The sequence below is a fragment of the Nicotiana tabacum genome, chromosome 6, assembly GCF_000715075.1.
Source record: "Nicotiana tabacum cultivar K326 chromosome 6, ASM71507v2, whole genome shotgun sequence".
Taxonomy (NCBI): domain Eukaryota; kingdom Viridiplantae; phylum Streptophyta; class Magnoliopsida; order Solanales; family Solanaceae; genus Nicotiana; species Nicotiana tabacum.
In genome coordinates, this window is record NC_134085.1 from 40,154,194 (window position 1) to 40,226,282 (window position 72,089).

General features: G+C 39.3%; 1 protein-coding gene across 3 annotated transcripts; it reads right to left on the reverse strand.

Annotated features, from left to right (window-relative positions):
- Positions 1-32,854: 32,854 nt before the first annotated feature.
- LOC107824451 (serine/threonine-protein kinase SRK2E) lies at positions 32,855-45,556 on the reverse strand. Of its 3 annotated transcripts, none has more exons than XM_016651208.2 (10): positions 45,122-45,556; positions 44,721-44,963; positions 42,338-42,412; positions 42,152-42,253; positions 42,016-42,069; positions 41,827-41,919; positions 41,488-41,580; positions 34,019-34,123; positions 33,840-33,938; positions 32,855-33,425 (listed from the first exon to the last, which is right to left on the reverse strand). In XM_016651208.2, exons 2-10 carry the CDS (start codon positions 44,895-44,897, stop codon positions 33,135-33,137), a joined length of 1,089 nt encoding a protein of 362 aa, XP_016506694.1. In that variant the 5' UTR covers positions 44,898-44,963; positions 45,122-45,556; the 3' UTR covers positions 32,855-33,134. The 3 variants fall into 3 exon arrangements, with proteins under 3 accessions (XP_016506694.1, XP_016506695.1, XP_016506696.1); XM_016651209.2 differs by having other exon boundaries at positions 45,048-45,490; XM_016651210.2 differs by having other exon boundaries at positions 45,064-45,189.
- Between the last annotated feature and the right edge of the window lie 26,533 nt (positions 45,557-72,089).

A 72,089-nucleotide genomic window follows, 5' to 3' on the forward strand; every position in this document is an offset into this window, starting at 1 on the left:
TTATATCCAAGCAGGTTTAGCATTGAATACCTCCTACTAATGGCTAAACTATTGCTTATGAGAACAAAACTTCATGTGTTGGTCTAAGATATTCTAAATTGCATATAGCAGCATTTGTATACATCAGACCAACAATATATGATAAAGTCCTCCCCTCACAATTTGTTTAGGATCAGAAATCAAATATTTTTACTATCTTTTGATGTGTGGTATATAATTAATTTCTCTACCATAATACACAAAGATATGTTTCTCAAAGAAGATTAGGGATATATGTTAATTTTTCTAACATTTGGGGGATGGAATAAATAGCTGAAAAATACACTATATGAATCGAATTATCATTAATATGATCCTCGCTTAGAAGATAATTCAAGTCAAATGCCAGAAGCATTTGCTGATCCAAAATTTAATATTATATTCTAGCTACAAATGCTCCTATTAAAATTAAAGTCCCTGAAGGATAGAGTTTACTGTACGCATGAATCGTGATAGACCAATCGGTTCCAAAGGTAAGAATCTTTGAAAAATGGTAGGAGCTAATGATCATAATGAGGAGGAAATAAGCTCTAGAAGAGCCCCGCGACATAACATTTCATGAAATTCTGAAGAAGTTCAGGTACCTGAAAATAAAGAAAGTGATGAGATCTCAACAAGTTATGTCACTTAAGAAATGACACAAAATGATCGTCGACGATATATTTGATACAATATAGTGCACAATATTGTAAAAGATTGTGAGGATCGGACCAGCAGTCCAGACACTTGAAGATGTCATACCATTTAGATACAAGTCTTAACCTATATGACTTATTTGACTAAATCTATATGAAGATTCTTGAAGGATTGAAAATGCCTGAAGCATATAATTCAAAGTCTTGAGAAATGTACTCGATCAAATTATAAAGATCTTTGTACGGTTTAAAACAATCAGTGCGCGTGTGGTATAATTGCCTTAGTAAATATTTGCTGAAAGAAGATTACATAAATGATGTTATATGTCCATATATTTTTATAAAAAAAATGTCATCAGAATTTGTTATACTTGCTGTTTATGTTGATGACATAAAATTTGTTGGAACTCCAGAAGAGCTCTAAAAGGCAATTGAATATCTTAAGAAAGAATTTGAGATGAAAGATTTTGGAAAAATAAAAATTTGTCTTTGGTCTGCAAATTGAATAGCAGATGAGATCCATATCCATCAATTTGCCTATACAGAAAGGGTCTTTAAATGCTTTTTCATGGACAAAGCGCACCCATTAAGTACATCACTAGGTGTTCGATCACTTGAAGTGAATAAGGATCCGTTCCGACCTCCAGAAGAGGATAATGAACTCATTGGTCCTGAAATACTCTATCTCAATGTAATTGTTATGCATTTATAGGTGGTGCAGATTGTATTGATTATGCAGATACAAGATCAGAATGCTGAGACTCAAATATTTGAAACAAGGTTTTCATCAGGGGGAGTAAAATATGCGATGCACTCTTTTTTCCTTACTAAGGTTTTTTCCCACAAGGTTTTCTTTATAAGGTTTTTAATGAGGCACCTAACAATGCGTAGTACTAAATATGTGTACTCTTTTTCCTTCACTAGAATTGTTTTTCCACGTGATTTTTCCTAGTAAGTTTTTAATGAGGCACATTATCTTTTAATGAACATCCAAGGGGAGTGTTATAAATATATTATATTATGGATGTTCATTTAGTACTCTATTGTAAATAAGCTTCCTGAAGAATCTTATCCATATGGGACTCCGCTGTAAATATGTTTATCTATTTAGTACTCTATTGGAAATAAGCCTCCAGAAGAAGCTTATCCATATGGGACTCCGCTGTAAATATGTTTATCTATTTAGTACTCTATTGGAAATAAGCCTCCTAAAGAAGCTTATTATTTTGGTACTCGATTATGGATAAACATTACTCCCGGTAGAAGATTATTCATACCGGGTATAATAAGCTTATCCTTTCGATACTCCGTTATGGATAAACATTACCTCTAGTAGAAGATTATCCATACCGGGTACAATGAGCTTATTCTTTTAGTACTCCGTTATGGATAAATATTACCCCCAATAGAAGATTATCTATAACTGGTACAATGAGCTTATCCTTTCAGTACTCAGTTATGGATAAACATTATTCTCAGTAGAAGATTATCCATATCTGGTATAGTAGCAACTTACATAGCAGCTTGCAGTAGCAACATATACAGCAGCTTACAGTAGCAGCTTGCACAACAGCTTCCTTTCTTCTATTAATAGAAGAGATTTCAGTTTATTATATACATCAGTTTGAAATTAAATAATATATTAGTTTCTCACTATACTTGTCGTTATTTTATAGTCTTTATTTTATAACAGGAAGATCTATTTTTGCGATTCTTTCTTAACAGGAAGGAGACAATTCAAAAATTATCCTGTAAGATAGGACTTGTCTTATCCAAGGATTAGGGACTGTCTACACCGGGTACTCTCGTACTTAATTTGGCAAGTAGCTATACAACTTATATTAAAGAATTCCTCACTTCTCAAACCAAATACTCAAAAATCCAAATGTATGAACAACTAAATCATGCCAATAAAAACGATTAAACTGTTCTTTCTTTTCTTGAAAAGAAATAGTTTAATCTAACATTTTCTTTCTTCCCTTTTTAACACAGTTAATATAGAAAGAGAGAAAGAAAATGGAAAACAATGGTTTCTTAGCCAGTTGATTGTTGAAATATTGCAAGGGTTCAAAGCACGACCTTTTACCATTGGACTGTTGTTACAGGGACATGAACTAATCCAATATAAATTGTTTGAGACATGCCACACTTTAATTCTGTTTAACATTTATTAGTGTTTTTTTAAAAAAATGGTCACATATATAACTATCCGCTTTTAGACAAAGAGAGGAAAAATGAAGAAGAGAACAGACCAAGGAGCAATATGAATTGAGCATCTGTAACCATACCGCAGTATTAAAGCTACATATATAGGGTGGAGATGTCAAAATTAAATTCAAAGAAGAAAACCGGAAGCAAAAATAGAAAAAATAGGAAAGCTCTATATTTTGAACCTCTTTAAGTAAAATACAATTTACAGAGTAGTGATGTATCTGGGCTGAGAAACTAAAACTTTAAGGAAGAAGACCAACGTAGGGCGCTAAGATAACATAATTGGAGGATTCTGTTGACGATAACAACTGTAAGAATGAACGGCTTTGGCAGACGACAGTACCCACAGCCTCCACAAAAACCACGGCAAACTCTATCAACAGTTTCACCATTTCTATGCACATTTCTAACTTCTGAATCACCATTACAGTTTTGAAACTCTCTCTATTCTCTTTTGTTGTACTTCTTCTAGTCTCCGCGTATCTTTCCCTTCTCTTATCTATGAACAATTATCTTTCTATAGTTTCCTAGAAAATAATGAAAGAAATAAGAAAGCATTAGCTAGATCTGGCTTTTGGAAGCACCAAGGGACAGGATCAATAAGAGATATTTTCGATTGTGACGGATAGACTTCTACTTGATTAAACTATGAATATAAAATAGTTATAAAACTTATATTTATAGTACATTCATACTCGTTGTTACAAAATAATACTAATAATGGAGTAATAATATATAGTAATACTTAACGTACACTTATTGTTGTTCGAATTTAAGGATAAGGAAATTTAATCTCTATATTACATACTCTCTCCGTTTCAATTTAAATGAGATAGTTTGACTCAACGCGGGATTTAAGAAAAAAGAAAAAGATTTTTGAAACTTGTGGTCTTAAAGGTTTAAGGGGTAAAAGTTTTGTGGGGCTATGACATTTTTTATAAAAGTTTCTCAATAAGGATAAAATTGGTAAAATTGAGAATTTAAAATTGAGTTATTTCCAAATTTAAGAATATGTCATTTATTTTGAAACATACTAACAAGGAAAGTAACTCGTCTGATTTGAATAGGAGGGAGTATATTGTTTTTGTTATTCAGTATAAAACCATGTATTACCATTAACCTGTGCTACTATATCTTTAAAACTTATACATGAATTTATATATCAGTTTACACACAACAAAATTTGGAATAAGAACATGTGAATTAGCAATACGTAAATAAAAGTATCTAAACACAAAATTAGTCTTCTTTAAATTTGAAATTCTTACTGTATTGGTTGGAAAAATAGGCATGACACGTGGACTAACGATATGGTGAAAAGTGGCACTTGTATCAAAATAATAAAGAAGAATAATGAGGCATGATTAAAATACCTACAGAATTTAATGAAGAAGGTACTGTATCTGACAACTGAGAAAGATGAAATAGGCACAAAATGCATGAATTCCACTACAAGGGGAAGATTCATGAACAGTTACGAATATGGAAAAAGAATTAGCATTATCCCTGATTATGCACGATCGCCTATTATTACCATAACATTTACGAGTAATTTCAATAACAGACAACTAATGTAGTTAATGTTAATAACGGGTAGGAATAATGTGAGAAAGAACCGTTACATATTTGTATCCTTATATAAAGGTACTTACCTTATTTTGTACGATCATCAGAATACTCATGAATATGGGCAATCAGCCTTCTACTTTTATATCTCTACTTGATTGAAAATTCTTATCCACATTTTTTGGGAGAAAACAACGATCATCGATAAGATTTCTTTCTCTAGTTTATTGTATACTGAATTTTAATTGCTTTTTATTCTCTTATATTACTCTCTTATTTTTGGACTAGTGAAGTAAATTTGGTTATTAGAATCCCGATTTTCTTTGATATTGACTTTGAACACAAAAACTATTTATGGGTTAAACAAATTGGTTTCGTTACCGGAAAACTGATAATCTGTTCACTTTCCATACTTTTATCCTTAGCAACAAAGCATGTCTACTGCTAACGAAATTGTTCAGGTGGGCGAGAGAGCTCAAGAAAGACAACAAGGTGGAACTCCACTACACCATACACTTACAACAACTCCACAACGCTTACGAGATAGTTCACCTGAAAGGTCTATTACTCGTAATGATGGACAATAAATTGGTGAACAAGCCAATGAGCAGAATAACTTGAGGCAGATGATTGCACAACAAGATGGTGAAGCTTTGCATGCTTTTACAAGTGAGTTGCCCAATGTGTTGTGGACCCCTCCACCAGTAAATACAACTCTGGAAAATCCTCGTTCAGGGCTTGATAACTTAGAAAATGGATAAATACCAAACGATTCAGGAGACGAAGGGTCAAGTACACTAAATAACTCTAATTTGCAAAGTCTGGTACTAACCTTGTAGAAACAGCTCGAGGAACAAATTGAGCGGATAGAACAAATACATGGAGTGCCACCGATAATCAAAGGAGTGAATATTGATAAATATTCGCAACAACCCTGGAAGTCGAGTGCAGCACCTTTGCCAATTTCCAAAAAGTTTAAGATGCCTGATATCCCCAATATGATGGGACCACTGACCCCTAGGACCATGTTACCGCATTAACCATAGGAGCTAAGGGCAATGACTTAACCAAGCAGGATATAAATCAGTCTTAGTGAAAAACTTCAGTGAAACCTTTATGAAAGGAGCATTAACATGGTATTCACTCTTACTTGAAAATTCTACTGACTCTTTTATTGAGTTTGCATATTCATTTATAAAAGCACATTTGGGAGCCCAAAAAGTAGACAAGAGAATGGAAAATGTCTTCAAAGTAAAGAAGGAAAGCACATAATTACTCAGGGAATTCGTAGATAAATTCCAGTTGAAGATGATGATGCTAGTGTACCTGATAACTGGGCAGCTATGGAATTTGCAAGTAATCAAAATGAGAAAAGTTCAGAAGCTACCACGTGTACCTGACAACGCTCAACGTCTTCGCTAGGCTAGCCAAAGGTGAACGATACTTTTAATTGTTCATTTTAATATTTTAAACGTCATTGATTCTACTTAATAAAGAAACTAAGAGTAAATGACCGTAAGAATATAAAGCATAAAATAAACAAAAGAGTGAAGTAGTGAAATTAATAGACAAAAATCATGAATATCTACTAGAAATTTCCAAAACCCGGTGTCACAAGTGCATGAGTATACTAGTAGAATATACAAAACCTCCTATAATTATTGTCTAATGTAAGATATATATAAAATTAATTACAACAAGGAAAAGACTCGGGGTGCTGCAGAACAGAGCATAGGAAGCAGCTCACCACTAAGTCTCCGGGTAGCGGGGATATGTTCCTGACTGGACTGCCAGATGCACCTGCCTCAGATCCTGCACGATTAGTGTAGAAGTGTAGCGTGAGTACATAAACAACATGTACCCAGTAAGTATTTAGTCTAACCTCGAAGAAGTAGTGATGATGGATCGACATCGACACTTACTAGAGGTCAATAAATAAAGTACAGAAAATATAAATAGGCATGAAATGCAACAATAACAATGGAGTAAGAAACAACAAATAATGATTCTTATACATAATATCAGTTTAAAACCTCCAACTATCACATGCCAAAATTTTTAACACATAATAGCCACCAAGTAATTATCAAGTCTTTGGTCCAAAAACAAATATCAATTAAAATCGGACACTTAGAAATATCACGCAAGATTTATGCCAATGTTATATGGCCTCATCCAGAATAGTGTGTACACTGCCAAGGGTTGATTAGCGCAAACCATAGGTGCATCTAATATACTTCCAAGGCGTTCGGCCCGATCCATAGGAATAGAGAAACTCTACAAACTCGGATCAACGACTACATAGGAATATTACTCAAAGAAGGCATAATTTTCACTAACAATCAAGTATTTCGCCAAACCTCAAAGTAATGAAGCTCGGTCTCATAAAATCCTTTTCCAATTTCAATTATAAATTCAATTAATTAAACTAACAAGTTAGGTGCAAATAATACAAGTAACGCATGGTAAAGCCCTAAGTCAGCTCGAACATAAGCATGATTTGAGCTATGTACAAACTCTCGTCATATCGTGTATACGTATCACCCACAATTATTAGCAAATAACTATTCAAAATACCTACGGGGATAATTCCCTCTTACAAGGTTAGGCAAGAGACTTACTTCATTTCCAAGTCCTCTTCCCGGTTTACAAATCACACTAATAGCCTCAAATCGGTGCTGAGCAATCCTAACCTAGCCAAAGGTTGTATAAACTAATCAATATATGCTCAAAATTTCATAATTTAACTATTGGAATAATTACCCAACCCAATTTAGAAGGTTCCTAAAATTCACCCCAAGCCCACGTGCCCAGATTAAGAAATTTTTGTAAGTAAATGTTACCCATAACCTCACGAACACAAATATACAATTTCTGCTTCATTACATAATTATTTTTGTGGTTTAATCCTATTTTTACCAAAACCTAGGTTTTTAATAAATTCCTAAAATATCCACATTTTGTGTATTAAAATCTACCCATAATCTATGTCATAAACTCACTTTATATAGAGATTGCTTACCTCAATGTGCTAGATGAAAAACCCTCTTCGAAGAGCTCTAAAATAGGCCACAAGTTGATAGGTATAAACAAAATGAGCCTAAGTCCCATTTTTAATTAAGTCACTGCCTAGTGAATCCTTCTTTGCGATCGCGACAATAGCCATGTAATCGCGAAGGCAAAATGACCAAGCCTTTGAAAAATGCACTTCGCGGATGCGAAGCAAGCATTGTGAATGCGAAGGTTATCCTGACTTACCCTTCGCGAAAACGAGGGGCTCTTCACGAATGCGTAGACCAACAGTATGCCCCCGCCTCAGTTGGCCGTACCTATAACGATCCGATTGGTTGTTTTGAGTGTTATAGCCTTGTTCTCCCATTTACTGCTTATTCTATCCTCAATTTTTTTATGTGAATTACCACGATGGTTGGTTCAGGGATGTTTCAGAATGAATTGGGATACTGAGTCACCGGGTTGGAAGCCTAGGTTGAAAGAGTTTATCGGATGTTGACTTATGTGTAAATGGCTCTGAAATGGAGTTTTGATGGTTCTGATAGCTCTGTGGGGTAATTTTAGACTTAGGAGTGTGTCCGGATAGTGATTTGGAGGTCTATAGGTGATTTTGAATTGAAATGGCAAAAGTTGCAAAAATGAAAATTTGGAGAGTTGAGAAGTTTGACCGAGAGTTGACTTATGGTTACTGTACTCAGATTTTGGTTCCGAAAGTTGGAATAGGTCTGTTGTATCATTTATGACTTGTGTGCAAATTTTGAGGTCAATCGGAGTTGGTTTGATAGGTTTCAGCATCGATTGTGGAAGTTGGAATTTTCAAGTTTCATTATGCTTAAATTGGAGTGTGATTAGTGTTTTTGATGTTGTTTGATGTGATTTGAGGCCTTGACTAAGTTCGTATCATGTGTTAGTACTAGTTGGCATGTTTGGTTGAGGTCCCGGGGGCCTTAGGTGGATTTCGGATGGTTAACGGATCAAAGAACTTGAAGCATTGGTGAGATCTTTGCCTTCTGGTGTGGTCGGATATGCGAGGGGATTTTCCACAGGTGTGATGCCATAGGTGCGGCAGATGTGGCGCAGAAGCGGAGCTTGGGCTAGCCTGGGGTGTGTCGCCTTGGGGTACACCGGTTCTGTTTGTGAAGAAGAAGGATGGTACTATGCAGATGTGCATCGATTATCTTGATTCGTTTGTCATTTATGAGAATGGGGGAGGGGAGATGTCTTCACAGAAATAGATGGCTGGTCTAAGAAGTGCTTCTGTAGGCGCGGATCTTAGAGCGCATGTGCGGACCTTGTGGACATAAGTGAATTTCTGTTGAAGCGGAATTTTTATCGCAAAAGTAATTCAGCATGTATGATGTTGTAGCCCGCATATGGGAAATCACAGGGCAGAATATAAATTCAACGGTTCCGGGATTTTTAATCATTTTGGACTTTGCAAGCTCGGATTAAGGCAATTTTTGAGAGGGGTTTCTAGTGTTTTCTTGAGGTAAGCCACTTTTGGTCATTTTTATTCAATAACATTGATTACCCATTGAATTTCCACCTAGTTTATGTATTTTTAAGGTGGAATTTTGGGAGTTTTGGACTAGGGATTGGAGAGTTAAATTTGGGGTTTGAGTGACGATTTGGCGTCTAAATTTGGTAAATTTGGTATAGTTGGACTCATGGTTGCATGTGTGTTCGGATTTTGTAGCTTTTGTTGGGTTCCGAGACGTGGGCTCGGGTTGATTTTTTGAGTTGACTTTTTAACTTTTGATTAAGAACTTAGCATTTTATATGGAATTTATTCCTATAACTCGTGTTGATTGTATCGAATTTTTTATGGCTAGATTCGAGGCGTTCGGATGCCGATTCGCGAGGCAAGGGCTTATTGGAGTAGAGATTTGCACGGTTTGAGGTAAGTAACACCTCTAAACTTGGTTCTGAGGGTATGAATCCCTGAATTATGTGTTAAGTGATTGGTGTTGAGGTGACGCACATGCTGGGTGATGGGCGTATGGACATGCACCATAGAATGACAACATGAATCACATCAAGGTACCACCTCGTATATAATGAAATCAAAACTGAGGTACTGTCTCATATTTACATTTCTCAATTTCAATCATAGTCCTTCCTTATGCCGCCGCATGAGTTTTACATTTGAAAATAGATTTTGAAAATAGTTTTCCCAAAATAGGTACACGCACCTTAGCCCACCTTATGACGCCACGTGGCTTCACGTAGTTCCCCTATAAGCGACATGCACATAAGTCCCACCTTATACCTCTGCATGCACATCAACCAAGGCCTTATACCGCCGCATGCGCATCATTATCATATCACAATAACAACATCGTACCACAATTGCCTACATATCCCAACTTGCCAACAACAACATTATCAATGTTTCCACAACAATGGCCCATGGCTCTAACACAACTTATACGAGAATCTTAACAACAATAATGGATGAAAAATGCTCAATAGTATAGATGTTTCAACAATAACCAACATCACCTCAACATATTAATAACTTCCACATTCTCAACATCAAATAACTCAACAATGGGAAGAACAACGTGTAACCACAATAGTAGATAAGGCTAACTCACAATAGAGGAAACAATCTTCAACAATGAGTATCAAGTAATGAAAATCAACAAGTAAAGGGCAACATGAACAATTTATTCAACAATGATAATTAACAAAGAAGAGATATCATGTGTCAATAAAAGGGCAACAAGTTCAACTAAAACATGTGGGTAATTTAGCAAGTAAGATGTAGAACAATTTCTAAACAATTCAACTAAAGCATTTAAAGATAGTCTAACACAATTAAGGATGATTTAACTATGAAAATCTAGAACACAATATGATATTCAATTAAAGCATGGAAATAGTCTATGTAGCCTAAACTGATCAAATACTACGTATAACCTATGTACTTGTTCGTCACCTTGCGTACATGGATTTCACTTAACACTATTAAACCAAACAATACCAATCCTATGAGGTAATTCCCCCACACGAAATTAGGCAAGACATTTACCTCAAATAGGCCAATTCATAACTCAAAAATAACTTTTCCCTTAAATTTCGCCTCCATATGGCTCAAATTTAACTAAAATCGATTCAATAACATCAAACAATGCTAGGGAATTCAAATGCAATAGATAAAGTTAAAATTATTATACTTTCCCCAAAAAGTCAACAAAAGTTAACCGGGGGCTCGCCCGATCGAAACCCCAGTACAATGGTAGATCTCGTCTATCCTTGACTCCATGAGTTCATCTATATGATTAGTTTCAAAATTCGAGTCCAAATCGACTCTCAAAACTCAATTTCTTATTTTTCAAAAACTTGACAAAGTTTCATAAATTTCTATTTTGATTCACAAGATTTTGATGTTAAAATCTAAGATAAGTTAATTTAATATGATTAGAAATAGATTAAGATTACTTACCCAAGGTTTGTAGGTGAAAATTCCATCTCCAAGTCGTCTCCTATCGAGTCTAGGGTTCAAAAATATAAAAATGAGACCAAAATCCCGTCCCGCAACTCTTATGCTCTGTCGCAAGTGCCGCAATTGTGACCCAAGGTTCGCAAATGCGGAAATCCATCACAAAAGCGAAGATCCCACATCCCTGTTAGGGTCGCAAATGCGACATAAAGTTCACAAATGCGAATAGTGGACACTCACAAATGCGACAGGATTGATCGCAAATGCGAGAAAGCTTGGCCAGCCCCTCCTTCGCAAATGCGAACTATTTGTTCGCAAATGCGACCTTAATAGACCTAAACCAACTTCGCAATTGCGACCCATTTCTCAAATTTGCGAGATTTGAAGCTTCTGCACAAAAAACGACAGTGTTGTACTCTATCAAAACACCCTGCAACGCGTCCGAAACTCATCCGAGCCCTCGGCGCTCCAAACCAAATATGCACACGAGCTCAAAAATATCATACGAACTCGCTCGCGCAATCAAAATGCTAATATAACACCTAGAACTTGAATCTGATGCCAAAACATATGAGATTATCAAAGAAAGTTAAGAACATTCAATTTTACAACCGGACGTCCGAATCACGTCAAATCAACTTTATTTTGCACCAAAATTTGCAGACAAGTCATAAAAACTGCACTGAACTTATACCAAGTTTCGGAACCAAGATCCGAACCCGATAGTAACAAAGTCAAACTACTGTCAAACTTGGGATTTCTTTAAGCCTTTAAACTTCTAGTTTTCAACAAATGATGATAATTCAAGGTAGGGACTTCCGAATTCGATTTTAGGCATACGCCCAAATCCCAAATCACGATACGGGCCCACTGAGACCATCAAAATACTGATACGGGTGTGTTTGCTCAAAATATTGACCGAAGTCAACTCAAATAAGTTTTAAAGCACGATTTTATATTTTCGTCAATTTTTCATATAAAACCCTTCCGAAAAAAGACACGGACTTGTAAATCGAGGAAAGCAAAATGAAGCTAATCAAAGTTTCCAAATATAGAATTGAGGGTTAAAACTATAAATGACCTATCGGGTCATCACAATACTTTTTGTGAATTTTCTTTTCTGTTGCAAATAAAAAATAAAATTTAATATTCTAAAAATGTGAATCTTTTTGTTGTTTACAATTTTCTCAAATAAAAACTATAAAAAAAAGTGAAACAAAAGCTAAAATATATAAATTAAACTTAAAACTATTTAAATACTAAAAAGTGGTAAAAATTTCAAATATAATAAAAACTAGGTGCTCAGAATAATAAGAAAATATATATTGTATTCATATTTATAGTTCACATTAAGTATAATGTTAAATGAATTATAGTAATATTACATGATGGCTTTAAACACTCCTAAAAAATTTGATCAGAAATTTAATGCCTAATAGCCCGTTTGGCCAAGCTGCAAAAATCAGCTTATTTTAAGAAGTGTTTTTTTTTTCAAAAGTGCTTTTCTCAAAAGTACTTTTGGTGAGAAGCAGTTTGTGTTTGGCTAATTAATTTGAAAAGCACTTCTGAGCAGCAATTAGTGTTTGGTCAAGCTTTAAAAAACTGCTTCTAAGTGTATTTTTCTCAAAAGTGTTTATCAAAAAAGTGTTTTTGGAGAGAAGCTACTTTTTCTACTTTTCCAAAACTGTTTCTGCTTCTCCTCAAAAGCACTTTTTTTTCCTTCCAAAATCTTAGCCAAACACCTCAATTTTTGGCCAAAAGTGCTTTTGGCCAAAAAAAATACTTTTGGCCAAAAAGAAGTTTGGCCAAACACGCTATAAAACTAATGACAACACAAATTAGGATATTACTCCCTCCGTTTCATATTAAATGAGGTACTTTCATTTTTAGTCTGTTCCAAAAATAAATGACACATTTCTAAATTTGTAAATAATTCAACTTTAAACTTTTTCATTTTACTCATTTACCCTTAATGAAAAGCTTTTATAGCCACACAAATGTCATGACCCCACAAACTTTTTACCCCTTAAGCTTTTAAGACCACAAGTTCCTAAAGTCTTCTTCTTTTTTCTTAAACTCCATGCTGAGTTAAACTACCTCATTTAATATGAAACGGAGGGAGTACTAATTTGATACTCGATTACACAGAAAAATCTCTAAACAATTACGTCATATTTTGCTAATGTAGTACATTTCTTGGATTTATGCATTACGACTTAAATATTCAGACTTTTCCCCTAGTGCTTGGCTTTAGAAGGAAAGATTTAATAATCAAAATTTCAGTTGATTTTAAAGTTTTAATATTTAGAATCCTAATATTTGAAAAATGAATATTTCAAAAAAGGAAAAAATAATAAACAAACTATAGTTGGTTTAAAACTTCTAAATATTAGGAAAAAACATAAATAATTTTATTTTCTAATGCGAAAATAAAAATTTAATGATATAAAAGAAGAACGATATTTCCTAATGGTGTTTGTACTTTTAATATAGTATAGAATAGATAAGTTAAAAAATTCGATTCTTTAACACACGAAAATTGAACAAGATACAATTCACCTCTAAAATAATAGCATCTTTCAATTCATATCTCAACCAATTCGCCAAGATGAAAACTTGGAATGCAATTTGTATCAAACTAATTAAGGCTAGATGGAAAAACTACTCGAATCTGTGCGTTACATATAGAGCTTCAAATACAACAACAATAACGATCCAGTGAAATCTGTGATGACCCAAAAGCTCATCTTCTGTTTTAGAACTCGAATCCGTATTCTAAGGTCTTAAAAACCTCATTTTATCCCTCATCGATTTGTGTGCACAGTCCAGATGTGTATCTAGAAAGCCTTTATGTGAAAAATTGATGAAATAATAATTTTTGCCCTAAAAGTTGATTTTTGTTGACTTCGATCAACGTTTTAGAAAAACGGATCCGGACTAGTATTTTGACGGTCCTGGTAGGTCCGTAGTAAAATATGGGACCTGGGCGTATGCCCGGAATCGAATTCCGAGGTCCCAAGCTCGAGAAATGTTTTTTTCATAAAAATTGTAAGACTGAAAATCTAAGGAATTAAAGAAAATGATTAATGTTTGATCTCGTCGGTATTGGGCCCATATTTTAGTTCCGGAGCTCGGTACAAGTTTAATATGATTTTTAAGTCATGTCTGTGAAATTTGGTGAAAAATGGAATTTATTAAACGTGATTCAGACCTTGGGTTGAGAAAATAGAAGTTTTGAAACTATCTTTAAAATTTCATGTGTTTTGGTGTTAAATTTTGGCAATTTGATCACACGAACAAGTTTGTATGATGTTTTAAGACTTTCATGCATGTTTGGTTTGGAGCCCCGAGGGCTCGGGTGAGTTTTGGATAGGTTACGGAGTGATTTAGACTTAAGAAATTTTGCTGGTATGCTTCAGGACTACAAACTTTGCATTGGCTCGCAAATACGAGCATCGCATTTGCGAAGATATTTCGCATTTGCAATCAGAAGGGCTGGGAGGGGACCTTCGCAATTGCAAAGCTCAGGATCGCAATTGCGATAAGAACAAGCTGCATTTGCGAACATTTGTTCGAATTTGCGATGCTAGCAGGCCAGGCCATTCTTCGCATTTGTGAAGTAATGTCCACATTTACGAGTTCACATTTGCGAACCTCTGATCGCAAATGCGATACCTGCAACTGTTCAAAAATGATTTTGGACGGAACTTTTCATTCATTCTCCCTTTTTTCAAAACTTAAACCTCAAGAGGCGATTTTCCAATGACCATTTCTTCCCCAAATCATATGTAAGTGAATCTTAACTCATTTCTTTCAATCTTTTACTTCTTTTTACAAGATTTCATCCTAGAATCTAGAGTTTTTCATTGTGGAATCGGGGATTTTTGGGTAGAACTTAGGGATTTCGAAACTTAGGGATTTAGAACTTAAATTGAAGTCGGATTCCAAAATAAATTGTATATCCGGGCTCGGCGGTGAATATGTAATCGGGTTTTGGTCCAAATTTCGGGTTTTGACCAAGCGGGTCTAGGGTTGGTTTTTGTCTTTTTGGGGAAAATATTGGGAAACCTATAATTATACATTGGAATTGATTTCTTTAGTGATAATTGATGTTGTTAAGTTAATTATGACTAGATACGAGTGAATTGGAGGTGAAAACTAGAGGAAAAACGGTAATTGAGTTTTGAATTGGCCGTTGGATTGAGGTAAGTATTTGGTCTAACTTTGACTTGAGGGATTAGGGATCCCCGACTTATTTGGTATGTGAAAACCCATGTGTGTGGCGTATAGGTGAAGTGCCGAGTACCTATGCGCCGCCAAATTAGCTGTTTAGCCTGTTCCTTTCCCCCGTCCCCAATATATTGTTTTCCTATCTTAACTACTACATGCTTATTGGTGCTTCTTTGTTTATTAGCTTCTTGTTAGATGTTTGTTTACCGTAAAAATGGTAATAACAATTAAATTTGATTTAGTGGTTCTAAAAATACGTGATCTATTTTTATGATAGTTGTTAAGCAGTTGATGCTATGTTATAGACTTAGAAACAAGATAAGAGCTTGAAAGCAAGGTGATAACCAAACCGAATGATTAATAATCGGGGCCTCGAGCTTGCCTATTCGAGGGTCTCGGGGTCGAGTCTGAAGCTTGGCTGGGAACTATCGAAGGTAATCGATAGGTGACTAACAGTAGTAATAAATCAGACGGCTCTTTATGGCCAATAATAAGCAATAAATGATGAACAATAAATAGAACACAATAAATATAAGCAATGAATGAAGCAACGAGATCAAGAGAATATGTTAGAGAGCAGAGAGAATGTTCTTGTGTGTTTTTGTATTGAGCAATAGATGTTTACAAAAAAACAAGGATCCCCTTTATATATGAGGGGGGAATCCCAACATAGTACAAAAAAGCATTAATTATAATGATATGGAGATGGTATTTTTAGTTAATGTCTTGATTCGTTTATGGACTCGTCCGCTAGACTCTGTCAGCCCTATTCATGCGCCTTGGGAACTTCCCACTTTTTCATCATATCCGCCGAACTATACTGCCCCGAGGTCGGGCGTCGATAACCCCTCGAAGGTGAATCTTGACCATAGCCTCTAGACTTCGAGGTGTGCTTACGAGGCATCGTAACTTTGTTGTTGCCTTATACAGGTCTTACGAGACCGAGGCTGCCCGCATGTGGCTTATGGGCTTGGGATTTGATAAGTTGATGGAGATGGCGATTGATAACTGTCCCCAAGTCATTGGGGATTTCTTGGCTTGAGAGACATTACTAGTAAACTTGGTATTGCCTCATCGAGGGCTTACGATTTCGGAGTTTCCGACCCGGAGGTCATGTGGACTTGAGTTTTCGACGCCAATCCCCGAGTGTTCGGGACGTTTTTGCTCTGGAGTTGTTTTGTGATATCGTTTCCTCATTGAGAGATCAAGAGTTTGAAGCTCCGATCCGGGGGTCGTACTGTTCTGAGTTGTTGACGCCAGTCCCCGAGTATTAAGGACGTTTTTTTGTCTCTAGGGCTATTTTTGCAAAAAATGTCGAGCTTCCTTGAAACGCAAAATGCTTTTGGGAAGTATTCTTTGATTACTTGGTACAAGTGTACATGCCTTTGCTGTTAGAGGCTCGGTTGTTCTACGCGGACATGGTTCGTTTGACCGTTTGGCCCGGTATATTATTTTCCTATCGAGATCCCACTTAGTAAGTATAGTCTTCTCCGAGTAGGTGACCTTCCAGGGGGGATGCCCCCCAGTGTTCAAGGTTGATTGCAGAAGGACCCTTGAATACTTGTTGAGTCTTCCTTAGGTAGCATATGGATGTTTCCTTGTTAAAACCCTTGCCGGTAAAACCCTTTTGGGATAAAAACCCGGTCGAAGGAAAAGAGTGCAACGCATGCTTTTGAAACCTAAGGCCTTCGATTCAGAGAGTGATTTGGTCGTTTTGATCGGATATTTGCATTCAGGTTAGTGTAGAATGTAATTGAAAGAAAAAAGAGAAGGTCATACCTTAGTGTAGGATGTGTCGATGGTGTTTCGAACCCTGATATGTTTCAGTCGCTTGTGATGAGGACGCGGTATGGTCCTCTACTTTGTTCACTCGGGTACAACTGAGAGTGTAGCTTGTTATGTCTATTTTTCTGTTTACTTATCCTTTGGCTTCTTCGAAGGTGGAGGTACCGGTGTCGGGGCCATATCGTGCACCACGAACATTTCTGTTACCGCATGTTGTTCCCAATAGACGGTCTTAATCCCATCCCTTGTTGGGAGTTTCATCATTTGATGGAGGGTGGATGGTACTGCTCTCATGCTGTGTATCCATGGCCTTCCGACCACGGCGTTGTACCCCATGTCTCCCTGATGACATGAAATTTGGCATTTTGGGTTATGCTGGCCACATTGACTTGGAGGGTGATTTCCCCTTTTATTGTTTCGCTTGCCATGTTGAATCCGTTGAGGACTCGAGAGGCTGGTACGATTTGGTCAAGCAGTCCGAGCTGCTCTACCACCCTCGACCTGAGAATGTTGGCCGAGCTACCTGGATCCACAAGTACACGTTTAATTTGAAATGTATTTACAAGAAAAGAGATTACCAGTACGTCGTTGTGAGGCTGAGATAAGGTCTCGATGTCCTCGTTGTTGAATGTAAGAGCATCCTCAGGTATGTATCCCCGAGTTCACTTTTCTATGGTGATGGATATTTTTGTTCTTCCCGTCATGGGCTCCTGCGGGGCATCGATGCCATCCAGGATCTTGGCCGACTCTCTTTCCCGGAACTAATTTTTGGCCCGATCGCTGAGGAAATTTCGGAGGTGACCTTTAATGAGTAGTCTGGCTACTTCTTCTCGGAGTTGGTGGCAATCCTCGGTCCTGTGGCCATGCGTGTTGTGGAATTCACACACTAAGTTATGATTTCTTTGCGAAGGATCTGATTGCACAGGCTTGGGCCACCTAGCGTCTCTGATTTTACTGATGGCGAACTCGATGTCTGATACATCAACATTGAAGTTGTATTCTGACAAGCGAGGTGCCTCCGTTGGCCCAGTGTGCCTATCGAATCTGGCTCTGTTGACGAGTCCCTGAGAATTCTGGCCTCGGTCCATCCTTCGGTCATTGCGGGGTATGTTACGCCTCGGGGCATTTCTCCTGTCGTCGGTGTATGGTTGGTACCTTTCCTTGTTTGGCTTTGGCTCATTCGTTAAAAGCCTGCTTGGGTATACCAAGCCCGAGGGGGCTCCTAGTTGGTCATCCTCGGCCCCGATTTTCGATTGATATCAGTTGTGAACGTCCGACCAAGTCCCATCGGGATATTCGATCAAATTCTGTTTCAGCTGCTTCGAAGCCACCAGGCTTTGTTCATTCAAACCTTCAGTGAAGGCCTGTACTGCCCAGTCATCGGAGACTGGTGGTAGTTCCATTTGAAAGCTAGATACGAACTCTTGTAGCATCGTTCTCCCTTTGCTTGATTTTGAAGACGTCAGACTTCCTAGTTGCTACTTTGATGGCACCGACATGTGCCTTTATGAAATAATCTGCCAGCATGGCAAATGAGTCTATAGATTTAGGAGCTAGGTTGTGGTACCACATCATGGCCCCTTTCGAGAGTGTTTTCCCGAATGTTTTTAGCAAGACAGAGTCGATCTCGTCGTCCTTTAGGTCGTTGCCCTTCACTGCACAAGTGTAAGTAGTAACGTGCTCGTCGGGGTTTGAGGTTCCATTGTATTTCGGAAGGTCTGGAATTCTGAACTTCTTCGGAATGGGTTTTGGAGCTGCTTCTTCTGGTAACGACCTTTGTATGAACTTCTTTGAATCTACACCTTACAGGATCGGGGGTGCGCCCAGAATTTGGTCGACCCTGGAGTTGTAGGTCTCAACCTTTTTGTCATTCGCTTCTATCTTTTTCTCGCCCGATTCGATCCTCTTTGTAAGGTCCTCGAGCTTCTTTATGATGGCGGGGTCGGCTGCCGACCAATTGTTGCTTGATCTCTTCGGTACCTGCTTGGCTGGAGGAGCCGTCCCCGGCGCTACCGTGCTGGGAGTTTTCTGGTGACTTTGCAGCTGAGCAATGGCTAGCTGTTGTGCCTGAAACATTTCAAAAATAACGTGAAGGCTATCCTCTCATTCTTCCCTAGCCGGGGTTTTTTGAGCTTTTTGTTGGTCTTCTTGGTGAACACTCATGTTAATGTGGGAGCTTACACCGACGTGTTGAGCATCGCATGAGACCGCATCCAGGGGAATTGGTTCTGGTGCGTTCTCAGGGTTTCGCGGTGGTACACCAACACCTGGAACGTCCACACCATTCTCTCCATTGTTTTCAAGATTGTTGTTCACTGAGTCAGACATTTTGACCTGAAACCAAAGATCTTGGGCAAGAAAAGTGTGAAAGATAACTTGCGTTACGTAGTAAAACCAGCAAGAAAATAATCACTATTATTTTTAGCCCCACGGTGGACGCCAAACTTTTTACTGTGAAATGGTAATAACAATTAAATTTGATTTAATGATTCTAAAAATACGTGATCTATTTTTATGCTGGTTGTTAAGCAGTTGATGCTATGTGAAGGACTTAGAAACGAGATAAGAGCTTGAAAGCAAGGTGATAACCAAATCGAATGATTAATAATTGGGGCCTCGAGCTTGTCTATTCGAGGGTCTCGGGGTCGAGTCTGAAGCTCAGCTGAGAACTATCGAGGGTAATCGATGGGTGACTAACAGTAGTAATAAATCAATGACGGCTCTTTATGGCTAATAATAAGTAATAAATGATGAACAATAAATAGAACATAATAAATATAAGCAATGCATGAAGCAAGGAGATCAAGAGAATATGTTAGAGAGCAGAGAGAATGTTCTTGTGTGTTTTTGTATTGAGCAACAAATATTTACAAAATGACAAAGATCCCCTTTATATATGAGGGGGGAATCCCAACATAGTACAAAAAAGCATTAATTATAAAGATATGGAGATGGTACAACTAGTTAATGCCTTGATTCGTTTTTGGCCTAGTCCACTAGACTCTGTTAGCCCTATTCATGCGCCTTGGGAACTTCCCACTTTTTCATCATATTCACCAAACTGTATTGCTCCGAGGTCGGGCGTCGATAGCCCCTCAAAGGTGAATCTCAACCATAGCCTCGAGCCTTCGAGGTGTGCTTACGAAGCGTCGTAACGATGGAAAATTGGACCCTCCGATTTTACCGTATATAATAATGTTTTTTATTGAAGGTATTAATTGTTCTATAGTTCATTGTATCACATTATTGGTTTAAGTTGGTTTATCGGTATTTCATGGTACATTTTGGTTGGTCACACTGTGTAATATTAATTATGGGTGTTTAACGGGCTAACCGGGCCGGTCCGGGCCTCCATTATTTGGACCCGTACGGGTTACAGTCCGGGACGGTTCCGGGTTGGTTCTTAACGGGTTTAACGGGTTCGGGTTCATACGGGTAAAAACTAAATCGTACGGGTTACGGGTTGAGAGGATCGGGCCGGGCCGGGTTTAGTGTAATTTTAATTATTTTTTTTGGAATTTCGTATAAATATTGTAATAAGTGCAATAAGTGCATTACAAAGTACTAACATAAAGAATACAAGGGAGATAGGGAAAACATGCACTTATTGCAACTGCTACTTTTATTTCTTAATTCAAATTTCAAAGTTTCAAACTTACAAATTGAAAGGTTTACATTATTTTCAACAATTAAAATAGTAAATTCAAAGGTTTTGCATTGCCTTAGTAAGTTCATCATAATCAATATGAACCTATTGACCTTCTTCTGGAGTGTTAAATTCGGATGGGTTACCATCATAATCAATATCTCCAAGTTCCTCATCTTCTGGGCTATCAACATCTTCACGTCCTTTATTTCTTCGTTCCGATCTAATCCAATCTCTAAAACGTACTAAAACTTCCAAATCATTGCTTCCCAATGAGTGGCGGGTGCCTTCAAGTTGTTTTTTTGCTTGGCTAAATGCACTCTCCGATGCAACAGTAGAAATTGGTACATTCAACACGCCCCGAGCCATAGCGAAAAGAACATGAAATTACTTTCTATTCTCATGCCACCATCCCAACGGTGAAAATTCCTTTGTGCGAGGCTCTTTTTGCTTCTGCAAGTAGAATTGAAGTTCATCAATGTTCCTGCTACTAGTTTGAGTGTTAGAAAATGTAGAAAAAATATTAAAACTATCAAAGCCTTCTTCATCATCCACAGTAGCAGAAGTGGTACAATGCATAGTTGGATTAACATTACCTACATTAAGAGCAGCATCATAAATTACATTTGCATAATAATTATATAATTGTTGTAAATATTCATTTAGCTTGTTCATACAAGTATATAAATCTGGGATTTCAGTTGGTCCAATCTCCATATAAGTATATAAAGCATTCATTAATTGGTGACAATCAGAAATCTTAATAGAAGGATTTAAAACAGCACCAATTAAGTAAATCGGAGGAATTGGAAAGAAATATTTTTTGAATTTTGCTTGCATTTTTTCAAGAACATCCCTATATTTTTCTTTCTTCTTAAATTCAAAGAGTAGAAAAGAAATTTCAGCTATATGTACTAAAGCCATAGTAACAGTAGGGTAATATGCTCCAGAAAACTCAACAGTAGCTGTATAAAATTTATGTAAAAATTTAACAACATCATTAATGACCTCCCAAGTACCACTTGTTAGCATACAGTTTGGATCAGTACAATGCGCATTAGCAACTTCAGTTATTGGGAATCTATATTTGTAGCAACATTTTAAAAATATATATGTATAATTCCATCTAGTAACAATTTCGTCTGGCATGAATCTGGGTTTAAGGTTATACTGGACACACTTATTCTTAAATTCCTTTATTCTAGATTGTCTATTATTTCCTTGAATAACACCAACTGCTCTTCTAACATGAGTAATCTCAGTCGAAAATAAATCAAGGCCACTTTTAACAATTAAATTATAAACATGACATGCACACCTAACATGAAAAATTTCCTCAACAGGTGGTTGCAAATGCAGTTTTAATATTGAAATTGCGGCATTATTGTTAGAAGCATTATCAAAAGACATACACAATACTTTTTGATTTAGATTATAAAATTCAACAACTTCACAAATAGTACTACTTATAAACGCAACAATATGACTCTGATCTTCATCATATCTAAAAGCGATAATACGTTTTTGCATACAAGTAGTATCATCTATCCAATGACATGTAATTGTCAAATAATCATTTGCATTAACAGCATGGCCGATATCAGAAGTAAGAGAAACTCTATAAGGAAGGTGGCTAAACAAATAACGTATGTATGTTTGATATTGTCCATGAAGTCTAAAGATATCAGCTCTACAAGTACTTCTAGGGATACCTTTAAATAAAGGATTGTAAATCCTTTGAATATACATAATAAGATATGATGAAGAAGCAAAAGAAAAAGGTAGACAACCCAAAGCAATCATTTTTGCTAACTCCTCACGATCCTTCATTTTATCATATTTCACTAGACCTCCAGTAGTAGGGTTAAGAGTTGTTTGATTTTCATCACCATCAACGCTCCATTCTATGGGATGCTCAGTTATCATATGTCTATTAAGAGTCCCAATCCCCCCTAAATTTCCTCCAACCAAATGTTTAAAATCACCTTTACAAAGTTTGCATTTAACACTATCAGTACCTTCTATTATTTCAAAAAAATTCCAAACCTTACTTCTTTTTCTACGATTAGTAGCCGGAGCCACAGGTGGTCTACTTCTAGTGCCACGACCACCACCCCTTGTAGCAACCCCAACACTACCAACTCCAACACTAGTAGGTGTAGCTGGTATCTCATCTTCCATTCCTATTTCATTATCTTCTATTCCAAAATCTTCTTGTAATTGTTCATAATCTATATCTAAATTATCATTATGCGATGATTCGAAAACATGTGTAAATGATAATGAGTTATTACTATTACTACCAGATGCTGAAGGACTATTTCTTTTTTTATTTCCCCTACTAGTAACTCTTTTACACGCTCTTTTAGAAGCATTAAACATATTGTAAAAATTAAAGTATAAGCTAAAATTAAATATGCAATTAAAATAGTAAATAAGAGAAAGAGTTGGAGGGAGTGCACCGAATTCGCCAATAAATTGAGCACTTGATTAGGCAATTCCGATGTTACCACGAACAAACGTCAAGCAAGTATTTCAATTTTGAACTTCAATTGTTCAAAGTTCAAACTTCAAGTTCCGAATGATAAAACATGATAAATTAAATTCAAGAAAAGAGAGCCAAATAAAATTAGATTGAAGACTTGAAGTCTTGCAAATTGTAGAATGAGAGAATGAGAGAAATTGAGACTGAAAAATGAGTATTGAGTGAAGAAATGAAGAAGAGGGGGGGTATTTAGAGTTTTAAAGAAGGTTAGTTTTGTAAATTGAAAAAGGGTTAAAAATTAAAAAGAAATAGGCTATTTGTGCAATATTTCCATTGGCCAACAGACCAAAACATGGTCAGACCGTTGCCAATGGTCTGTGGGGCCCCCAAGTCCGAATTTTTTTTTAAAAAAAAAAACTAGCCGTTTGAATCGGGCCGGTTAACCCGGTAAGAGTTACTATTCACTCTACCGAGTTCAACTGGTTCCGGTTACCCGTTTGGACCAGCTGAACCGCGCCAACCCCCCCAAACCCCCTTACCCAGCCCAGCCCCTTATTATCGGTCCGGGCCGGTTCCGGGTTCTACCGGTCCGGAACCGGTCCAACCCAGCCCGTTTAACACCTTTAGTATTAATTGATGAGGTTTCATAATTGTGTATATTTCTGTTTGGTTTGGTTTGAGGCATAAATGTTTTGGAGAGTTTGAGTTAAATTGTGAAATACTTATTTATATTATGTGATTGATATTGATATGATGGGATCGGGTTGCATGCTGCAACAAGAGGAATAAGGGTGGTATATTGAGGAGGAATAATGGAGAAATGTGATTATCTGGTGGGATCGGGTTGCGCGCCGCAACAGGAGTAATAAGGGTGGACAGATGGGATGGGGTTGAACGCCGCAATAGGAGGAATAAGGGTTATATATTGAGGAGCAATAAGGATGGACTGGGGGGATTGGGTTGCACGCCGCACAGGAGTAATAAGGGTGAATGTTCATATTGTTACTAATTATAAGGTGGGATCGGGATGCGCGCCACATCATTTTGTTTTTTATGTATTTTCTTCTGCTGTGATTTTATTCTGTAGCATCATAACTCTCTTAAGGATTGGTTATAGCTGAGTATTGGCAAGATAATTGGGTTCCGTATTTATTTTACTGAAAGTTACTGTTCCATTTCGTTCCATACTTCCTTTTGCTTTAGTATAAACTGTATGTAGGTTATATTGTAAACGCCCCACCGTCGCCTCGTCACTACCTCGTCGAGGTTAGGCTCGGCACTTACCGGTACATGGGCTCGGTTGTACTGATACAACGCTCTGCACTTTCTGTGCAGATTTTGGAACTGGTTGTGGCTGATCGAGAGGTCGGTTGCAAGCATTCATCTAGGAGACCCAAGGTAGTCCGCAGGCCCTAACATCCCCTCCTATGTTCTAGATTTCTGTTTTATTTTCTTTCGAGACAGATTTACTTTTCTTTCAGACCATCACTTGTAAATATTCATAGAATGTTCGTGGGTTATGACACCAGTTTCTGGGTGGTAACTGTTTGACCAAAAGATATTGATACCTTTTTGATTAAATCAATTAAAGAAGGTGAAGAGGTAAATCTTAGTTGAACATAATAAACTCCAGATCCATAAGCAAATCAAAAAATAATGCATAAGATGAAATAGGGACGATCGATCTTATCGAGGTTTTTCATTTCTTCTCTCACTAATCGATGGAGTTAAATGTTTTACATAATCAATAGAAGACTTCTTTGTCTTTTTTTTGTTAAGAAGATTATGGAGGAGAGGAAAGAGAGAGAGAAAATCCACCCCCTTTCTAGGAAGGTTCCCCCCTATATATAGTTGTGGAGTCCTTGCTACGATCTTGGGTCAATGCACTTTCATACCACGTCTGCTTTCGTCGTCCCCTGACTATTGTTCTTTGGATTGTCGGGTACTATGAGTACGGGGCTTGGAAAAAATCATGTCGTCTTCCACTGCCTTGCTGCTTGGACAGGATCTTGGTTGGGCTGACCGCAGCGGTCAGATTTTGACCAATACAGTTAGTCCCTTCGTCTGCCGGGGTCGTCTCTTGTCGGGCCTGGTAGACAGATTATGGTTACATTTCTAAGAGAAATCTGACTACCTACCCCTTGGGTATGATCTTTAGATTCAATCAACGTAACGACGCCCTATCGATATCCTTGAACTGTTGCGGCCATTTTGGAACCGAAACATCATTTAGCTTGAAACGTTGTTCGTGGTTGCTGCCATTATGACACACTTTCCCAAAGGATTGAACTGTTTCATGCCCTATCAACTTCGATTGGCGACTCTTGGGTTTTGTGCTTGGGGAATTTATGCCTCTTATAAATAGAAGGAATGTACCATTCGATTGACACACTTCCTTGCCTTTACTTGAAAGAACTTTGTGAATCTTCTTTTCTCCTGATACTTCGAATTCTTGATTTCTCTAGCTACCCAGGAACTTTCGTCTTTCCTTTTCTTATCCCTTTGCTTTATCAAATTGATACAAATGGCTAGTGATTCCTCTCGCGCTGACCTTCCTACCACAATTCCAACGCCGGAAAGCGATGTACTTGCCACTAGGGGAGTAGAAGTGGTAGAAGATGAGGAGGTCCCATCGATGGCTGAGATCTTGCCTCGCCCTAGGAGACCGTGGAGCAATTTCCACAGTCCTGCCAAGGAGGAGCCGAAACCTGCTTCCTCTGTCATAGATGAGGAGGGGATTACAGAATTGAAGGCTAGGTGGGGATTCCCTCGCTACGTCGAAATATTGCTTGCGGTGGGGAACAACATAGTTCATTTTGACCGCCCATGGTATTGCGCATTATACGCCTACCCCTTTATTGTTGGGTATACGCTTCCTCTTTCTCTCTTAGTGGTAGATTTTTTCCGCTTTACTTTCACTGTACATGTATAAATTGTTCCTTATGCTGCTCAAATTTGCGGAGCTTTCCGGTCGTGAGATCACTTTGGGGCATATGATCATTATTTTTGCCCCTCAACTCATTCGTGGCACGATGATTCACATGCGCCACTGAGGGTCGAAAAGCTTGGTGGTAAGGATAAACGATAGAGCCAACCGTCGCTTCTACGAGAATTACTTCTATGTACGGACCGAGCACCTTGTGGCGGATCCTATGAGGTTCCCTGAGAAATGGAACTTCGTACGTAAGTTTTTATACTTTTGGTCGGGATGATGCTTGACCACTTCCCTTTGGTCAGTACTTGAAATTTGTTCTTTTGTTTTGACAGCCGCAAAACTACCCCCTGCACCTGTTGATGGCATCCGCGAGTGGGGGAATGATATCCTCCCTCATATGGCGAGGGTCCGCACATGGTCGTCCTTCTATGAGAAATATGGACGCAAGCCCCTTACTGGTGAGTAATATCATTTTTGTTAGCTATTCTTCCCCCTTCCCTTTTTACTTTGTTTCTTATGTGATGTTCATTGATGTCAGGGAGAGTGCGGAGAGCGAGGGATCTTCCACTAGCTTTTCGTCAGCCTACATCGTTCGCTCGCCCTGCTTCAGTGTCTACTGCTAGACCTTCATCGAGGGCCGCTTCAGTTGAATCTACGTTTGTGGCCGTACGCATGGAGGCTACCTCTCATACTGAGACTCCAACCCTTATTACCTTCCCAACGGGGGAATCTTCCGGTGCCGAAGAGGTAGAGAGGACATCAAAGAGGCGGCGAGTAGAATCTGAAATAGCTCATTTGGCCGTGAAACATCTAGAGAAAGACCTTCCCTTGGTGGGATCTGAGGTGGGAGTTGATGCCATTTCGCATGTAAAGACAAAGCCAGCCATTGCATCTGCCCCATCGACAGAGATCCCTGCCGCTATGATTGGTCAGCAACTTGCCGCAAATGGGGGTCAGACTCTCGAGGCTGCTGTTACTATTTTGGACGGGCCTTTGTCCTCGGTTCCAGGTCGTGCTTCCTCTTCGGCTGCAGAAAGAGGAAAAGGTGTCTTGGTCGATGACTACGAATCTGAGTCCGATCTTGACCCCGATGATGTTAGTATGTTAAAAGAGGGTCTTACTCGTTCAATTGTTCATGTGGGAGGCCCATCCCGTATTCTTGAGATCTTATCGATATTAATCTCCTAGTGGGACACGGAGGATCTGGTGCCTCAATTCAACATCTTGTGTTCTGCCACTGAGAACGAGGCTCTTCGGAACGTTCCTGATATTGACTTGATGCATGAAGTGACCGCTATGGGCTTGAGGGTACATTTTGCCTTTCTTACATGTTCCTTTTATTTTTCTGGATGATATGGTCTTAACCCATCTTTTAGTTTTTAAGACGTACATGGTGGAGATTGAGAGTGGTCATAGGGCTGACATTTGGGCGAAGATTTTATTGAAGATGTTTGAGAAGTATCGGCGCTATCGCAATAAGTGCCGTGATATGCACGAGCGGCTGAAGGCAAACCCTGGTGCTCGACCCCTTGGTGAGGAATTAGAGAAGAGGGACAAGCAATTGATGGAGGCTATTCGTAGAAGTAGCGTGCTCGAGGAGCAACTTCCTGCAAAGGACGAGGAGCTGGAGTTAGGCAAATGGGCTACTGCAGAGTGTGAATATCTTCATGGGAAGTTGAGGTCGATGCAGTTTGAGATGGATCAGAATCTTATCAGGGTCAAGGCGATAAGTGCGGAGTGGATGGGAAAATTGGCCGAGTTGGAGAGAAAGGTTGTCGGGTTGGAGAACATCGAGAGTGACTCGTCATCGGCTTCGACAAGGGCGGTGGCTCTGGAGAATACTATCTGCATCCTCCAATCCGAGCGAGAATCGGAGAGGGCGACGACCACTCTAAGGGAGGCGAGTCTCGAGGAGCGCATTGGAGAGATCAACCGGAAGGCATCGACCTTAGGGGACCGGGTCGCTGCTCTTGAGTCCGAAAAGGAGTAACTGTTGGATCAAGTCGAATCTTCCTCTGCTCCTATTCCCCATCATTTGCACGAGCTTTAGGTTCATGTTGAAGCCCAGCGGGACATATATAAGAGTTTGTGGGAGGGGGCAATGTTACCGAGGCAGCATATGAAGGAGAACAAGCGAAGGCACGAGAGGCTCATGTTAATTGTGGATATGACTCTGCGACGCCGGAAGCTGATGAGGGCGTGGACAATGAGGGAGGATTTCCTGGAGATGGTGGAGAGGGTGGAGGTGATGGTTCCGAGTGAAAAAATTGTTGTCTTTGTCTAATTTTTTGTTGTTGTTTATTGTTTTTTTCTTGGACTCCGTTGGTTTTAGCAGTATGTAATCTACGGCTATTTGCGCAGTGGCTTTGTATAAAGAAGAATTTTCCTTTGTTATATGCCTCATGTACTTCTTTTCCTGTTTTGCTCTTCATAACTTTGGTGCAAAGAAGTAGATTTCCACGTGATGAGTTCCCGACTCTTAGGGAATTAAATGTCACACGGGTTGAATAGAGCCTTAATGATGTCTTTAGCTGATGGGACGATGCTTTCAGACTTGTGTCGAGGTGCTATCCCATCATAGTCTGAATGGTGTTGAAGTCTTTTTCTAATAGCGACCTTAGCCGTAGGGATGTTACTTTCGAGCTTATATCAAAGTATTATCCCGTCCTAAGACCCAGTTTTCTTCGACGATGGCCTTTGGCCCCTAGGATTTTTCGAACTTTTTCTTCGGCGAAGGCTCTTGGCCTTAAGGGTATTATTTCGAACTTTCGTCGAAATATTAACCCGTCGTTGTTCGATCGAGGTCAAACTCTTCTTTTTGGCGAAGGTCCTTGGCCTTAAGGGTATTATTTCGAAATTTCGTCAAAATATTAACCCATCGTTCTTCGATCGAAGTCGAACTCTTTTTATTGGTGAAGGCCCTTGACCTTAAGTGTGTTATTTCGAACTTTCGTCGAAATATTAACTCATCGTTGTTCGATCGAAGTTGAACTCTTCCTTTTGGCAAAGGCCCTTGGCCATAAGTGTGTTATTTCGAACTTTCGTTGAAATAGTAACCGGTAGTTGTTCAATCGAAGTCGAACTTTTTTTATTGGCGAAGGCCCTTGACTTTGAGGGTGTTATTTCAAACTTTCGTTGAAATATTTAACCAGTCGTTGTTTGATCGAAGTCGAACTCTTCCTTTTTTGGCGAAGACCCTTGGCCTTGAGGGTGTTATTTCGAACTTTCGTCGAAATATTAACCCGTTGTTGATCGATCGAGGTTGAACTCTTCTTTTTTGGCGAAGGTCCTTGGCCTTGAGGGTTTTATTTTGAACTTTCATCGAAATATTAAACTGTCGTTGTTCGATCGAGGTCAAACTCTTCCTTTTGGCAAAGGCCCTTGGCCTTGAGGGTGTTATTTCAAACTTTCATCGAAATATTAACCTGTCGTTGTTCGATCGAGGTCGAACTCTTCCTTTTGGCGAAGGCCCTTGTACTTGAGAGTGTTATTTTGAACTTTCATCGAAGTATTAACCCATCATTGTTCAATCAAAGTCGAACTCTTCCTTTTGGGGAAGGCCCTTGGTCTTGAGGGTGTTATTTTGAACTTTCTTTGAAATATTAACCTGTCGTTGTTCGATCGAGGTTGAACTCTTCTTTTTTGGCGAAGGTCCTAGGCCTTGAGGGTGTTATTTCGAACTTTCGTCGAAATATTAACCCGTCGTTATTCGATCGAGGTCGAACTCTTCCTTTCGGCGAAGGCCCTTGGCCTTGAGGTTGTTATTTCGAACTTTCATTGAAATATTAACCCGTCATTGTTCGATCGAGGTCAAACTCTTCCTTTAGGCGAAGGCCCTTGGCCTTGAGGGTGTTATTTCAAACTTTCATTGAAATATTAACCCTTCATTGTTCGATCGAGGTCGAACTCTTCCTTTTGGCGAATGCCCTTTGTCTTGAGGGTGTTATTTCAAACTTTAATTGAAATATTAACCCATCGTTGTTCGATAAAAGTTGAAGTCTTCCTTTTGGCGAAGGCCCTTGGACTTGAGGGTGTTATTTCAAACTTTTGTCGAAGTATTAACCCATCATTGTTCGATCGAAGTCGAACTCTTTCTTTTGGCGAAGGTCCTTGGCCGTGAGGGTGTTATTTCAAACTTTCGTTGAAATATTAACCCTTTGTTGATATATTGAGGTTGAACTCTTCTTTTTTGGCGAAGGTCCTTGGCCTTGAGGGTGTTATTTCAAACTTTCATCAAAATATTAACTCGTCGTTCTTCGATCAAGGTTGAACTCTTCCTTTTTGCGAAGGCCCTTGGACTTGAGGGTGTTATTTCGAACTTTTGTCGAAATATTAACCCGTCGTTGTTTGATCGAAGTCGAACTCTTCCTCTTGGCGAAGGCCCCTGGCCTTAAGGGTGTTATTTCGAACTTTCGTCGAAATATTAACCCACCGTTGTTTGATCGAGGTCGAAATCTTCCTTTTGGCGAAGGCCCTTGGCCTTGAGGGTGTTGTTTGGAACTTTTGTCGAAATATTAATCCATCGTTGTTCGATCGAAATCGAACTCTTCCTTTTGGTGAAGGCCCTTGGCCTTGAGGGTGTTATTTTGAACATACGTCGAAATATTAACCGGTCGTTGTTCGATCGAAGTCAAACTCTTCTTTTTTGGCGAAGGCCCTTGGCCTTGAGGGTGTTATTTCGAACTTTCGTCGAAATATTAACCCGCATTGTTCGATCGAGGTCGTACTCTTCATTTTGGCGAAGGCCCTTGGCCTTGAGGGTGTTATTTCGAACTTTGGTTGAAGTATTAACTCGTCGTTGTTCGATCGAAGTCGAACTCTTCCTTTTGGCAAAGGCCCTTGGCCTTAAGGGTGTTATTTCGTACTTTCGTCGAAATATTAACCCATCGTTGATCGATCGAGGTTGAACTCTTCTTTTTTGGCGAAGGTCCTTGGCCTTGAGGGTGTTATTTTGAACTTTCGTCAAAATATTAACCCGTCGTTGTTCGATCGTGGTTGAACTCTTCCTTTTGGCGAATGCCCTTGGCCTTCTGGGTGTTATTTCGAACTTTCGTCGAAATATTAATCCATCGTTGTTCGATCGAGGTCGAACTCTTCCTTTTGGTGAAGGGCCTTGGCCTTGATGGTGTTATTTCAAACTTTCATCAAAATATTAACCCGACGTTGTTCGATCGAGGTCGAACTCTTCCTTTTGGCGAAGGACCTTGGCCTTGAGGGTGTTATTTCTAACATTCGTCGAAATATTAACCTATCGTTGTTCAATCGAAGTCGAACTCTTCCTTTTGGTGAAGGCCCTTGGCCTTGAGGGTGTTATTTCGAACTTTTGTCGAAATATTAACCCGCTGCGAGTCCCGGGTTTCTGGAGAGTTTGGTATCTTCTGGGGGAGTCCCAGTTCGCCTGATTGTTTTTGCATTCGGCAGTGTGATGTCGGTGAGCAGAAAACGCTGCTTCTTTTCTCACACTCTTTTCACGCACATATTGGAGTTTTCCTATCTATCCTTTTCGCTTTCCGGACTGGAGGTGTCATTGGTGGGTGGGGCGATGAATTGCACTTTGACCTCGGGGAATTCCCCCTCGTCGGCTCGGTCTTTAATTCTCCGAAAGGGCTCTCTTAGGACAACTTCTTGGTGTGGGAGAGGGGGTATCGCTTAAGGGGTATGATTTCTTAGGAGTTGGGTTTGTTTGGTAGACGACATTTCGGTTGTTTTGTATTAATTTCCCATTTTTCAGTTGGGATGTTTCCTTGCTCGCTTGCGTTCTTGTTTGAGCAAACAACAGAAGGTTGTTCTGTGGCGTTGCTCTCTTTGCTTGGCATTTCAATGGTTGATGGGGGTAGTATTTTCTGAATTCAATAACCGTATTCAGCTCTATTTCCCTTCCTTTTTTGTGCCTTTGTCCTGTGGGGGCTAGGATCGTTTTGGCTGGCTCATGGGCTGCCCGGTGTGCGGGGGAGGATGTTGGTTGCAACTTCTGCTTGTATATAGCATCATGATCTAGGTTGGCATGTGAGGTTTACTCACTGTTCGTTTCGATGGGTGATCGTGTTTCTGATTTTTGATCTCGAGGAGAATAGGAAGTTTTCACTAAGAAATCCCCACAGACGGCGCCAAATAGTTTGACCACAATATCTTGAAACCTTTTTGATTAAATAAATTAAAGAAGGCGAAGAGGTAAATCTTAGTCAAACATAATAAACTCCAGATCCATAAGCAAATTAGAAAATAATGCATAAGATGAAATAGGGACGATCGATCTTATCGAGGTTTTTCATTTCTTCTCTCACTAATCGATGGAGTTAACTGTTTTACATAATCAATGGAAGATTGCTTTGTATTCTTTTTGCTAAGAAGATGACAGAGGAGAGGAAAGAGAGAGAGAAAAGCCCCCCCCCCCTCTAGGAAGGTTCCCCCCTATATATTGTTGTGGAGTCCTTGCTACGTTCTTGGGTCAATGCACTTTCATATCGTCCCCTGACTATTGTTCTTTGACTTGGCGGGTGCTATGAGTATGGGGCTTGGAACAAATCATGTCGTCTTCCACTGCCTTGTTGCTTGGACGAGATCTTGGTTGGGCTGACCGCAGCGGTCAGATTTTGACCAATACAGTAACTGTTTCGGTTTTGTTAATAGCATGAGGCTATTAAGTTAATTATGTACTTCCGCGTTTATTTCAGATGAGTTAGTTTTGTTAATTGTAAAATATAAAATGTAAAGGAAAAAGGCAAATAGAACTTTAACGTGGTTTGCCTAGCGAGTGTGATGTTAGGCGCCATCACAATCCCGACGGAGGGAAATTCGGATCGTGACAAAATCCCACTAGTGGTCGCAACATATCACGCAAAACATTTGCAAGGACATTGCTAAATGCATGCAAGAAGTGATTGTTACTACTAGACTATAATTCCTTTAGTAATGGTCAAATATACAAATACAGGCAACAGGGTAAACGATGCAAGTTGTATAATGTTACAGAGTAGTTTATACAAGTAGAGAGTTTCAGCAGGAGAGAGGGGAGATTGGATCTTCAACATGTGTGAACTACATTTCATATACATATAGGGATACCAAAGAGTATGACCAGACAATTAAGAACTACGGGACTACACGGGTGTTCCTCATTTCATCAACATGGCCTTGCGTATCTTTTACATTGCATAGACAATTTCTCCGCTGCTATCAATGTCAAGGTCAGCATCGCTCTCCAAGTCTTCGTCCATGTCATCATCAATGTCCAAGCATCCCGTAAGATACTGATTCAGGCTGTTGGTTCCAGCTGCAGGAATCGTGGCCTCGGCTATTATCTGCATGATTTCATCAATACTCTGCATAGGTTGATCTGGCTCTTCAAACTGATTGTTTGTATTGTTATCCATGAGATCTGCAGGGAGGTTCTTCAAGAACCACTCATGGTTCTTGATCTCAGGCATCGTTATCCTCTGTTGCAATGCAAACATATATAGCATGACCAAATTAAACTCTGAATATAGCTCAAACTGTTCAATCACAAACAAAGCTAAATAAGACAATTCATCAATGCTACTTCCCGCACCAGGCAATGCTCAACAAAGTGAACAAAGAAGCCCCGTCAAGAATCATGATAAAGGGGTGCGGAAGAAAGGAAAAACGATTTAGCAAAAGAAAAGGAAGATCCACTGGCAAAGACATGGGCACCTTCAGGTAAAAGATTCCCCGGACCAGGATAGGATAAAAGTTCAAGCATAAACGCATTGAACTGTTGCTACACCCGAAGAGTAGTTAACTGGAAAATCTTAAAGTATACTTGTGACAATGACAGTGAAGGATGAAAATTTGAATACAGGAAAACTATTATTTCCACAACGTTAATATACCTTTGCAGGATCAGCCACAAATATTCTTGAGATCAGATGACGACATTCAGCAGATATGTGGACATAATCTGGAATTGAATATTGTACATTCAAGATTCGCTTCAACAAAGAAAAGAGCTCGGAGTCAAGTAACAAAAACGATGAATATTTTGCAGCAACAATAGAGCAAAGGAATTTACTTGTATTGTCTTGCGAAAATTCTTAGGCTCCTCTGGGTCTTCAAAAGGGTAAGCTCCCACAAGCATGACATACAAAGTCACGCCGCAAGACCATACATCTGCAATCTGCCGAAACGTTGTGATAATGATGAAAAACTCTTAAATGATGAATAAGCCAAATGAAACAACAAATGGCTAAGCTTGTCTGGTACAGCAAAAAGTTCGAACACAAGTGATTCCTATGGCCATTAACTATGTTAAGTCAATTTTGAAATTTGAACTGTTGGGTTTGCACTTTTTAGGGGTCTTATAAATTGGTAATATAATTATATGGTCTCTTCCACATTGACAGAATTACTTATTCTTAATATTTCACCACCACCAACAACAACCAACAACAACCCAGTGGAATCTCACAAGTAGAGTGTGGAGAGGGTATATGTACGCAGACCTTACCCTTATCTGGGAGGTAGAGATGCTATTTCCAAAATACCCTCTCAAGAGGAAGAATAGAAACAAGTAAATATTATTTTTAATACTTCACCGAGTTAAAAAAGAAAAAAAAACAGCATTTACTGGGTAACAAACTAGTATGTCATGCATTGAGTACATCTAGAAACTAATAGGACCAAATCTATTGTTCTATGTGAAAGTAGACATAACAAAAGAAAGAAAAATCAAAAAGAGATGAAAATATGATGTAAGCGCTTACATCAACATTCTTGTGATGTAAGCGCTTACCTCGACATTCTTATGATGTAAGCGCTTACATCGGCATTATTATGATGTAAGTGCTTACCTCGGTAGGGCATTTAAATGCCTATAAATAGGGGTCTACATTTTCATTTGTAGATCATCCCAAAACTTCTTCTTTCTCTCTTCAATTAATAAAGATATTCTTTGTGTGGCCGTGGAGTAGACAAAAATTGCCGAACCACGTAAATCTTGTCTTGTCTTGTCTTGTGCAATTTATTGCTTTTCTCTCTTAAATATTCTTTTCCTTCTATTAGCTTGACACGCTTCCTAACAACTGGAATCAGAGCACATACAGTGTATTTCTGGTAGAAAAGTACAGTATTGGTGCATGTACTATTCACAAGAATAGTGCGACACTATTGATCATCGTTACTATTCACAAACACTATTCACATAAATTGTTTTTGTGAAAAAATGGCATCGGAAGAAGGGAAGGTTAAGATTGACAAGTTCAATGGCAAAGATTTTGGATTCTGGAAAATGCAAATAGAGGATTATTTGTACCAAAAAAAATTACACTTACCTCTAACCAAGGTGAAACCAGAGACTATGGCCAAAGCGGATTGTGATTTATTAGATCGCCAAGCTCTTGGTGTGATTCGTTTGACGCTAACACAAAATGTGGCGTTTAACAGCATTAACGAGAAGACCCCTGCAGGCCTGATGAAGACGTTATCAAATATGTACGAGAAGCCACCTGCTTCAAATAAAGTCTATTTGATGCGTCGATTGTTCAAGTTAAAGATGACAGAAGGTGGATCAGTCACGGAACATATCAATGAGTTTAATATAATATTAACTCAGTTGGGTTCTGTTAATATAACAATTGATGACAAAATCAGGGCGTTGATTCTACTATCATCTCTACTGGAGAGTTGGTCTGCAACAGTAACTACAATTAGCAGTTCATCAGGAAGTACCAAAGTCAAATTGAATGATATTAGAGACTTGGTTCTAAGCGAAGATATTCGCCGAAGAGAATCAAGTGATTCCTCAGGATCTGCTTTTAGTACCGAAAGCAGGGGGAGAATCAACCAAAGAGGACAGAGTTATGGTCGTGGCAGATCAAAGTCAAGGAGAAGAGGACAATCCAAAAATCGCAAGGACATTACTTGTTGGAATTGCGATAAAAAGGGTCGCTACAGTAGCCAGTGTAGAGAACCAAAGAAGAAGAAGGAAGAAAATTTAGCAAATGTAATTGCTGAACAAGTCAGTGATGCACTAATTTGTTGTGCAGACAGTCCAGTCAAATCTTGAATTCTGGACTCAGGTGCATCCTTTCACTCTACATCATGCAAAGAATTATTGCATAATTATATTGCTGGAAAATTTGGGAAAGTTTATCTAGCAGACGACGAACCTCTCGACATTGCCGGAAAAGGTGAAGTTCATATAAAAACTTCACAAGACACACTATGGAAATTTCAAAATGTACGACATGTTCCTGGCCTCAAGAAAAATCTGATATCTATGGGTCAGATTGATGGTGAAGGATATACAACAATATTCGGCAACGGATCGTGGAAGATAACCAAAGGAAATTTGGTTTTGGCACGAGGCTTCAAAAGGGGAACACTGTATGCAACTGCAATACAAAGAGATACTATAGCAACAGTTGATAATGGCCGTGATACAACATTGAGGCACCAGAGACTCGGGCATATGAGTGAGAAGGGAATGAAGCTTTTGGCATCCAAAGAAAATTTGCCAAACCTAAAACATGTTGAATTAGGTTTGTGCGAAGATTGCACTTACGGGAAACAAAAGAGAGTTAGTTTCTCAAAGGTGGGAAGGACGCCAAAGAAAGAGAAGATGGAACTAGTGCATACAGATGTGTGGGGACCAGCTCCTGTAACTTCTCTAGGAGGCTCACGCTATTATGTCACCTTCATTGATGATTCCACAAGAAAGGTATGGGTTTATTTTCTGAAAAATAAATTTGATGTGTTTGTTACCTTTAAAAGATGGAAAGCTGAAGTTGAAAATCAAACAAATCTAAAGTTAAAATGTCTGAAGTCTGACAATGGAGGAGAGTATGATAGCCAAGAGTTCAAAGCATTTTGCTCAGAGAATGGGATCAGAATGATCAAGACAATTCCTGGAACACCGGAACAAAATAGTGTTGCTAAGAGGATGAACAGAACCCTAAATGAATGAGCTAGAAGTATGAGAATACATTCTGGATTGCCGAAGTATTTTTGGGCTGAGGCTGTTAACACGACAGCTTACTCATAAATAGGGGACCCTCTGTACCGCTGAATTTTGAAATTCCTGATGAGGTATGGACAGGAAAGGAGGTAACTCTCTCACATCTGAAATTTTTTGGTTGTGTTGCTTATGTGCATGTAAACTTTAATGATAGAGATAAGCTTGATCTTAAAGCCAAGAAATGTTTATTTATTGGATATGGTGATAATAATTTTGGTTATCCGTTTTGGGATGATCAGAATAGAAAGATCCTAAGACACAAGAAAGTCGCATTTAATGAAAATGTGATGTACAAGGACAAGCTTGAAGTAGAACCAACCAACACCAGCAAACAGACAATGTCTGAAACAGTCGAGTTAGAAGAAATCTTAGAAAATGAAGTGGGTAGAGGGATAACAACTGATTCTGAAATTGAAGATGAAGAACCAGAAGCCGAATTTGAAGAAAAACTAGAAGCCGAACCTAGATCAGAACCAGAACCGAAACCAGAGATAGAATCAAATGCAGAACCAAATCTAGAATCAGGACCTGAATCAAATTCGGATTCTGTTACTCATGAACCTACATTGAGGAGATCTAGAAAATTCACGAATGCTCCAGATAGGTTAACTCTTTGTCTTCACTATTTACTTGTAACTGATGCTGGGGAACCAGAGCATTTTGTTGAAACAATGCAGGTGATAGACTCTGATAAGTGAAAGCTAGCCATGAAAGAAGAGATGAATTCTCTTCAAAAGAATAAAACATGGATACTTACGGAGTTACCAAAAGGAAAGAAGGCATTGTAGAACAAATGGGTGTACAGAGTCAAGGAAGAACATGATGGTAAGAAGAGATACAAAGCACAATTAGTAGTAAAAGGCTTTCAGCAGAAGGAAGGAATTAACTACACCGAGATCTTCTCTCCTGTAGTCAAATTAACTACTATTAGGTTGGTGCTAAGTATCGTAGCTGCAGAAAATTTGCATTTGGAGCAGCTAGATGTTAAAACTGCTTTCTTGCATGGTTTCTTGAAGAAGACATCTACATAAAGCAACCTAAAGGTTTTCAAGTTTCTGGTAAAGAAAACCTTGTGTGTAAGTTGAAGAAGAGTTTGTATGGTTTGAAACAAGCTCCCCGACAATAGTACAAAAAATTTGATGGATTCATGCATAAAAATGGTTTCACACGATGTGAGATGGACCATTGTTGTTATATCAAAAATCTTGATGAATCCTATATCATTTTTACTGTTGTACGTTGATGATACGCTAATTGCAGGATCTAGCATAAATGAGATCAATTTGGTTAAGCAACAACTGGCGGAGGAGTATGAAATAAAAGACTTAGGACCAACTAAGCAAATGTTTGGGATGAGGATTAGCAGAAACAGGTCGGAAGGAACCTTAAAATTGTCTCAAGAAAAGTACATACAAAAGGTACTAAGCAGGTTCAGTCTTCATGATGCAAAGACCAGAAGCACTCCACTCGGAAGCCATCTAAATCTGTCAAAGGACCAATCACCTAAGACAGATGAAGAAAAGAAGTACATGTCCAAAGTTCCATATGCTTCAGCAGTAGAAAGTTTGATATATGCTATAGTTTGCACTAGACCTGACATAGCCCATGTTGTTAGAGTTGTCAGTAGATACATGTCAGATTCAGGAAAGGAGCATTGGGAAGGTGTAAAATGGATATTGCGATATCTCAAAGGCACTTCAGGTTTGACACTTTGTTTTAAAAAGAGCAATATTATCTTACAAGGTTTTGCTGTTGCAAATTTAGGCGGCGATCTAGATAGTCGAAAAAGTACCATGTGCTACGTGTTCACCTTGGGTGGTACTGCTGTTAGTTGGATGTCCAGACTTCAGAAAAGTATTGCTCTATCTATCACTGAAGCAGAGTACATGGCAATCTCAGAAACTGGAAAATAGATTATTTGGCTCAAGAATTTTCTTAAAGAGCTAGGTAAAGAGTAGGACAATTGTGAGCTCTTCAGCGATAGTCAGAGTGCAATTTATCTTGCCAAGAATCTAGTGTTTCATGCAAAATTGAAGCATATCCAGTTGAGGTATCATCATATCCGAGAGTTGATAAATGAAGGAACTTTTTCCCTGCAGAAGATACCAGGATCAAAAAATCCGTCAGACATGTTGACTAAAGTTGTCGGTGTTGACAAACTAAGGTTGTGCGCTGCCTCAGTTAGCCTTCAAGACTGATAGCGTGAAGGCACCACCAGAGAATAGCAAATTTTTTTTCTTTCTTGATGTAACATAGCTTTGAGGGGGAGATTGATAGGACCAAACCTATTGTTGTATGTGAAAGTAGACAAAACAAAAGAAAGAAAAATCAAAAAGAGATGAAAATATGATGTAAGCGCTTACATCAACATTCTTATGATGTAAGCGCTTGCCTCAGCATTCTTATGATGTAAGCGCTTACCTCGACAGGGCATTCAAATGCCTATAAATAGGGGTCTACATTTTCATTTGTAGATCATCCCAAAACTTCTTCTTTATCTCTTCAATTAATAAAGAGCTATTCTTTGTATGGCCGTGGAGTAAGCAAAAATTATCGAACCACGTAAATCTTGCTTTGTCTTATCTTGTACAGTTTATTGCTTTTCTCTCTTAAATATTCTTTTCCTTCTATTAGTTTGACACGCTTCCTAACCGAAACAATGGTGCATTCTTGTCTTGTGGAACAGGAAGATCGTGATTAAATTCAATAAGAGAGCAGAATAAAATTAAATTCAATAGAACATCTAAAGTGCTCAAAATCCCAAGGTATCCATACAGTTTGACAATAAGTTAACTACTTTGGCTGCGAACTTTCAAGGAATTTCATACAAATTATTTTAACAGAACAACTATTTACATTTTCAGACAAATCTATCCTTTCGCATCCTGATAGTTTTAATGCTGAATGGTCCATCAAACAGCGTCTAAGAACCCTTCTCTTGAGGAGCACAAAGTTTAAGATATTTATGGCTTCAGTTCTCTCAATTCATTTTCTACTCATGTATGAGTAGAAAATGGGTTCTTTACATGACAATTTTCCAACTCTAGTACTCCATCCATTCCGGAATGAATGACAGGGTTCATAGTACATTGGACAATGCATCTAATTATATTCTGCAATTCTGGTGCTATCAAATACGAAAAGCTAAAAAAATAAAAAAAACGCTTAGATTTCTTGGGGCTTAAAGAACAAATAGACGGTCCATGGACGATGAGGCACATGCCTTACTGCCTTCGTGCCTGTACAAAAGCACCGCATAGGAAAAGCAGAACACTGATCCAGTTTTACACCGCTTGAGTGTTAAAGTGCGGCTTAACCGAGCCTTTGACAACACCGGTGAATTTTACATTGATTTTTTATTTTCTCAAATGAAATTACATAGTTAAGAGTTAAAAGTAATGTAAATCAAAATTCTGTAGCTAAAAATATCTAAAATCTGATTGAGAAAATTGTTTATCTTTACAAATTGTTAAACATGTCTCCTAGATTACTTCAATAAAACGGCAGGTCTCTCTTGGACATTGTTCAATAGGTGACTCAAAGTTGAGGGATGATTACAAAGATCTAATCTGGATTAAATTGTAGAAAACAAACTGAAATCCACAGATAGCAATATGTGTAGGTCATTAGGGATGATAGTTAAGAGGAACTGGACACATGGGTGCAAGAGGCACGCCCGCGGGGAGGGGTGTCGGTGACGTGGTATAATAGGGTATTTGTGAATCAGAAAGAGCTGGTAAGGGGCTCTTAAGCTTCCATTCCCTCACTATCACCAATTTAATGGCAGAAAACAGGACGTCATTCAAGCTTATTTCTGTTTGCAAGGATGTCAATATTCTATCAACCCAAACTAAGAAGTGCTGCAAAGAATTGGGACCTTGAATCTGTTCTCTTCCTTTTAATCTATGCGCAAAAATGATCTGACGTGGAACACTACTACTCAATGATCTGCTAATTCTATTTTTTGCAGCTCCAAATAATCACGGAAATGAAGATACTCTTTAGAAAATTATTTGGAGGAGGGTCCAAACTAGCAACTTTTTATGCATAGGAAGCAGCCTGGAAGTATCACTCGACTAGATATCAAATGAAAAAAATGGGCACTTAGAAATGCGAATGGTTTTTAGTTTTTAGACTAGATAGTTCATCATATTGTGTTGCTTCATGAACAGGTCTATACTTGTGGTCCTTTATCATTGAAACTGGGGATTTTCTGGATGATGACGTCTTCCGTCAAGGAATTCTTTCTACCATGGAGGCAATAACATGTAGCCAGGAAAAAATTTCAAAATAGAGGTGTCCACGCTCATAGACGTGAATAGAAAAAGCAAGCCTTATGTATTGGTAGATTGTGACTGTTCTATCTTTGTCTAAAAGGATAACATTCATATTAACTTTGAAAATCATGCAAGTATTGCAGCAACTTTGTACAGGGATTAGCACTCTGTTTGGTGCCTGATTCACTGAAATTTCGAACTTTACCACCTATCAAAAGAAAAGAAAGACTAAAATGGTAAAAGAGTTACCTTCCCATCATATTCTTTCTTGAGTAAGACCTCAGGAGCAATATATGCAGGTGTGCCGACAGTTGACTTTGGCTGCGAATGCAACACTGAGGACTGCAAGCAACAACAGTCAAAAGGATGCTCAACAAGATATGAAGGACACATGAAGAAAGAACAAGGAAAAAGAAGTTCAAATACTTCAAGGGTTTGAGATACAACAAAATCTCATCCATGTCATGAAAATTTGCGACATCAACCAGAAATTCAACTGAAATTAGTGCACCACTGGAGAGTATGCTTTCTAAGAACGCTCAGTACGTAGTTGGTATAGGAAAAGAGTAGAGAGAAAACACTCGATACCTTTGAATATCCAAAATCACAAATTTTTAGCCTTGGTGCCGGGCTTCCGTCCAGTAATGTGTTCTCCAATTTCAAGTCTCGGTGGCAAACTTGCTTCATAAAAGAAAATAATTGCAATCAGGATCTTTTCCATAAACTGCGTAGATTCTTCCTTTTCATTAAAAGGCAGAGAAAAGTAGCAGTAAGTACCATGGCATGACAATAGCTGACCCCTGATACGAGTTGTTGAAAGAAAAAGCGTGCCTGCAGCAAAAATTTCCAGCTAATAGATAATAAATGTATACAGGACATAGTAACAAGCAAAATCGCATTGTAAGATATAAACCTCATCCTCACTGAACCGGCCTGCATTGCATATTCGCTCAAATAGCTCTCCACCAGATGCAAATTCCATCACTATAGCCAGATGAGTTGGGGTCAGTATGACCTGGAACCAAATTGTCATTCATTAGCATTAACTATCAACTTTACAGAACCTTAACAGTTAACAAAAATGGGATTTCAAAAGTACCTCCTTGAATCTGACTATGTTAGGGTGCCTCAATGATCTGTGGTTGATGATTTCTCTCTGGACATTTTCATCAATCTGCAGCATTCATGGATAATGAACAAAAAAATAAGTTAGATGAACTGGTAAACGGTAAATGGCCAATTTTCCTTTGCTTAAGTTTGTTACAAGTAACTGATACATCCTTGGTCCCAATGCACATGACACTACATAAGGTTTGGCACCATTCTACTAAACAATATAGTTTTATTCTATTTGGCTTTCAAATCATTCAAGAATTCAAAATTCAATGTTAACTCTACAAACTTTTTAACCAGTACTTTAATGTTTTCTTCCACTAATACTAATATAACATAGATCAAACTAAAATTTTAAGTTCCATGTGCGATCCAATGTGTCAAATAAAATAGGATGGAGGGAGTGGTTCGTTTAACCTATCAGTTTTCTGCAACAACTGTAGCAGGGATTGTCACATTCCTAAACCTAGAGTGAGCAGAGTTCATTCTTTCTACTTCTCACCCCAATCCCCTACATAGTTCTCATGTTTGGATGCAAAAACCAATATTTTTAGGGATTGTCAATCAATGCCAACTCCCCACCATGGTCAGAGCTACCAACACCCACTAAATCATCCAACTGACAAATAAATCAAGCGAAACCTGGTTAAGTTTTCCTAATACTCCTTTCAATCCACCTTTTTTGACTTTCGTTCATGTTTTGAAAAAATTGGCACCTTTTTATTCCTAAAAACTATTTAACTTTAACATTCTAATTTTTTACCCGTAATAAAATGTTCTGATTCGAATGACATGGCTTATTGAAAACCAAAAGTCTTATTTTTGCTAAACTTACAATCAAACAGTTTGTTGCATTAATAAAACAAAAGGAGTAAATACGGAAAATGGTCATATTTATCCCTGTACTCTTTAAAAACGGTTATATTTGTCCTTCATTATACTTTTTTTGATATATTTATCCTTACCATTATACTTTAGGATCATATTTATCCCTGTACTCTTCAAAGAGGGTTACATTTGTCCTTCGTCATACTTTTTGACATATTTATCCTTACACTTATACTTTAGGATCATATTTGCCCCTCATCCATTAAATCCCCATGTCCCACCTTTCTTTTCCTACATGGTGCCTATGTGGATTTCTTTTTCCTCCAATTTAAATATGGTCAACTATTTAAGATAATTTAATTTAACCATAAACCATAAACCATAATTTGGTTGTCTACACTTATTTGTGTCTTTGGCAGCCTATATATAAAATATAGTGGCTTCATTCTGATAATTCACATTACTCTAATATTATTCGTCATTGTAGGTTTATGTTAAACCAGGTCGAAGATAAGGGGTGGAGCTAGAGTATTAGGTATGGTTTGAATGAACTCTATAGCTTTTGTTTAGATTTGTGTTCTATTAGGAAATACATTAAATATGTATAAATATTTAATTACGAACTTAATAACTAAAATGAGCTATGAGCAAGATCAGAACCCATAAACTTTAAATCATGAGTCTGCCATCCAAAAAGTTGAATTATTTAGATATATTTTTTAAAATATGTAATTTTATTTTATTTTTGAAAAACATGAAAATTATATACCCAAATCACAAAAAAAAAAAAAAACTAGATGTTTTGACCCTTGTAATCGAATTCTTTCATATAAAATGAGAGGAGGGAGCAATATTTTCTTTTCGAGAAAAAATATGTTTGAGGAAACCATCCTAGACAATATTAGGCTTCTGGTAGTGCTCTATTTTAAGCACGGACCTTTGTCATTAATTCCATCGTTGTGCAACTTCTCGTAATTTAATTTGGTTACTGCAATAATTGTAAGCTGCATCAGATTAGTGATTTTGAGTTCAAAGTTCTTGTTTGCCAATATGTTGCCGCTGCTATCCGAAAAATATGGAGCTGAAAAAGAACATTATCTTAAATAGGTGACCATATTTAAATTGGGTGGGCGGATTAAATTATCTTAAATAGGTGACCATATTTAAATTGGAGGAAAAAGAAATCCACATAGGCACCATGTAGGAAAAGAAAGGTAGGACATGGGGATTTAATGAATGAGGGACAAATATGATCCTAAAGTATAAGTGTAAGGATAAATATGTCAAAAAGTATGACGAAGTACAAATGTAACCCTCTTTGAAGAGTACAGGGATAAATATGATCCTAAAGTATAATGGTAAGGATAAATATATCAAAAAAGTATAACGAAGGACAAATATAACCATTTTTAAAGAGTACAAGGATAAATATGACCCTTTTCCGGAGTAAATATAAACAGGTAATTACATATTTAACCAAAATTTCAGCACTCAAGAAAGTGACAAGGTGCACAATGAAACGAAAGAAGTGGAACACTAACCTTAGCACCTCGCTCTATATACTTAACAGCAACAAGCTCATTAGTCTGCCTATCTCTCATAAGCCTTGCTACTCCGAAATTCCCCGAACCGATGTCTCGAACAAGCTCGTATCTATCACTATCGTGCATGATCGGTACGTCCATCCCTGGTCCCACCGTTAGCGCCGTCCGATCCATAACTTATCTTTCTCTACAACTCTCCTTCAGCCGAACCTCATATTGACATCATATATCATCCGCTACCTAATAAAAAATCATTATGACAAAGAATTAACCACAAAAAGAAAAAGTAACTATCAAAACAAAAGATCAGACAGGAGAATCCACATGGTAAAGGATGAACCACAGGATTTTGAAGAAGAAAAGAAAAGGTGAATAGCGCTTAGTGATGAGCTCCAAACCCGTGAACAAGTCTTCACTTTACCACAGCAACTTTACTTGCCCTCGACTTGAACTGTATGCATAAATACACTCGTCGATTATAACACAAAGTAATAATCAAATCACAATTTATTTTCGGCTCGCATATATGTATATTTAAAATAGTTGACGAAGTGAGTGTTTGAACAACTTGTTCTTCTTTGGAATTCCAGAAGGGGGACAGGGATGAGTAGGCAGTAGTACTATAATAAATAAGCTTTTTTATAAAGCTATAATAATAGTTTCGGTTCTCTCTGAATCAGTGAAATAAGGTGGCAATACTTTGTGTGAACTGAAATGACGAAGGTGACCTCTTTAACTTAAATTAAGGGACAGGTTGGCGTCAGAATATGCGAAGGTGAACCTTTGCCCTTTGGCTTAGTAGATAAGGTTGTACACAGAATCAGAAAGTGTCTAAGTGCACTGTGCAGCCAAGTGTTGAGACTTTATTTATTTTTGAAGAAGTAAGCAGAAAAAGTTTTAAAATTATGAAATAAAAAAGAAACAATTAATAAATACCGTAGACATTGATTGGGTGAGGGTTGAGGCAATGCTGCAATGTTAAATGTCGGGTATGGAGGGGGTAGGGTGGGTCACCACACTGCGCGCACTCTTTAACACTGTTCTCATTAAATCTCGTTTTAGAAACGCCAGCCATACGCGGAAGTTAAGGTGCTGACCGAACTTATGGAAGGTATATTCTGATTAATTGTCGACTCAATCAGATGCAATAGAACACGACAAATTCATGCGATAGACTCATACATATCGTTGGTGTTACTTCCTGCAACGAGGAGAGAAAGAAGAGCATTTGAGATGAGAAGGTGGATGTTATTTATTTGAACATTGTATACGGTCGAAATCAGGTATGACCGATTCCGTTGGCTCGAGGGTCACTTTGAGAACAAGTTCGAAATGAACCAGGCTCGAGCCCGAGGGAGGAGTTCAAGACTCGAATATCGAAGTGCTCGATGAACACCGATGCCAAGTATGACCAACCTCGAGATAATACTGTTATGGTTTCATAACAGAAAGAGCGAGATTCCCGTAGTGGCCCTAAGATCACGGCGTAAATTTCAGAACAGATTTGTACTAGGTGGTACTTAGACAGCTGTATAATAAGATTCCCTACTACAATTAGAATTGTACTTTATTTAGGATTTTCCTACTATATAAAGGGGTCCCCGATCATTTGTAACACATCAACCATTGACAAGAGAATTTACACTCTTCACTTTCTTGCTTATTGCTCATCGGAATTGTCTTTTAGCTTTATTATTCTTACTGACCTACCTCGAGGCCACCTTAGCTCGAGGTCAAGACTGACTTGTTCACTTGTTTGATTCAACTTATTTCTTTAATTTATACGTTTGATTCTTTGATTATCAGTTGGTATTGGACTAAATCATATATCTTTAAGACCTCAATACAAACTTAATTGTTACTCGGATTTTAGGGTAAACAGTTTGGCGCCCACCGTAGGACTAAGGATAATAATGATTGATTCAGTACTGATTATGATAACACACATTGTTTTCATACTTGTTCTGGCCAAGAATTTTTGTTCCCAAGTTAAAACATGTCAAACTCACAAAACGCACCCGTACATGACGATTATGGTCTTGGATTTCAATGGGAAAACGATAATGTAGTTGCTCCAGGAGCCGGTGTGCCACCGCTTAACCCTGGGGAAGTTCCGGTTGTCGATCCAGTCATTATTAGTTCGCACATTGCTTTGAACGCGGACTTAGGCGCAGATCCCGGAGGAAGTGTACGCAGGGAAGGCCGATCTGGTGGCCAAGGAACACAGGGTGTAAGAGACGGAGGAGTTAGTCTCGAAGTAATATTCGAGATGCTACAGGCTTAACATGCCACTATTACTCAGCTTCAGAGTCAGCATAGAACTCCGAGTATGGTCGAGCCGGAAATCACTCGTCGTACCGAGCTAGTGCCGGAAAGGACGAGCAATAACGGATCAGGGATTGATCCTACAATTATGAAAATGCTTGAGGAGCTCACTAAAAGAATCAAGTCGAGAGAAAAAAAGATCGAAGATAATGACAAAAAGGTGGAGACGTAAGTTGATCAGATACCGGGGGCACCCCCGATCTTAAAGGGCTTGGATTCAAAAAAGTTCGTGCAGAAGCCTTTTCCTCAAAGTGCGCCCCCGAAGCCCATTCCAAATAAGTTCCGTATGCTAGATATACCTAAATACAACGGGACCACTAATCCTAATGAACATATCACCACGTACACGTGCAGGATAAAGGGGAATGACTTAGATGACGATGAGATCGAGTCCGTTTTGTTGAAAAAATTTGAGAAAGCTCTATCAAAGGGAGCAATGATTTGGTATCACAACTTGCCACCAAAATCCATCGATTAATTTGCCATGTTAGTTGATTCTTTTATGAAGGCGCACGCCGGGGCCATAAAAGTTGCAACAAGAAAATCGGACGTTTTCAAGATATGACAAAGGGATAGCGAAATGTTGAGGGAGTTTGTGTCCCGATTTCAAATGGAGCAAATGGAGTTACCACCGGTTCCAGATGATTGGACCATTCAAGCTTTCACACAGGGGTTGAACGAGCGGAGTTTGATAGCGTCACAACAATTGAAGAAACATCTGACCAAGTATCCAACTGTAACTTAGGCAGATGTGCATAATTGCCATCAATTGAAGATCAGGGTCGAGGATGACCAGCTGGGATTCCCCTCGGGTTCAGTTCATCCAAACAGATTGGCAGTTAAAGTCCCAAGGGATACTGACTGGGAACCGAGGTCGAACAGAGAATGGTATCAACCATATGTCGCAGATCGAAGAAACAATGGTTCGGGGCGCAATCCTCCCCGGAATGATCGAAGAAATGATTGAGGGCAAAATTCTCGGGGACTTATGAGTAAGAATGGTTTTGATAAACATACCGATCCAGCAGAAGCGCCTTGGTTATCGAAGTATAATTTCAGTGTCGATGCATCAGGGATTGTATCGGCTATAGCGAGGATCAAACACACCAGGTGGCCTAGACGTATACAAACCGATCCTTCTCAAAGAAACCCAAACTTGATGTGTAAATATCATGGTATACATGGCCATATGACCGAAGACTATAGACACTTGAGGGATGAGGTAGCTCGATTGTTCAACGAGGGCAACTTTTGAGAGTTTCTCAGCGATCGAGCTAAAAATCACTTCAGAGGAAGAGATGCCAACAAAAAGAATGAGCAGGAAGAATTGCAGCATGTAATTCATATGATCGTTGGCGGGGTCGATGTCCTACAAGGGCCTATATTCAAATGTACCAAGGTGTCGATCACAAGAGAAAAGCGGACTCGGAGTTATGTGCCCGAAGGCATCCTATCATTCGACGACGAAGAAGCGGAGGGCATTTCTTAGCCGCACAACGATGCCATAGTAATTACTATTTTGTTAAATAAAATTCAAGTTAAACATGTTCTAGTAGATCCAGGTATCTCAAAAAACATAATCAGATCGAGGATCGTAGAACAACTCGGCCTGCACGACCAAATTGTGCCTGCATCTCGGGTCCTAAACAGTTTCAACATAGCAAGAGAAATAACAAAGGGGGAGATAATCTTACTAATAAATGTGGTTGAGGCCATCCAATATACAAAATTCCATGTCATTGAAGGCGACATGAGATATAATGCACTGCTTGAAAGGCCATGGATCCACAACATGAGGGCAGTACCATTAACCCTTTATCAACTTATGAAATTCCCGACAATGGATGGTGTGAAAATAGTTTACGGGGAAAAAAACGCGGCAAAGGAAATATTTGCAGTCGACGAGGTGACGCCGATATCAGCACCTTCGACCTCAGAAAAATCGAACACCAAAGACAAATTTAGGGAAACTCTATCAAAGGGAGCAATCATTTGGTATCACAACTTGCCACCGAACTACATCGATTCAAATGCCATGTTAGCTGATTCTCTTGTGAAGGCGCACGCCAGGGCCATAAAAGTTGCAACGAGAAAATTGGACGTTTTCAGGATAAGACAAAGGGATAACTAAATGCTGAGAGAGTTCATGTCCCGATTTCAAAAGGAGAGAATGGAGTTACCACCGGTTACGGATGATTGGCCATTCAAGCTTTCACACAGGGGTTGAACTATCGGAGTTCGATAGCGTCACGACATTTGAAGAAAAATGTGATTGAGTATCCAGCTGTAACTTATGCAGATGTGCATAATCGTTATCAATCGAAGATCAGGGTCGAGGACGACCAGTGAGAGCCCCCTCGAGTTTATTTCATCCAAATAGATTGGTAGTTAAAGCCCCAAGGGATATCGATAGGGAACCAAGGTCGAACAGAGTATGGTATCAACCATATGTCACAGATCGAAGAAACAATGGTTTGGGGCGCAATCCTCCCCGGAATGATCGAAGAAATGATCGATGGCAAAATTCTCGGGGATTTATGAGTAAGAATGGTTTTGATAAACATACCAATCCCGCAAAAGCGCCTCGATTATTGCAGTATAATTTCAGTGTCAATCCATTGGGGATTGTATCGGCTATTGGGAGGATCAAAGACACCAGGTAGCCTGGACCTATACAAACCGATCCTTCTCAGAGAAACCCAAACTTGATGTGTAAAATATCATGGTATACATGGCCATAGGATCGAAGACTGTAGACAGCTGAGGGAGGAGGTAGCTCGATTATTCAACAAGGGCAACCTTCGAGAGTTTCTCATTGATCGAGCTAAAAATCACTTCAGAGAAAGAGACGCTAACAGAAAGAATGAGCAGGAAGAATCGCAGCATGTAATTCATATGATCGTTAGCGGGGTCGATGTCCTAGAAGGGCCTATATTCAAACATACCAAGGTGTCGATCACAAGAGAAAAATAGACTCGGAGTTCTATGCCCGAAGGAATCCTATCATTCGACGACGAAGAAGCGGAGGGCATTTCTTAGCCGCAAAACGATGCCTTGGTAATTCTATTTTATTAAATAAAATTCAAGTTAAATGTGTTCTAGTGGTTCCAGGTAGTTCAACAAACATAATCAGGTCGAGGATCGTAGAGTAGCTCGGCCTGCACGACCAAATTGTGCCTGCATCTCAGGTCCTAAACAGTTTCAACATAGAAAGCAAAATAACAAAAGGGGAGATAATCCTACTAGTAAACGTGGCCGGGACCATCCAATATACAAAATTCCATGTCATCGAAAGCGATATGAGATATCATGCACTACTCGAAAGGTCATGGATCCACAATATGAGGGCAGTACCATTGACCCTTTATCAAATGATGAAATTCCCGACAATGGATGGTGTGAATACAGTTTACGGGGAATAACACGCGGCAAAGGAAATGTTTGCATTCGATGAGGTGACATCGATATTAGCACCTTCGACCTAAGAAAAATTGAACACCAAAGTTAAGTAGGTGGATAAATAGCAATCACCATCCCCAGCCTCGATCGAATCGGAGAAACATGTAATCGAAGAAGAAGAAGAGGATTTCCTTACTCCTTGAACTTTCGTTATTCCCGAAGAATCAGATGCAACCGAGTCAACGACCGAAGATCTGGAATAGGTGATACCGATCGAGTATCTACCCGAACGAAAGGTATACATGGGAAAATGGTTAACCCCCGAACTCAGGAAAAAACTTATTAAATTTCTTATCGATAACATGGATTGTTTAGCTTGGTCCCATTTAGACATGGCATGGATCCCACCGGAAATAACAACACACCGGCTGAGCCTTGACCCCAGATTCAAAATGGTGAAGCAAAAAAGAAGGCCCCAATATGAGGTGAAACATGCATTCATAAAGGATGAGGTAACTAAACTTCTTAAAATAGGGTCCATTCGGGAGGTAAAATACCCCGAATAGTTAGCCAATGTAGTTGCATTACCTAAAAAAGGGAACAAACTTAGAATGTGCGTAGATTACAAGGATTTGAATAAGGCATGCCCTAAAGACTCTTTTCCACTGCCTAACATTGATCGCATGATCGATGCCACGGCTGGCCACGGGATCCTTACTTTTCTCGATGCCTATTCTGGGTGCAATCAAATTCAGATGAACCCGGAAGACCAGGAGAAGAACTCATTTATCACCAAGTATGGAACATATTGTTACAATGTAATGCCATTCGAGCTAAAAAATGCAGGAGCTACACACCAACGCCCAGTTAACAAAATGTTCGAGGAACAGATAGGTAAATCAATGGAAGTTTACATTGACGATATGTTAGTTAAGTTCCTGCATGCAGAGGACCATTTGACTCATTTGCAGGAAATATTCAAAATCTTGAGGAAGTACAATATGAAACTTAACCCCAAAAAATGAGCCTTTGGGGTCGGCTCAGGCAAATTCCTCGACTTTATGGTATCAAATCGGGTAATTGAAATCAGCCCGATAAGATTAATACCATCGAGGATATCACCATCGTAGAAAGTGTGAAAGGTGTACAAAGGCTAACCAGACGGATAACTACCTTGGGCCGATTCATTTCGAGGTCATCAGATCGAAGCCACATGTTCTTTTCCTTACTCAAAAAGAAAAATGATTTCTCATGGACCCTAGAATGCCAACAAGCATTGGAGGAATTGAAGCGGTACTTATCGAGCCCACCTCTGCTCCACACTCCGAAGGTAGATGAGAAGCTATATTTATACTTGGATGTGTTCGAAATAGCGGTAAGTTGTGTACTAGTTTGAGAAGAGCAAGGTATGCAGTTTCCTGTTTATTACGTAAGTCGAACCTTAGGAGATGCTGAAAATAGGTATCCACAGTTAGAGAAGTTGGCACTTGCATTATTAAACGCATCTAGAAAATTAAAGCCATATTTCCAGTGTCACCCCATATGTGTGTTAACCACTTATTCTCTCCGAAATGTTTTGCACAAACCCAAGTTATTGTGCCGATTGGCCAAATGGGTCGTCGAACTTGGCGGGTACGATATCGAATATCAACCCCAAACAACCATCAAGTCTCAAATCTTGGCTGACTTCATGGCCAATTTTATGCCAACCCTCGTACCGGAAGTGGAGAAGGAACTTCTACTAAAATCGGGTACATCATCGGGGGTATAGACCCTCTTCACAGACGGTACCTCGAATGTGAAAGGGTCCGGGTTTGGCATTGTTTTGAAGCCACCTACAGGTAACACTATTAGACAATCTATCAAAATTTCTAGGTTGACTAATAATGAGGCCGAAAATGAGGCCATGATTACAGGTCTCAAGGTAGCGAAAAGCTTGGGGGCGGAAGTAGTTGAAGCCAAGTGTGATTCTTTATTGGTGGTGAACCAAATAAAAAAAAGCTTCAAAGTTCGAGAGGATAGGATGCAGAGGTACTTGGAAAAGCTACATGTAACCTTGCACCGCTTCAAGGAGTGGACTCTAGACCATGTACCACGAGAAAAGAATAGTGAGGCTGATGCACTTGCGAACTTGGGGTCATCAGTCGAAGAAGATGATATTATCCCGGGGACTTTTGTCCAGTTATCGAGATCTGTGGTAGATGAGGGTCATGCCGATACAAATTCTACAAGTTGGACTTGGGATATGAGGAATAAGTATATCGAATATTTGAAAAAATGGAAAGCTCCCATCGGACCATAAAGAGTCGAGGGTTCTATGAACCAAGGCTGCTAGGTTCACATTTGATGAAGATGGAACATTATACAAAAGGACGTTCGATAGACCATTGGCGGTATGTTTAGGGCCGGGAGACACCGATTATATTTTACGAGAGATCCACGAAGGCACTTGTGGAAATCACTCTGGCGCCGAGTTCTTGATTCGCAAAATTGTTAGAGTAGGGTATTACTGGGATAGCATGGAAAAAGACACTGAGTTGTTAGAAAGTGTGATAAATGTCAAAGGTTTGCGCTGATGATTCATGAGCCCAGAGAGCAGCTTCATTCAGTCATGTCCCCATGGCCTTTCATGAAATGGGGAATGGATATAGTCAGACCTTTATCAACGGCTGCAGGTAAAGCTATATTCATTTTGTTTATGACTGACTACTTTTCTAAATGGGTAGAAGCACATGCCATCAAGAAGGTCAGAGAAAAAGAAGTTATAGAATTCATCTAGGACCACATCGTGTGTCGATTTGGGATACCTGCCAAAATCATATGCGACAACAGGAAGCAATTCATTGGAAACAAGTTAACGGAGTTCCTCGAAGCACACAAAATAAAAAGGATCTTATCAACGCCGTATCACCCGAGCGGAAATGGACAGGCCGAATCGACAAACAAAACTATCATTCAATTTGGAGTGGTTTTCATTTTAATTGGTTGGTTAATTAATTTTGATAATTATCATTTAGATTTAATTAGTGTTTTTTTAGGTGAGTTAGGATCTAGGAATTAAATTAGATTTTTATTTAATCTTGAAAAAAAACACAAAGAGAACTTTTGGAAAAATTGAAAAGAAGTGAAAATAAAAGAAGAGCAATATCAATTGGACCCATCTCCAATTTTTTCTGTCCAAGCCCAATGTTACTTTGTCCAGTACCCGCCCAAATACCCCAGAACCGGCCCAGTTCTGTATAACCCCGTCCGTTCCCCATACCTCCCAACCAAACGACCCCGTTTATGTTATAACTCATCTGAGCCGTCGAGGTTGGCTCATTCCAACGGCTGGGAAGTGATTGGGTTCTTACATATAAGTGTCGGATTAATCCCTCCCCTCCAGCTCTTGTCTCTCTCGCATCCCCTCTCTCAGAAACCAACCCCAAACACTAGTAGCCACATCCCACCACCATCCGGTGGCGGCGCCACCACCAAACTACCCCCAAAATAACACCCCAGAATCCCCTCACTCACCCCTTTCCAAATCCTCACTCCGTTTCCTTCGAATATGGCTAGAACTTCTCGAATTTCAAATCTAGGGTTCGAGCCTCAGAAGCCAAAGCCGAATTCGTTCATGCAAGGATATTCCTCCTAGTCTTCTTAGTGTTCAGGGTTGGTTTGGTCACAAAGTAACATTGTTCGCTTGTTCTTGGCAAAGAACAAGCGATTGACGTTATTTGGGGACTAAATCAGAGTAGCAATTGCGAGTTCGGGCCTGGTTGGATGAGTTTCCTCTTTTCCTTTTATTCGTTCTGGTGTTCCTTTAGTTTTCTTTCCTCTTCATTTCTTCTCTTTCTCTCTAGTCAACTAAATTGAAATGCGAACAAGTTTAGCAAAATTAAGTACTGTCCGTTTGGTTCCTCTTTAGTTCTTCCTTTCCAAGTTTTGTTCTATGATTTCTCTTGCTTGGTCTATTTAATTCTTTTGTTAATAGTGAGTAATTTCACTTTGTTTGTTTAGCCATTTAGTCTTTTAGTGGATTTTAAGTTTTGTGAAGTTGTTTAGTCACTTTCCTACTATTTGTCATAATTTGCTAAAACTTGGTTTGATTCATTTTGCCGTTTGTGCTTTAAATTCATTTTAGAATTCATTCCCAGGAATTCGAATTGATTTTTCTGAGCCCAAGCCTGGTTTATCCATTGGGTCATTTGACCCATGACCTATTTGAGGGTCTGAAGGGTAAATAATCAGGGCTCGAGGGGTAGTTTAGCAATTGGGGAAGGGAATATTTATGTAACTGAATGGGAAGCTTCAAGGAAGCTGGGGAAGGGAACTTATTTGAACTTATGAATTTTCAACTAGGAGTATTTAGGCTAATATGGAAATTTGAGAAGGGCCTAAGTGCAAAATTTTTTTCCTTAAGGCTGACCTACTTGCCTTGCCTATAAAGGCAGCTTTTCTTGCCTTTCAAGGCAGAGTCTGCGAGCTGGAAATCCAGAAAATATAGAAGCTGCATAAATTTTACTATTTCATAGACCCAAGGGAGCTAAGAGAAAAAAGGGTATCGAAAAGACAAAATTCCTGAAAAAGCTGCAACAACTGAGTTTCTTTGAAAATTCTAAATTCCATTGCTAAAAACTACTAAAATTCTATTTGGTTGTGGGTTTCTGAGCTTTCTTTTAGCTAGAACGTTTTTGAAGAATTTCATAGTAACATTGCTGGGGTAAGAAATGGTTTGAAACTGGTTTGAGATTGGGTTTTGGTATGCTGTGTGTCACTATTGGTTTGAGTTGGGTTTTTGCTGGTTATTTCCTGAATCTTGGTTCTGTGCTGCTTGCTGCTAGCTACTGATTCTTCAGTGTTTTGGTTTCTATCTTATTTCCAGGTATTTCCTTTAAACCCTGAATGGAAATGAAGCTTGTTATGGCTATTTGTGTTGGAATCATGTAATTCGAATTGAAGAAACTGATTGTTTCCCCTTCTCTGTTACATTACCAGTTTTGAAGTCTATTATATTTTGTCTTCATATTCCTCCTAGGCTCATATAAGTTATTTAGTTTCTTGTCATTATCTTTTTAGATTCTTTTATGGCGTTGTATAAATGTTTCCCTTTCACTTGCTTAGCTTAAATGTTTGAAGGTTCCTGATCATATGTATGAGTAGTAGAGAACTATTGCAAAGAAATTTTAGTAATGTCAAGTATGTTTCAGGTCTGTTTTGGCCTGTTGAGGCCAGTGTTGTTCGATTAAAGGCATGCTACTCAGTTTTTCTCTAGTTTAGCTATACATTTCAAATCTTGCAAGTTGAGGCCTGTTTATTGTTAGGAAGGAAGGTTATACATATGTTATTTGCTTCTGAGGAGACTCGATATCGAGTCTTAAAGCCTCCAGCAGTTGACCTTGAAATCTGGTTTGGGCTCGTTTGGACCCAAAGTTCATTTTCCTTGTGATGTGGTCTTGTGAGTCCAAGGCAAACGTGAGTCCGAGGTGCAGACATGATCAAAATTATAATTTTAGTTGCTCTATGTTTAAATAATCAAAGAAGCAAAGATGTTAGTTTAGTCACGTGCTCAACATAGTTTTACGATTGGTATTCAATAAAATGTGTACAATTCTGAGTTCTTGTGTATGATTTGGGCTTGAAATTTGCAACTGGGCCTTTAGCATTGGCTCAGTGTCTTTTGATGCGCTATAAATTTCGTTCAAGACCTCTGTTTCATTTTGTGATTTGGGCCTGTCATTGATTTGGGCCTGCTGTTGATTGGGTTTTATATTAGCGAAACATTGTTGCATTTTGTTGATCCTTAAAGGTTAAGTCACTTGTTTGCCTAGATGGAATTCAAATCACCTTAGACCTTTAGTTAACTAACTAGACCCTTTAAAAATGGGTTGAGGCATGCCCGATTAGCCAAAATGTATAACTTATGGCCCTCAAAAGCTTAATTTCGAATTTTCTTTAAGAATTAGGAACGAGGTGTGTCGTGCCAAATAAAATCTCAATTTCATGGCCCTCATTTTAATTAACTTCGTTTTGATCCTTAGAATTCGAGGTACGCCATTTAGTAAATTTCCATGGCCCTCGCAAAGTTGCAAATGCGTAGTTGCTTTAGGCGCGTTATTCTAATAATTTACCTTCTTAAACTCAGGTGTGCATTTCATGTGACCCAAATACAAATCTCAACAACGTTGAATAAAATGTATTTTGGATTGCGGGTGTATTTCATGTGGCGCCATCCAAAGACATGTTTTAGGTGACGTTAAATCTTCGTTAAAATGAATAAAAGTGGTTTTAAGGTTAAAATGCACATAGGTTCAAAATGTCTTAAAATTAGATAATTATGCCAATTATAGCAGTTGAGCGACCGTGCTAGAACCACAGAACTCGGGAATGCCTAACACCTTCTCCCGGGTTAACAGAATTCCTTACCCGAATTTCTGGTTCGCGGACTGTAATACAGAGTCAACCCTTTCTGAGCTTCAGGATTTAAACCGGTGACTTGGGACACCAATAAACTATTCCAAGTGGAGACTCTGAATCTTTTAATAAATAAATCCCGTTTCGATTGTCCTTTAATTGGAAAAACTCCCTTATACTCCCCTCCGGGGGTGTAGGTAAAAAGGAAGTGTGACAGCTCTGGCGACTCTGCTGGGGATCGAACCCAAAATCTCTGGTTCAGGGTTCAAGAATTCGAGCTTAGAATAATTGTTATAGTTGGCTTTGTCCATTATCTGATTTTGTTACATGATTTGGGCCTAATGTGCTAATTCATTGCTTATACCGCTTTGATATTTCGTGAACTGTATATAAACTGTTGCGAAATCCCTCCTCTCTCTGAGTCTTCTAAATCATGAAGAAGTGTGCACTTCGTGTGACTTCTTTTCTGTTAGAGTCATATCCCAAATTTAGAACGAGGTTCGGACAAGTCACAAAGCCGGTGAAGCTTATGTATTCCCGGTACGCTGCCCCCCCGGCTTGAGCTGTCTGCTAGGGTAAACCAGGTCTAGAACAATAAACCCAGGTTTTGAACCTAGTATAACAAGACCTCATGCTATATCCCTAGTAGGAACTTTTGCTTACATCATGTGCATTTGACTTAGGGGACTCAACACAGGGGTTGGGTCCATCTAGGACAGGTGTGCCCAAAATAACAGACCATCTTGATGCATCCTATGTGCTACATGTTGCATTTCTTCAAGGGTAAAAGAGTCATTTGGAGAACCAATGATAGTTGTGGGCAAATGAAAAATGAAAAAAAAGAAAAGAAAAAGAGAGGGTGAAGTGTGAAGATAAAGCGAATGGGGCCCAATTATGTTTTCTATTACATTTTTGTTAAAAAAAAGGCTTGAAAATTCAAAAAAAAGATTTTGCACTTTTTCTCCAAAGCATTAGCAACTTCATTATGAATCCTTGGGATATGCTTGAATTCAATCGACTGAAACCGTTGGCAAAGATCATGCAAACATTGTCTGTACGGTATGAGTTTCAAATCCCGTGTTTCCCATTCTCCCTGAATCTGGTGCACCAGGAGGTCCGAGTCACCCAAGAACAAAACTTCCTGGACACCCATATCCACAGATAGCCTCAAACCTAGAATACATGCCTCGTACTCAGCCATGTTGAACGAAGCTGAGCCGTAACAGGGTAGTGCTGCCCTGTTTCAGAAATAAGTACTGCTCCTATCCCTACACCCTTCATGTTTGCGGCTCCATCAAAGAAAAGTTTCCATCCAGGCTTCTCAACTTGCTTCAACTCATCAATGTGCATCACCTCTTCATCAGGGAAATAAGTTTTCAAAGTTTCATAATCTTCATCAACCGGATTCTCGGCCAGGTGGTCCGCCAAGGCCTGTGCTTTCATTGCAGTTCGAGTCACGTAGACAATATCAAACTCTGTGAGCAGGATCTGCCACTTTGCAAGCCTCCCTGTGGGCATAGGCTTCTGAAAGATATACTTCAATGGATCCAAGCGAGATATGAGGTAAATAGTATAAGATGACAAATAATGTTTCAGTTTCTGTTCTACCCAATTTAGGGCGCAACATGTCCTCTCAAGATGAGTGTACTTAACCTCGTAGGATGTGAACTTCTTGCTGAGGTAATAGGTGGACTGCTCCTTCCTGCTAGTGATATCATATTGACCCAATACACAACCGAATGAATTATCGAAAACCGTCAAATATAGAATCAAAGGTCGCCCTGGTTCTGGCGGGACCAACACGGGTAGGTTTGACAAATACCCCTTTATCTTATCAAATGCCTCCTGACATTCATTCGTCCACTTGACCGCAACGTCTTTCTTTAACAGTTTGAAGATAGGCTCACAAATTGTCGTGAGTTGAGCGATGAACCTGCTGATATAATTCAATCTCCCCAACAAACTCATCACCTCGGTCTTGTTCTTTGGAGGTGGAAATTCCTGGATGGCCTTGACTTTCGATGGATCCAGTTCGATACCCCGGCGACTGACTACAAACCCCAACAACTTTCCGGACGGAATCCCGAACGCGCACTTTGCAGGATTAAGCTTGAGATTGTACCTGCGAAGCCTTTGGAAGAACTTTCTCAGATCCATGACATGGTCATACTTATTTCTAGACTTCACGATCACATCATCCACGTACACCTCGATTTCCCAGTGTATCATATCATGGAATATTATCGTCATTGCCCTCATGTAGGTTGCCCCTGCATTTTTCAAACCAAATACCATGACCCGATAACAGTACCTTCCCCACGGTGTGATGAATGTTGTCTTTTCTGCATCTTCCTCGTCCATTAAGATCTGATGATAACCCGCATAACAATCCACAAAAGAACCAATCTCATGTTTGGCGTAATTGTTAATCAAGATATGGATGTTCGGCAACGGGAAATTGTCTTTTAGGCTTGCCTTGTTGAGATCCCGATAGTCAACACACACCCTGGTCTTGCCATCCTTCTTTGGTACAGGCACAACATTGGCTAACCAGGTGGGATACCGGGTGACCCGAATGACTTTGGCATTGATCTGCTTGGTGACCTCTTCCTTGATTTTTACACTCATATCCATCTTGAATTTTCTCAGCTTCTACTTGACAGGAGGGAATGCCGGGTCCGTGGGCAACTCGTGAACCACTAAATCAGTGCTTAGACCCGACATGTCGTCATAGGACCATGCAAAAACATCTTTATGTTCGAATAGTGTTTTAATGATCTCTTCCCTGAGTTGAGGTTCCAGATGGACACTTATTTTAGTTTTACGGACATTTTCTTGGTCCCCCAGATTAACTGCTTCTGTGTCATTCAAGTTAAGTTTGGGCTTTTCCTCAAAATGACTTAGTTCCTTACTAATTTCTTCATAAGCCTCATCATCCTCAAACTCCAACTCGTCATCACACTCAATTTCTTGTATTATTATTTCAGAGTTAGATTGGCTTTTAAAACTGGGCCAAAGATTCCTCACGCATGTCATGCCATTGATATCAGCATAAAAAGAACTGTACAAAAGAAAAAAATAAAATAAAATTTAGAAAAAATGAAGGAAAAGGAACAATTGCATTTCATTGAATATAAAGATAACAGGGTTTTAACATATCCAACTTGACGGAACATAGTATCTAAATTACAGATCCTAGAATAATCCAGACAACTAAAAGAAAATCAAAACCCACTACCAAGACTCCCTCCAGGTAGGAAGATGAGTAGCTTCCCAGTTGTTGACTTTTGCACGTGGTCCCACAAATTGCACATCTGCCTTGCTGGACCCTTCCCCAGCCTGAACCATATTGACCTCGGCAAATAAACTTTTGAACCCCTTGTCCAAATCTCCATCGGCTCCAATCAGTGGTCCAGGGAACCTTGACAACAGTTGCTTTCTGGTATCCGGCCTGACGAATGATCTAGACAGACGTGGGACTGGCTTTGGAAATGCCCATGCTTTCTTTTTCATTTTCCTAACTCTTCTCACGTCTGCAACGGTAGGGTTGAACCCCATACCAAAAGTGTCTAGATTCCTTAGAAGGGAGACTGGTTGCACAATACCTTGCAGAAATGTACCCATACCCTTGCCTGGTATGAAATCGTTTTTCAACATTTCGACAGCTACTATGACTGATGCCGCAACCATCTTTGGAGTTGGCACGCACTTTCCTTCCGGAATTTTCTCTACCGATACTGTGTCGGAAATCTGATAAACCCATGGTCCCTTGCCATCGTCAACCTCTATGAACGGAACAATGGCACCATTGGGCACACACAAATTATCTTCGCCATGTACAACAATTTGCTGTCGATCCCATTCAAACTTGACTATTTGATACAGAGTAGACGGGACTGCTTTGGCAGCATGGATCCAGGGTCGTCCCAACAACAGATTGTACGAAACCGCCACATCGAGCACCTAGAATTCCATAGTAAATTCAACTGGCCCTATTGTGAGCTCAAGCACTATGTCCCCGACTGAATCCTTCCCTCCACCGTCGAATCCCTGGACACAAATACTGTTCTTGTGAATCCTTTGATCCTCCACTTGCAATTTGTTCAATGTGGAGAGAGGACAAATGTTCGCACTAGATCCATTATCAACCAGCACCCGAGTAACCATGGAATCTTCGCATTTCACCGTCAGATAGAGGGCTCTATTGTGCTCGGTACCCTCCATGGGTAACTCATCATCAGAAAAAGTGACTCGGTTTACCTCAAATATCTTGTTAGCTATCTTTTCCAAGTGGTTTACTGAGATTTTGTCAGGAACGTGGGCTTCGTTCAAGATCTGCATCAAAGAACGACGGTGTTCATCTGAATGGATCAGTAATGACAAGAGCGAGATCTGAGCTGGTGTCTTCCTTAACTGCTCCACAATGGAATAGTCTTGCACTTTCATCTTTCGCAGAAATTCTTCTGCTTCTTCCTTAGTCACTACTTTCTTCACCAACACTGAATTATCCTTTGAAGTCTTATCTCTTCTCAATTCTTCGGGGGCAAAGAATCTCCCCAATCGAGTCAAGCCATGGGTGTCACACACTTCTTCTCTGACCTCTTCCCCATTGTAAGTTACTGCCACTTATTCATAGTTCCACAGGACTGCCTTGCGTTGATCATTGCAAGTTGAGTTACTGGTTTTATGATAACAGGCTCTGCACGAGCACCCTTCACGACCACAACAGGTTTACTTGTAACCCCAGGTACCACCACTTTAGCCTTTTCTGGTTTCACTGTGACAGCGCCTGACGACCCTTTCCCGGCTACCACAGGTGGCTTATTGCCTGCCCCTTTCAACTGGACCACTGATTTCCCACTGATTACCTTTTCCTTTGAACTGGTTTCACTGGAGCGGATCATCATCATCATCTGCGAGGGTTTATTTGCCTCCCCTCCCTTGTGTATCAACTCAATCATATGGGTCTCATGGTGAGCTGGTAGCGAATTCTGGTTGATATTTGGCATTTCTGGGGCCTGAACCTCGATCCGATGAGTATCAATGAGATCTTGTACAACTGTTTTTAGTTTCCAGCATTTCTCTGTGTCATGGACCAGGGCCCCTGAACAATACTCACAACTCACCGAGCGATCAAGATTTCTGGGAAGGGGATTCGGCATTTTGGCCTCGATCGGATTCAACATACCCAACTGTCTCAGTCTGTGGAATAGGCTGGTATATGATTCTCCCAATGGAGTGAAAGTCTTCTGCTTCTGGAACCTCTCATTCTTAAAGGCTTGATTAGGTCGAAAACCTGTTCCAGTAGGGTCATTGTAGGCTTTTGAGGGTGGATGGGTATTTTGTGGAGCTTGGTAGGGACTCTGTGGAGCTGGCGCACGCCATTGTGCATGAGCGGGAGGTTGGGTATAGGTTTGTGCGTGATAGACAGAAAAATGGGGATCTGGCGGTGGGTAGTAGTGTTGTGGTGGACTATATGGAGTGTGGGGGTATGTTTGGGGATTGGGTCGAGGATGGTTGTAGAATGGTGGAAGGTTCCTGGATCCACCCCAAGCTGCCGACTCGATCGTTGCAACATCCTCTTTCTTCTTCTTTCCGAGTACACCCCCAGTACCGTTTTGAATGGCCTGGGTGGTTGCTTTGATTGCTGAGTAACTCATGATCTTATTGGACTTGAGTCCCTCCTCAACCATGCCTCCCATTTTCACAACTTCATTAAAGGACTTGCCCACTGCTGATACCAAATGACCAAAATAAGTGGGCTCCAAAGCCTGCAAGAAATAATCAACTATCTCGCTTTCTTTCATCGGGGGGTCAACCCTCGCTGCTTGCTCTCTCCAACGGAACCCATATTCTCGGAAACTCTCACCGTGCTTCTTCTCAATCTTCGTCAATGATAGACGATCTGGGATGATTTCGAGATTATACTAAAAATGACAAGCGAAGGCTTGGGCCAAATCGTCCCATGTGTACCACCTGCTATGATCTTGTCTGGTGTACCATTCTAGCGCCGACCCACTCAAACTTTGACTGAAATATGCCATCAGCAATTCGTCTCTTCCACCTGCTCCTTTCATCTTGCTACAGAATCCTCTTAAGTGTGCTACCGGGTCGCCATGCCTATTGTACAGATCAAACTTGGGCATTTTGAACCCTGCTGGCAACTAAACATCTGGGAACAGACACAAATCCTTATAGGCCACACTCACTTGGCCTCCCAACCCCTTCATATCTTGGAACGATTGCTCTAAGCTTTTGACCTTTCTGATCATCTCTTCATGCTCGGGATTTTGAGCGGTTTCTCGGTCTCTGCCGAGATATCAAGATGAGGAGTGTAAGGATATGGTTCTGGAACTTTGAAGGTGGGTTCAGGGAGATAGTACTGGTTGTCGTGAGTTTGAAGCAGGGGTTCACTAGAAGATCTGTGTAATGTAGCAGGTGGAGGTGCCACAAAAACAGGTGCAATTGGTGGGGAAGGATACGAGACTTGTTTGGGTGGTGGAGCTTGAGAAGTATGGGAAGTGGTGCCATGGCATTGTTGGTAGAGGAGGAAGGCTGGAGATGAGTTCACAGTGGGAAGCTCCGGAGGTTGGGCTGATGGTGGGATATAAGCAGGATTGGCAGGATAAACCGGTGGTGGATGCCCTTTCGCCCAAGCTTGGTACATTTCAGCCATCTGTTGTTTCAGCTTATACATTTCTTCCCTCATTGCATTAACGTCCATTTCTTCCACCTCTTTCGACGGGTCGACAATACTTGTTTACGGTTCCTGGTCGACCATATTCAGCATGTCTTTCGATCGAGTGTTGTAGGAGTGAGTTGCCAGAATGCCAGTCAACTAACCACATGCCTGGACTTAATACATCAAACAAACAACTTGGTTAGCGATTAGGCTTTAACAGATTGGTAACCGCACATTGGGCATGAATGCACCTAAACAGTTAACCGTCTCTATTGTGTATTTGATTGGTTGCATGCGTCATCAATACCTTTTCCTTCTTTTAATTGCAAACATCCCCTTTCCTTTTCTTTTCTTTACCTTTCCTTTCATTCCTGCCTTTGTTCTCTTTTTGTGTTTACTTTCTCTTATTTCTTATTTTCTCTCTCTTTTGTTTTTCTGCTCTTTCTTCTCTTTACTCTCTTTTATTTGGTTATGGTCGAATCCTATAGAGATTGCCTACGTATCATGACCCCGCATGAATCAGACCAAGCGTAGTTCTTGTAGATAAGTGCGAAATAAAATATTTTTGGGATTTTCAGTTTTCATAAAATAAAACAACAAATGCCTCGATTATAAACTCAAAACTAACCAATTCCAAAAGACTAACAGATTTCGATGCAAAGATGAAATACAGACTCCAAAAATGGAGTGTTATACTCCGAAGAAATACAAACTCAAAATAGAAAGAAAATACAAACTCAACATGACTTACAGACTCTGTCAGAAAAGGAAATATAGACTCAAACGAAAAATCACGAATACATCAAAGCTCCTGGTGCCCGCGGGACATCATTCGGTCTTTCCACGGGCCTATGTGCAAGATCCCTTTGAAGTCGGTCCAAGTCGTTCATTATTTGTTTAACAAAGGTCATCACCGCTGCAAAGAATGTAGTGCGAGTCATATCCTCACAGATGTGGCAATTCATAATGATGTAGTCAGCAATGCTTCTAATTCTCTCTCTTATGGCGCCCTTTTCTTGTAACAAACGCCCAATCTACTGGGCCCTGGCTTCCAAAGTTTGCTCAGCCACAAAATTTTTCTCCTGAAGTTGTTGCAAATCTATTTCTAATTGCGCCAATGCTGTATAACAATATTCCCTTTCAACTTTGAAGTCTTTTGCCTGTTTGTTCATTTTGTTTTCTGCGGCGATGAACCTTCTCTTTAACCCTGCGACCTCATTGTCATACCTTTCTCTCAATTGCTTAACCAAGCGTACTCGTTCATCTGAGTTTTTAGCCAATTGCTTTCGAGCCTTGGCTAATTCACTTTCTGCTTTATTCAAATCAAAACTGTATTCATTTACTTTCTGCCTCAGGTTAGCTATGAGTTTTTCATCTCTGTCACTTCGGACTGGATTTTCTGCTGCTACTTTTAATTTCTGGATATGAGCTCGAATGGCCTCATTTTCTTTGGCTAGTTTTTTCTTTTCTCCTTCATCCGCCGCCACTTGCAAGCTATTCTCGAATTGAAGTTCTCTGACTTGCTTTTCCAACTTGCTTATGGTAGCCCTGTAATCGTTTTCTTTGGTCAGCCAATCCCATTGTACCTGAGCTCCGTCGGTGAATTGCTGGACATGAGGTCTCTTTGCAGGCCTGTTAGGCTCATGTTGAACTTGGGATCTTTTACCATACCAAGAAATATAACTGGGCTCCACCTCGCCTCTGGATAGGTCTCGTACTCGCGTGTTAGGCCCTAAGAATCTGCACTGATGCCAAACCTGATGCACTTTTCTTCTGGGAAGGCAGCTTTTGAATCTAACTCAATGACTTGCTGACTCAAATCTTCATTGTATGGGATGGTCTGGTGCTGGCCCAACTGAAGCAAGACTCTGTGCGGAGCATAAGGCTGGATACTCCGCAGACCCATCAACAACAAAAAACACACCTCAACCGACATATAGATTACTTCGTTGACCGAGAGCCATCCGAATGTCCATTCGATCTTATTTGCGGTCAAAGATCTCAAATAAGCATTCCATGCTTCCGTACCATCTGGAAACTCATAACCCTCTACTCGCTTTTCATGTTTTTCGATGCACTCGAGGCCAATCATACCGCAATTCAAGTATCTGGTACGGTGGCAAAGGTGTTACTCCATCCATATTTGTAACAGCATATTGCACCCTTCAAAGAACTTTGCTCCTTCTCGACAACGAGTAAGAGCTCGGTAAATTTCTGCTAAGATCAACGACACTATAGTCCCATTTGCCTTCTTCAACATAAAGTCAGCTATCCCTACTAATCCCATCTCTATGTTCCCATCTTTTCTCGGGCAAACCAAAATACCCAGGAACGCCACTATGAAACCTAATCCTCTCCGAGCTTCCCACTTGTCTTGATTACCAGCATGAGTAAGACCAGTATCTGCTGTTTCTAATCCACGTGGATTCCCGTATCATCAGTACAGAAAGTAGAAGGTACAAAATCCTTTGGCCAAATTTCCGTCTCGGACATCCCGACTAATGCTTAACAAGTCCAAAAATTTGTGGGAGGTCACTGTTCTTGGTGCTACCGAGTATTGACTTCTGAGATTCCCTTCAGAACAAGCATAGCCTGCTATCTCTTCTAGCGTAAGAGTTAACTCGAAATCCGCAAAGTGGAACACATTATGTGATGGGTCCCAAAACGGTATTAAGGCCTCAATCACGTCTTTTCTGGGCTTGACCTTCAAAAGCCCAATAAGACCACCCAGTGCCTTTGTCACAATTTTTCTGTTGTCGTCCCCCAAATCATGCCACCACATATGTAGCTCCAAAGGGATCTCTTCACGGACTGAGAAAGGTTCATTTTGATTTGTGCTCATCCTGCACATTTATTAAGGTGATTTTAATTTAAAAGAAAACCATGACTCGTTTTGACTTAAGAGAAATGACCACTTCCAAAATTTCCATAAACATCCGGCCTTGCCAACACGGCCTTTCAACACTTAAAAAACGAAGATTTTAAAGCTGTGTCAGCTAATCGGCCAAAACCTTTGAAAGTGACAAAAGTGGCTGTTCTTGCAAAAACAGCCTTCCGGTGCCCTTTTAGGGACATTCGGCTATTTCTGACAAGAATGGCATCACCCTAATTATTTTCAAATCAAAGTAAAATTTTTGGGCTTTTGGGCTATTTTTGCAAAAAGGAAGTTGGACCCGATGGAGGTTGCCTACGTATCTCACACCCTGTGAGAATCAAACAGGTGTAGTTCGGGAAAATAAAACAAACTATTTTTGAAAACAAGAGTCTCTCTTTTTATTTCATTGGCAATTAAAACTATTTTTGAAAACAAAAACTTTTTCTCTCTTTTTTTCTTTTTTTTTTCATTTCATTGGTAAATAAAACAATCTATTTTGAAAACAAAAAAACTTTTGTCCCTTTCTTCCCTCTTTATATTTTCTCGAATATTCGGCAGAGTTTCGACACTATTTTGACATTGGGTTTTTTCAGAATAGGCGATTAACTCTCTTTAACCCTCATACTGCCATTTCGTTTTCCTCAATCTTTCCCAATATTCATAAGCCGGTCAGCATGCAAGTCCGAAGCAAATAAATGCACAAGTAGCAAGTAGGATGCATCAGGATGGTCTTTTTGTTTCGGGTGCACCTGTCCTAGACAGACCCAACACATGTGTTGAGTCTCCAAAGTCAAAATGCACATAATGCAAACAAACGTTCTTACTAGGGATCCGGCATGAAGCTGTGTTTTGCTAGGTTTAAATCCTGGGTTTATTGTTCTAGACCTGGCTTACCCGAGCGGACAGCTCGAGCCGAGGGGGGCAGCATACCGGGAATACAGAAGCTTCACTGGCTTTGCAACTTGTCCGAACCTCGTTCTAAATTTGGAATATGACTCTAACAGAAAAGAAGTCACACGAAGTGCACACTTCTTCATGATTTAGAAGACTCAGAGAGAGGAAGGATTTCGCAACAATTTATATACAGTTCACGGAATATCAAAGCGGTAAAATCAATCAATTAGCACATTATGCCCAAATCATGTAACAAATTTAGATAATGGAGAAACCCAACTATAACAATTATTTTAAGCTCGAATTCTTGAACTCTGAACCAGAGATTCTGGGTTCGAGTCCCCAGCAGAGTCGCCAGAGCTGTCACACCTCTTTTTTACCCTACACCCCCGGAAAGGGTCTAAATAAAGGGAGTTTTTCCAATTAAAGGACAATCGAAACAGGATTATATTTATTAAAAGATTCAGAGTCACCACTTGGGAGATTTATGGTTTCCCAAGTCACGGGTTCCAATCCCGAATCGAGGAAAATATTGACTCTGTTTAACAGTCCGCGAACCAAAAATCCGAGTAAGGAATTCTGTTAACCCGGGAGTAGGTGTTAGGCATTCCCGAGTTCCGTGATTTTAGCACGGTCGCTCAACTGTTATAAATGGTTTATTATCTGATTTTAAAACATCTTGGAAACCTATGTGCATTTTTTTAACTTTTGGAAAACCGCTTTTACTTATTTAAAGAATTAATTCAAGGTTATTTAAAACATATTGCAAGCCACGTCACATGAAATGCACCCGTGGTTTACAACACGCTCTATTTAACCTTGTTGGAAATTAGGACCGGGTCACATGAAATGCACCCCCGCTTTTACTTAAGTTCGTTTTTCATATTTTTTTTTTCTAAAATTATAACACTCGTGAAGGCCATGGAAAATTTCGCTAAACGGCGTGCTTCAATTCATAAAGATTAAAATGTTAACTAAGCGTTTTGCTAATATAAGATCCGATTAATAACAGGCCTAAATCAACAATAAGCCCAAATCGCAAATGAAACGGAGGTCTTGAGCGCAATTTATAGCGCATCCGAAGACATTAGGCCAACGCTAATGGCCCAACTGCAGATTCCAATGCTAAACCACACGTAAGGACTCAGAATTATGCACATTTGTTGACCTCCGATCATAAAACTGCATTGAGCATGTGACTAACTAACATCTTTGCTTCTTTAATTATTTAAACATGAAGCAACTAAATTTATAATCTAATCTTGCTTGCACCTTAGATCCACGCTTGCCTTGGGCTCATGAGACCATATCACAAGGAAAATGAGCTTTGGGCCCAAACAAGCCCAAGCCAGATCTCAAGGCCAACAGCTGGAGGGTTTAGGACTCGATATCGAGTCTCCTTAGAAACAAATAACATTATGTACAATCTTCCTTCCTAACAATAAACAAGCCTTAATCTGCAAAACTTGAGATGTATTGCTAGCTAGAGACAACTGAGCAATACGCTCTCAATTCAACAACATTGACCTCAGCAAACCACAATAGATCTGAAACATATCGACGTTACTAAGATTTCTTTGCAGTAGTTCTCTATTGCTCATACGTATGATCAGGGACCTTCAAATATTTAAGCTAAGCCAGTGGAGGGGAAGCATTTACATAACACCATAAAAAAATATAAAATAAGAACAATGATGAGAAACTGAATAACTTATGTGAGCCTAGAAGAAACATGAGGACAAAATGTAATAGGCTTCCAAGATGATCGCGTAACAGAGCAGGTCAACAGTCAGTTTCTCCTACTTAAACTACATGATTCCGACACAAATAGCCATAACAGGCTTCATTTCCATCCAAAGTTTGAGGGAAATACCTGGAAATAAGACAGAAACAAAAATAGCAAGGAATCAGTAGCTAGCAGCAAGCAGCACATAACAGATTGGAGTAATGACCAGTAAAATCCCAACTCAACACATATTGACACACAACCAACCTCAGGACCCAACCTTGAACTAGTTTCCCAAACCCAAATCGATTCACACTTGACTTGAGATACACTAAAATGCTTCGAAACATTAAAAAAAAAACTTCAGAAGCCCAAACAAGAGATCAATGGAACAATAAAAACTTCAAACAAACTAAACCCCAAAGCTTTTCCAGCACAAGGTCAAGCCATTTACATTCAAAAGTTCCAGAAATTGCTTTGAAGTCTAAGAACAACTTAAGATGAATTCCAATGGAATAGTATTTTCTTATAAATTTTCTAGTATATCTTTGATTTTTTAGCTCTTTTTGGTTTTTTCCTTATTTTTGTTTTTTAATCCCTAAAAAATCTCCCTTGCCCCAGAAGAAAAGATGCCTTTATAGGCAAGTCTTAGGGCAGCTTCAGCGTTGAACTTCGCCTCTTTGCTAATTTTCGTTTTAGCTTAAAAACCCCTAGCCAAAAATCAGATTTTTACATTAGTCCCCACCTCAGCTTCCAGGAAGCTTCCCTCAGTCAGTTACATCAAGATTCCTTAAGCAGACTGACCAAATTACCCTTTTATCTTCTGAAAATTACTTCAATAAATCCAAACGGGTAAAATTGAACCAAGTACATAGACCAAATTAAACGGGCCACACTTGCCAAATGGGTCAGCAACAGACTAAAGCCCAATTCGTACATTAACATCCCTAAATTCTATGAGCTTCTGAGAGACAGAACCATCTAAGTACTGGAACAATTTTCAAAACTAAGACCCTAAACTAAATTACTACTAACTGACACAAATAAAGGGAATTAACTAAACTGTTAGATGATTAACTAATTAAGAAAGGATCCTAAACTAATCATGCATGAATAACAACACTCCAGAACAACTAAACAAACCCAGAAGAGGAGATGAAGCAGAAACACAAAAGAAAAGATAGATAAATAAACAAAACGAACAAAGAAGATAACTAACACCAGTTAGGAGCCGATTCGACAAACTTTGAAGTACTTTTCAAATTTCTGACCGGAATAGCCCTTAATCGTGTGTTTCCATGCAAAAACACACGAATAACGCCTATTACGGTCCTAAATCTTCAAATGGGCCCGTTGATTTGGACTTTGGGATGTAGGGTTCTTCTCTTCGGATCAAGATTCGAAAAGTTCTCGAGGGATTCGAAGAAAACCAAGTTGAGATTTGGACATTGGGGAGTGAGGAGGCTATAGGGTGTGATTTTAGTGGCGTTTGGAGGTGGCGCCGCCACCAGAGGCCGGGGATTTGGGGGAGGCTCAGCTAGGGTTTTCTTCCAAAATCAGATTCGAGCCGTTCTGGGTTGATTCAAGGGCGGGGATTTGTAGATTCGAAAAGAGGAGAAGGAGGGGAGTGTTTGGTGTAAGTTTGGTGGCGATTGGACGCCGGCGTTGCCATCAATGGTGGTGAGGAATCCCGGCGGCTTCTAGGGTTTTTCTGAGGGGATTTGAGAGAGATGAAAGCTGGGGGGAGGGGAGGGTAACATTTGGACATTAATATATCAAATGACCCCGACTTCTCGTCCATTAGATCAATCAACCTCGACGGTCCCGATCCGATGCCCATGAAATGACGTCATTTCACTTAGTTGGGGGAATGGGCCAGGTAGAGGCGGGTTTGGGCCGGGTTTCTGCATGATTGGGGTGGATAGGCTGATGATGTAGGTTTGGGCTGGGGATTTGGATTGATTTTGGCCCAAATTTTCCTTTTCATTATTTCTTTTTTTTTTTCAATTCATTTTTCTCTTTTTTTTTCCTTTTTTTAAAAAAAACTCGTTTTCTTTTTCCAAAATTGAAATTAAAAACCTAAATTGAATCCTAAACCAAATTATCCTACCACATTAAATTAATTAACCCTAATAATTGTTACTATAGATAATTAAAACCAAATTAAAAGAAAAACTACCAAAATTCGAAATTAAAATTAAAAGTGCAAAATAAACAAGTTTTTGTGATTTTTCCCATTTTAATGAAATAACTAATTTGTAAATTAATCCTAAAATGTAAAATTAAATCCTAAATGCAAATGTAACATATTTTGCAATTTTCATTAATTAAATAAAAATAAAAATGCACCGACAAATGCAAACAATTACCAGAAAATGCCACGAAAATCCCCAAAATTACAAACACTGACAGAAATTATTTTGTTTTGAATTTGTTGGAGTAATACATGTAGGGCAAAAATCACGTGATCACAAGTGTGGATTTACTTACCAGAGTTTGAGCATGACAGATACCCTAGGATCACTGCATTTAAGAGCTGCTCGAGGAGCCATTTTATATTTTTGAGTCAATTATTCATATTTTATTTTCTAGTCATTTATAGTAGTATTTAGTCTTTTAGGTGATGTTAGAGTTTGTAATAGTCTAGTTAAGTTTGCCCAGTCTTTTGTTATTGTATTTCTTATTTTGTAATGTAAAAAAAAACGAAATTTTGCATTTTTATATTTTCGTTATAAGTTTTTTTTTTCCAGAATACTAATTCTAGAAATGAAAAAAAAAATCCTTTGCGGTTGTTTTTCTTTTAGGAAATTAATATCAAAATAAAAATTATTTTATATTTCCTTTAGTATATTAAGACTAAAAATCCAAAAGAAGAAGAATTTTCTTTTAGTACCTCTTTAAAGGTTTTCTTTAAAGCATTAATTCCAAAATCCAAAAAGATTTTCTTGTGAGGTGTTTCTTTGGGAAATTAATAAAAGATGAAAAAAAAATTTATTAGAACTTTAGGATATTGTACATAGAAAAAAAGCATACTTTATCTTTTGTTTATCATTAGAATTTTTCCTTTAG

What these genes read in the sequence shown, in the direction of transcription:
- LOC107824451 (XM_016651208.2), bottom strand. Translation starts at nt 44,897, where the DNA reads ATGGATCGGACGGCGCTAACGGTGGGACCAGGGATGGACGTACCGATC. An exon ending in GCCGGTTCAGTGAGGATGAG is followed by an intron (nt 42,070 to 42,151) that starts GTTTATATCTTA and finishes TTTTTGCTGCAG; the next exon opens with GCACGCTTTTTCTTTCAACA. An exon ending in TTGTGGCTGATCCTGCAAAG is followed by an intron (nt 33,426 to 33,839) that starts GTATATTAACGT and finishes GCATTGCAACAG; the next exon opens with AGGATAACGATGCCTGAGAT.